The sequence below is a fragment of the Mesocricetus auratus genome, unplaced genomic scaffold (genome assembly GCF_017639785.1).
Source record: "Mesocricetus auratus isolate SY011 unplaced genomic scaffold, BCM_Maur_2.0 Super-Scaffold_100007, whole genome shotgun sequence".
Taxonomy (NCBI): Eukaryota; Metazoa; Chordata; class Mammalia; order Rodentia; family Cricetidae; genus Mesocricetus; species Mesocricetus auratus.
The window spans coordinates 86,181,410-86,252,069 of NW_024429191.1; the positions used below are offsets into that span (position 1 = coordinate 86,181,410).

General features: G+C 50.0%; 1 protein-coding gene across 4 annotated transcripts; it reads left to right on the forward strand.

Annotated features, from left to right (window-relative positions):
- Positions 1 to 820: 820 nt before the first annotated feature.
- Positions 821 to 30,174, forward strand: Axin2 (axin 2). 4 transcript variants are annotated; one of them, XM_013113445.3, is made up of 11 exons: positions 821 to 1,003; positions 3,589 to 4,532; positions 12,079 to 12,219; positions 19,289 to 19,391; positions 21,665 to 21,805; positions 21,936 to 22,438; positions 22,660 to 22,854; positions 23,113 to 23,343; positions 24,051 to 24,152; positions 25,546 to 25,713; positions 28,688 to 30,174. In XM_013113445.3, the coding sequence occupies exons 2-11, from the start codon at positions 3,715 to 3,717 to the stop codon at positions 28,812 to 28,814; spliced, it is 2,529 nt and encodes an 842-aa protein (XP_012968899.1). In that variant the 5' UTR covers positions 821 to 1,003; positions 3,589 to 3,714; the 3' UTR covers positions 28,815 to 30,174. The 4 variants fall into 4 exon arrangements, with proteins under 4 accessions (XP_012968899.1, XP_012968898.1, XP_040605922.1 ...); XM_013113444.3 differs by lacking the exon at positions 821 to 1,003 and adding an exon at positions 1,532 to 1,650; XM_040749988.1 differs by lacking the exon at positions 821 to 1,003 and adding an exon at positions 1,866 to 1,974.
- The last annotated feature ends 40,486 nt before the right edge of the window (positions 30,175 to 70,660 follow it).

A 70,660-nucleotide genomic window follows, 5' to 3' on the forward strand; every position in this document is an offset into this window, starting at 1 on the left:
GAAGGAATTCAAAGGTGACAATGGGGTGAATTTTTATACTTTAACACTGCATTGTGAGGGAGGTATTCGACGGCCATTTAATACATAACATATGGGATGGTGGCAGGCTTTTGGAAGAGCGTGATGGGCACCAATTTGTTGAGAAGAGAAGTCCATGTGTGTACAAGGAAGGTTCTGATTGCCATGCAAGTTTGCAAATTGGGAAACTGCAGGCAGATCTGTGGAGACAAATTCACAGTCCCACCTTCACACATACACGATTGCAAATAGTTCACAAACTATTCCTATATAAACTCAAATACACACACACACACACACACACACACACACACACACACACACACACACACACACCTTCCAGGTCCCAGCCAGAGTATGCCCTAAGCCACTTGGCCACTGGATCCTAGAGCTACATACAGCTCCTTCCAAAAGGCCCCCCCAAATCCAAATTCCCAGGGAAAGTTGAATAAAGGTAGGAAAGTATTTGATGATGTTGGGGTTAGGGGTTCTCTGCTTGCTTGCAGTTCTTGAGATGGCCAGAGAGCTACAAAGAACCAGCATGCCATAGCCCGAGAGCTCCAGGGCAGGCAGGGGAGGAGGCAGGAGCAAAGAGGTCGGAGAACTTGAAGATGAAATCAGAACTCTGGCCAAGAAAGCCCCGGTGCCGGCAGTGGACTGACAAGGACTGAGGAAGGGTTAACGCGGGAGCGGAGTGTGCGACGGGGGCCGGGCCGGGGCGGGGCAGAGCGGGCTGGCGCTGTCCCTTTAAGGCGGGCGGCGCGGGCCGGCCGAGCGCCGCTGTGATTGGCGCGGCGGGATCACTGGCTCCCTGAGCCCGGCCCGGGGGAGTCGGCTGGAGCCGGCTGTGCTTTGATAAGGTCCTGGCAACTCAGTAACGGCCCAAGAACCGGGAAATAAAAATAAGCCCCCGATCGCGATGGATTCCGGGGCCACCCGGAGGTCGAGGCGACCGCCTCCCCAACGGAGAGCTCTGCTGTAAAAGGTGGGGTCAGAGGCTCTGTCCCGGAGCAACCGCTTCCAAGAAAGCTCGGCGCGGCCGGGGGCGGCTGGCAGCGGGGTACGGGGCTACGGGAGGGGACGCGAGGGTGCAAGTCGAGGAAAGCAGAGGGGTGCAGGCTGCATGGCCCCCAGAGGGGCGCAGGAGCGCGCTGGGCTGGCCCGGGTGCGGCTCGCGTACCTCCCTTCCAGGACCGTGCGCTCGGCTCGCGCCTTTGAAGTGCACAGTTAAATCCACAGCGCAGTTTTTGTTGGAAGCGCCCGGAGGACATTTGGTGCGCCTAGTGACTGCTGGAAACAGGACCTGGGTTGAAAGCCGGCCGGGCGGGGGCCGGAGGGGCCGGGGGGCGGCCGCGGCGGGGGCGGAGGCCCACTCGGATCTTTTGCATAAAAGGGGCAGCGGGGCGCACGCTCCCCTCCCCGGCGGCGCGGAGCTTGCTCTCGCCTCGGGATCGTTGTTTTCTGCGCACCCCCTCCTCCGCCTCCGCGAGATTCCCCATGTTCCCCATGCCCGGGCGGGCCCGGGGGGGAGGGACCCGGGGCTGCCTCTGCGAGTCCAGCGGGGGACCCGGGTCGGGGCCCTGCCCGCGGCGCCTGCGAGGTCTCGACGAGGAGTGCGCCAGCGGATCAATGGTGAGTGCTGAGGCCGCGGCGGTCGGGCGGCCCGCGCGCTTTGATGTGCGGGGCGGCGCTTTGAAGTTGGCAGGCCGGCTATTTCGGGGCGCGCTCCGGGTCGGCGCAGAGGGGAAGCTGCGGGCTCGGAGCCCAGCGCTCCAGGGGGGTTTGGCCGGGCGGCCCAGCGCGCGATGCTCGGGAGTCCCCTCCCCAGAGCGGCGTCCGGGGTGTCAGGGGGCCGGGCGGGGAAGACTTCTCCAAGTGGCAGCTCGCCTCGGGGGTCGAGTCACCGTGGGTGTGGATGAGTCCGGGTGTGCGTGTGCACGCGAGTGCCTTTGGAAGGTGGGATGAAAGGGTGGTGGCGTTCCCCGTTTACCCTCCCCACCCCTCCCCGCCCCCTCCCACTTCTCTCCGCTCTCGTCTCCCCCTCCCAACCGCGGGTCCGCGCTTAGGTGCCCGGAGCGCTGGCGGTGGCTCAGTGTGAGCGCCGGACCGGCCGGAGTCCCGGGCGCTCGCGTCCCCCGCGTTCCTCCTCGCCGCCCCTTTTGCGGAGAGGCCGAGACTCCGTGCGTCGCCATTTCTGGACTAGGCGACTGTTTTCCGTGCCCTTTCTGCGGGAACCTCTGCGAGACTTGACGCTTGGGAGTGACCCCCCTACCCGAGCTCCTGGTGGACTGCGCACCGGGACTCTGGAGGCGTTCGTTTGCAGTTGGGCCGGGGAGGGACGGGACCTGAGGGGCTCAGAGGAGATGAGATCCCGGCCTTGGCGGCCTTCATCTTCCAGGTAACGGCGTCGCACCACCTCCTCTGCGCCCGGGTGCGCGGCGTTACCCGCGGCCCCTCCACTTCGCGGGCTTGTGCTCAGCGTGGCGGCCGGAGGTTCAGGACCGGGGTGGGGTACACCTACCTAGACCTGGGGTCTCGAGCAGCTGGCCGGGCGTTCCTCTCGGTCCCCCGGCCGGGCCCGGCCCGCCCCTGCCCTCCTTAGTTTGATCCTTCTCTGGCTAGGGAGAGCAGCTTGTTTATTGGTTAGATAAGACTTCTTTTCTTTTGGAGAAAGAATGGCTTGGGATCAGTGGAGTTTGGGATTCTTGGCACAGGCTGTAGTAGCGTGAGACGCCTTCTGATCCGGTTTTGTTGGGTTCGCGGCTGCAGGAGGTGGATTAGGGGAGCCGGGGGCGGCGGGTCGAGGTTTCTTTTCTCTCTTTCAAAAGTTTGAAGATCAAAGCCTCTTACATAGTGAACTGGTTTCTGCTTTGGGAAAGCGAAGACAAGAGGTGTAGACTGAGCCATGTTCGTGGTGGAGAGTCTTGAGTGTAGGCAACATTTTCATCAGGGATCTGGGGTGCGTGCTGAATTCAGGAGACCCTGAGCCCCTTCCCGCCGATGCTGGGCGGGCTTTTTTTTTTTTTTTTTTTGGCGAGGATCTTCTGTAAGAAGTGGGACGAGGGAGCGCAGAAGGAGGGGGTGGCGGGGTGGGGGGAATGGGAACCAGATGCCGGGGAAGGGCACTTTGAGAGCTTGAGTTATCTGTGCAGAACAGAGTGGGGAAGTTTACAGAAATTGGTTTCACCTGCACTCAGCCGCGCGGCTGGCGTGAGAATTCTGGTTGTCGTGGGAGGGGGTCCGACTGGGCTACCCTGAGTGTCCCTGGGACCAGCGGGTGTGGGGAAGGTCTTACACCTCCGGTGTCCCCCTCCCTTCTGCCTCACCTTCTCCCTCCCAATCTTCACCCCTCCCCGGAAAAAAAAGTGTGCGGGGTGCTCAGATTTCGTCTTTGAAAAAGCTTCGTCGGATACTTGAGATGAGCACTTCGCGGATAGCTGGGTTACTTGATTTGAATTTGAGGAGTTGAAAAGCCTGTTTACTTTCTTGCTTTGATGTTGGGTAGATCTGGTTTTGATTAGATCAATACCCTTTTCTCTCTCCCACCTCCCCCCTTCCTTTTCTTTCCAGAGGAGGCTCAGATGAGCCCCTGCTGACTTGAGAGAGAGCAAGCGGATTGCTGAGTGGAACTGGAAGAAAAAAGAGGAGGAAAAAAGCAAAACAAAACCCAAACTCAGTGAGACGCTCTCCCTCACCATGAGTAGCGCTGCTGTGTTAGTGACTCTCCTCCCAGATCCCAGCAGCAGCTTCCGAGAGGATGCTCCAAGGCCCCCGGTCCCGGGGGAAGAAGGGGAGACCCCACCGTGTCAGCCTAGTGTGGGCAAGGGCCAGTCCACCAAACCTATGCCTGTCTCCTCCAATGCTAGGCGGAATGAAGATGGGCTGGGGGAGCCCGAGGGGCGGGCCTCCCCTGATTCCCCTCTGACCAGGTGGACCAAGTCTTTGCACTCCTTATTGGGCGACCAGGATGGTGCTTACCTCTTCCGGACTTTCCTGGAGAGGGAGAAATGCGTGGATACCCTGGACTTCTGGTTTGCCTGTAATGGATTCAGGCAGATGAACTTGAAGGATACCAAAACTCTTCGAGTAGCCAAAGCAATCTATAAGAGGTACATTGAAAACAACAGCATTGTCTCCAAGCAGCTGAAACCTGCCACCAAGACCTACATACGAGATGGCATCAAGAAGCAACAGATCGACTCCATCATGTTTGACCAGGCGCAAACTGAGATCCAAGCAGTGATGGAGGAAAATGCCTACCAGATGTTTTTGACTTCGGACATATACCTCGAATATGTGAGGAGTGGGGGAGAAAACACAGCTTACATGAGTAATGGGGGGCTGGGCAGCCTAAAGGTCCTGTGTGGCTACCTCCCCACCTTGAATGAAGAAGAGGAGTGGACTTGTGCTGATCTGAAGTGCAAACTTTCGCCCACCGTGGTTGGCTTGTCCAGCAAAACTCTGCGGGCCACAGCAAGTGTGAGATCCACAGAAACGGTTGAAAATGGATTCAGGTAAGGGTTTGGCTAGGGTTGAGGGGCAGGGTGAGGTGGGGTGGAGCAGGACTTGGAGGATGAGTTAGGGTTGCAAATGATTTCAGTTAAGGTAGTTGGTGGGCGGGCGGATAGGCTTCGGAAGCTGATAAAGGTTGGGAGTTAGGACTTCTGGCTAGCTAGTAGAAACCCTTTGATCTTGTGTTTTGTTGCGGGGGGGTGCGGAATGCACGCACAGCTGAATACCTGCAGCCTTCCAATGCTAACTTCAAACAGTGCAAGCAGTATTTATTAATGTGGTTACTTATTATCCTGGGCTGCTGGGAGGGACAGAGAGGAAAAGAGAAAAAGAACACGAATGTAGTAGCTTTTGATGCCTCTGAGTCACTAGACCCACTAAGTGCCAGTTTGGGGAGGGGTCATTTAACCACTAATCATCAAAGGAGAGTTAACTGTGTCTGGGGGCGGGGCAGCTGGATTGTGGAGACACAGGAAATAACGTGTGCACCCTCGAAGGGGGTAGGTGGGATCGTTTGAACTTTTATGTCAAGATAAGAGCTAGCGATTGGCTTAGCAACTGAGTTTGTGGCTCTCTTTGTAGAATTAGGTAGACATCTAACTGGGGGAAAGCCCTGTAGCTTCCTCCTGTGAAGGAGCCTTCCTTTTAGAGTCCACTGAGCTATTCATCCAGCTTAAAGATGCTTTGAGCCCCAGGGTCAGGCCTCAGTTGATGGTTTGTTGTTTAGTGCTGGAAGAGAAGTGTGGGAGGACCGGGCCCTCCAGAGCACTTTCTCTTTTTAAAGCTTCAAAGACAAACAGTCCATTATAGATTGGCCAAGTCTCAAGATTCTTGGCCTTTGCAAGGCAACTTCGGACCTCCTGTTAGAATGAGTTTTTCTGTCCCCTCGCCTCTCCAGAGAGCCCCCGAAGAGAATGCATCTCTTAATTCTAGGCTGTTGCTTGTGACATGCAGGGCAGGAGGTGGGGTGACATTGAATTGCTGTCTACATGCATGGCTTTTTTCTGTCCCTGTGCAAAGTTTCTCTGTGTCAGGGACTCAGGATGTGATGGATCTAACAATGGTTTCTGGAGATCTCGCTATCTTTGTGGGGCGTGGTCTCCAGGGTCCCGCCGCCGCTGGAGGGGGCATGCCCCTGATTGCTGCCCTGGAGCCTCTTGGGTTTCCATCTCCAGATCTGAGTCCTGCATGTTGTGGGTTTTAACTGCTAGTAAGTAGGGGAAGGGCCTGCTCTCCAGTCACCAGAGGGCGCTCTTGCAGCTTCGGGAGTGAACTTAACACTTCAGTTATCTGGTCTACACCTAAAGGGTTGGTTTTTGCAGGCAAGTGTAGGATCTCAGGAGGGAGTTGTTGCGGTGCCCCTGAGCTTGTGGAGAGCTAAGCCGTTTGCATGAAGCTGTTGGGGCCGCTGCAGCTGGGTGCACCCAGGCACCTGCATCTGTTGCCCTGCTCTATTGCAAGGGCATGTAGGTAAAGCTTGCTGTTGGCCTTCCTTCCTTACCCTCCAGCTTTGGCAGCCAGTGAGGAGGCTCCTTAAGGCTTGCGGTGAGGCTGCTTCCCCAGCGGCCTTCTGACAGTGTGTCTTCTGTGTCTTCGGTGTCAGCCCCAGAGTGTCACCTTTGCAAATAGCACAGTGTGGTTTTGGATGCTGGCTGTAAGAAAGCACTCTCCAGGCAAGACTCCGCCATGGCTTCTCCTTGTGGGTGGGCAGCCTAGGCGAAGCTTTGACTTGCCTCCTTCCCAGAGGCTTCATTTTGGATCTAACCAGTGTCAAGTTTGCAAAGCACTTGAGATCTGAGGGCCCTGTCTTCCAGGCTGGGAGCCGTGGAAGTCACGGACGCAATCAGCGCAGCTCTTCAGCGAGCTCCTGAGTGTCCACACTGTATCAAGTGTGTGTTCTCTCTCACGGTCAAGTCGGAATGAAACGTTTGCCCGGACTCCATGAAGCCCACGTGTCTTAACGAGGGCATCCTGAAAGATAATCTAAGACATACCCAGATGGCCTTATTTCTTTTTAACTTGTGTGTCTCCCGGTCTGTACAGTGTCTGAAAGGCAAGCTCCAGCCCTAGCCCATAGCATTAGTTGATTTGAAACTTTCTAAACTTCATGTTGCCATCTGTAGGATAGGTGGGCACTGTGTCTCTTGTCTGTGTCCTTAAGGTTGTGCTTAGGATCAAAATAATAAACATGAAAGCCTTTTGTTAAGGGAAACATTTTGAAAAGATGTTAAGTGTTATAATTAGTGTAATTAACGATAATAATTGGGTCTGAAAAGGGCAGCAGAGTTACCACATAGCCCGTTGTTCAGTGTAGCCTCCCAGAGGTGGCCTCCTTCCCGTGCCTCCGCTGTCTTTGCTACTCTGAACTTTTTCAAGTCTGCCTTGGAGTTGGCTGTCCCTCACTTCCTCATCTGCTGGTCACTCGTCTTGCAGAGTGCCTGGCCTAGGGGATGGGCTGAGTAACTGACCCAGGAGAGTGAATGAAACAGCTTGAACCTGCAGAGGGCCCGTCTGCCTCAGCTGCCCAGAGTCGTCCTGGCCATCGGGTGCCTAAGGCCCTGGCTAGCCTTGCAAGCCCCGTGTTTATGTGGGCACTCAGAGGAGCCTAGGTTTTTAACAACTTGTTTGTAGCCTTACCCATTTGGTGTCGGGTTTAATATAAATAGTTGAGGCGGAAGAGCAGAAATTACCCTTGGAGGGAAGGGCTCTGGTGTGTGCGTGGTTGAGCGGGATGCTTGGGCTTTTGATGGTCTCTATAAATAACTAAGGGCATAAGTGACCTGTGGTGGGAGCGTGTGTCCTAACCCCTCACACAAACAACCCCCACCGCCGCCCAGTGTCGGGGTGTGTCAAGTGTGGAGCCAGGGGCTGTGCTCTCAGGCGCTAGGCCCACACTTATTTTAAGAGGGAGGGTGCCAGCCGGGCATTGGTGGCGCACGCCTTTAATCCCAGCACTCGGGAGGCAGAGGCAGGCGGATCTCTGTGAGTTCGAGGCCAGCCTGGTCTACAGAGTGAGTTCTGGGACAGCCTCCAAAGCCACAGAGAAACCCTGTCTCGAAAAACCAAAAAAAAAAAAAAAAAAAAAAAAAAGAGGGAGGGTGCCATGCTGGCACACAGAACGATCCCTGTGTGTACCTCTTTCTGTCCTGACTCTGGGCAGGGGGTTCATCCGCCTCCCCTTGGGCCCTTTGCTCTTGCCGGGCTTGGAGTCCCAGGGGCCCAGCAGATGGCCCTGTGCTGGCTGCAAGTGTTTCCTGTTCTCTGAAAGAACTCGCTGATGAGGCCCATTTTTTTTCGAGAAGCCATTGGAATCAAGTTTGGCTTCAATTATCAAAGAAAATGATGCCATAGGAAAGATATGCTGAGAGCATTGGTCAGTAATTAGAGGACAAAACAGCAGCGAGCGCATCTGGCTCAGACACACTTGTCCAACTTTGCCTGGCTACAGAAGACACTGACCCCTCGCTGTCCACCCAGCCCTTGATCTTGCTTCCAAAATGCTAGTCCAAGAGGGCATTGACCTTATGGTAAAATGTCAGAGGCTCACAGAAGGCCCTAAGGTCAGCCTCAAACTGGGTTCCTTTTGTTGTACTGTAGGGAGAATGGCCCCGGAAAGAGGTCCTTGGATGGATTCTCTTGGCTCTCCACAGCTGGGGAGGAGCAGAGGTGACCCCAACATCTAGAGATAAAGAGGTAGACACTTCCTTCCCTCAAGGACCCAGGAGGCTTGGTTACCTCTCAGCTGAAAGCCCCATGCCTGCTCCATGGCAGAGTGGCCCGTGGGTGCACAACTCAGGCTCACACTGAATGACCACACTCCCCAGGAGTGCAAAGTCCCCGCCCTGGTTGGGAGTACAGCCCTCCTGAAGAAGTTATCATCTGGGTCCAATTAAGGTAGCATACTCCCCCTTCCCCCCCTTTTAAGTAATCACTAGAAGACAACTCTGATCCATTTCCTTAAAATTACGTGGCACTTTGGAGAAAGTTCTAAACACGTAAAAACCGAGTTTCTGTGTCTCCCCACCACTCTGCCCCTGTCTGCCTTGTTATGGTTGTAGGAAAATCCAAGCGCTTTATTGCAGTCAGCTGAGTTTAAGAGCAGTGTATTCCATTTCTAATTACTGATCACACAGTAGCCCTCTATTTTGGAAGTGAAGGGAGATAAGTTTATTTTGGGAGCCATGTATGCGCGCGCGCGCGCGCACACACACACACACACACACACACACACACACACACACACACACACGGTTTTACTTAGGTATCCTTTTTTTGCAATGGTGAGGAAGGGATTTCTATTGAGTCATTTTCTCCCTGTGGAGGCTGAAGTCTAAGTCTTAGATCTTAGACATAGCTGATGTGTTAATACCACCAAGATAGTCAGACTGAGGGAGGGAAGGTGTTTGAATGCTATTTAGGGCCCGCTTTGGCTGTTTTGATCTTGCGCCATGCCTCTAAAAACCTTTTCAGCAGCCCATTTGATGGATGTGGGTCTTTGAAGGAGGCTCAACCAAGTTTGGAGCTCCTGCCATGGGCCACCCCCCTGCTTTTGGTGTTGGGGATTCACATGTGAAGATGGGTTGTACCCCCACAGAGCACACAGTCTGGGGCTCAGGGCAGGCTTTCAGCTGTGATACCACGCTAAGTACTACAGGAGAAGGAAGAGGTTTTGGGAACACAGCGTCTCTCCATCTTTGCTGGTTGGGTACTGAGACTGCTACTGGGTTACCCCCCCCCATTCCAGTGCCTTGCTCGGGCCTTTAGAAACTGTGAGCTGTGAGGCAGGTGGCCAGGTTTTAGTTGCTTGTTTTTCGGAGAGCGCCCCACACCTAGGGGAACTGTGTGTGTCATGCCTAGTGACATCTGTCTCTATCATGAGTGTATAGACCGTACATACCACTGCATTCCCTAGGACAGGAGAGGACCCCGGAGAATCTTGACAGTCCTCTCTGAGGCAGCCCGCCTATCCCAGCAGGGGACTTCAAGCTGTTTTAAAGACTTGGTCAGTCTCTGTCCCCTCCACCCCAGGATCTCTATTGGTCTTGTCTTCATTCTGATTTGTGTTGCCTGTTGCCTCCGGTTTGGCCTCTAGGGGCGATGGTGAGCAGTTCTCTGTGAGTCCATCATTCATATTGGCCAGGATGCCAGGGCAACTGGTCACCTCCTAGTCTTCTCTGCCTCCATGAGCTCTCAGTCCCTGCCCACTTGGGTGCCTGGGAACCCCAGATGGAGCACATATGGATGAAGAACAGGCAAAGATGGTCTTGCAGTCACAGTCCTCATTAAAACGTATTGGGAGGCAGTAAGTCTCCCTGCCCTCAGCGATAGGGCAGGGCCAGTGGCCTATGGGTAGTTGAGAGGCACTTTTCAAACGTGTACAGCCAGTTTGCACACAGCACCCCTGGTTTGCACTCTTAGACATTTCTGTTTGTGAGAGATGCTTCCAGACAGGTGCAGTGGGACAGAGCCCTAGTCCCCGCTGGTGTTTCGTTTGTCTGCTTGTACTGAGTCTCCCGTCTCGATGCTCAGCTCTCACTGACCCCTCAGAGGATGACTGTGGAGATTCAAGACGCTGGGCAGCAGCTGTCATGTGACTGTGCTGTGCCAGCCCTGTTCTGGGTGCCGGGGGAGCAGGGAGGGCCCCCACACCAGGTCACTGGGTTTGTATCAGCTTTTCGGGCTAGGGGAGATTGGGTGAGACTCTCAGGGCTCCAGCTAGAGCAGAAGCTTACAGTGGGGTTTCACTCTCACCATTGAGACCCTCACCAGAACGCACAGCAGGTCCCTACTGGACCTCTGTCTACACTTGGCCCCTTCTCCCAGCTCAAGCTTGTGGTCCTCTTGGGCCCCATGTGCTGCTAGTAACTACTGTCCATAATGCTGTCCCCAGACTCCTGGCCCCTCTCTGTCCTGTGTGGATCAACTCTGGCCTTATAGGAAAGTGCCTGGCCCTCGTACCAGTCTTAGTGTAACTTGTCTTAGTCCAGCTGGTTAGAGTCCATTCTCTTCTTACCCAGAAGAGGGCTTTTGGCAGTGTTTCCTGCCCACTGTCTTCTCAAAGAGTCTTGAGTCTCTTCAGATTCCTGCCCATCTGACATGATACACCTGGCTCCCTCTATCACAGGGCGCCATCCCCAGCTAGCCTCGCTAGAAACCTCTCCACCATATCCTGCCTCTGATTCTAGAACTTCCTAAGCTCTGTCGTTATAGGAGGCAGACAGAGATTGATAGCAAGGTGCATCCATGTCACGCCCAGTTTGACTACTGTTGGGACCGCCAAGAGCCTTAACCAGAAAATGGGCACTGCACCCCCTGCCTGAGACAGTACCTGTGATTTGGCAGGCTTTCAGTGGTACCCAGATACCTTCCCTCATGCCCTTACATTATGGTGATGTGTCCTGTCCAGAACCTAGGTGCCAGAAGACCAGAGCCCCGCATAGTACAAGGACAGGAGCTTGGTGAACAAGAGCAGATGGTTGACCATGACCTTTCTTAGGTCCTTCTCCTCTGCCAGCCCTCCAGCTATCTTTACAGAGCAGCTGCCGTGGGCTGATGGAGTGTGGCTCCTCTTGGAGCTTCTCCCCTCCAGGTTCACGGCTGTTGCCAGCTGAGCCCCTGGAGGACTGTGCCAGGGGCTTGGTAAATGAAGCCTCCTGCGCCTTCAGGCTGACTGACCCCTGGAGGAGATGGAGAGCCTTCCTGCAGCCTGCTGACCTGTCTCCCCTCCCCCTAACAGAAGTCCTTGGCCGGTGACACAAGTGGAATGCAGCCCAGCAGGAGACAGGCACACTGGTTGTTCTGGGAGGAGATCAAGAGAGGGAAATGGGGGCCTACAGGCCACTAAGACAAAGGGGCTGGAGACCCTTGGAGGAGGGGCTGGGGCCTGCCTGTGACACAGCTGCTCATTTCAGTCCCGGTGCCTTAACCGGCCCCGAGGGAAGGAAAGCCACGGTGGGGGGAAGGGCACCGCAGGCACAGAACAGGACTGCCACGGTTATCTGTCCCATCTGCCTGGCTTACTGTAGGCCTAGGTCAAAGTGGGAAGGCTACCCCTGGCCTTTAGATGTTAGTGTGCTCTGGACTAGGCTGACAGACCTCAGACACAGGAGTTAGGATGCCTCACATGTTCGTGGTCTGGGAAATGGGCTTCTGGAGTCAGGCTTGGATGCAATGGCCAGGAGGAAAAAGACATCCGTCTACCAACTGCTTTTAGTCCTAGTCCCCAGCCCCAGAGCAGTCAGGCCCTGCCACTCCGTGTATGCTTTGAGTCGGTGGCATTCCCTGACAGTCCCTGCATCACTGTTCTGCTGGACCCCTCATCTTCTAAGGGTTAGGGAACCCAGCCTGCCTCCCCTCCAAGGGGAGCCCTTGACGAACAGTCTTCCATTTGTGGCCGCCCTGCCCAGGTTTGCAGCTGGACCTGGGGGGCAAGTTGGCACAGTTCAGATGTGGGATTGGTTGGTCGCTGTATCATTCTGGGGTCACCTGATGACCCCGGGCTTCCTGGTGGGGGTCAGTGACCATGCTCCTCTTGTACTCTCCCCATAGGTCCTTCAAGAGAAGCGACCCGGTTAATCCTTATCATGTAGGTTCCGGCTATGCCTTTGCACCAGCCACCAGTGCCAATGACAGCGAGATATCCAGTGACGCCTTGACCGATGACTCCATGTCCATGACAGACAGTAGCGTGTAAGTATCCTGTCTCCCTCCTACACATGGGGTTGGGGGTGTGATGAACTAGGGGCCGGGGGTCTGCCCCTCATGCTCACCCAGCTTTGAGAAAACCCATCTCTGTGAGTGGACACTGGTTGTTTTCTGGGAAGGGGATGGGATGGGCATGATGTTGGTGAATAAGAGTGGCATGTCGGTCTGGGTAGGGTTCAATGAGAGCCTTGAAGGGGAAGCTGGGGCACTGTCTTCACAGAAGGAAAGCCAGAGTACATGGTAGGAGGGTAAGGTGAGCGTCTGTGGGTTTCTTACCTTTAAAACCATCTCCTGGTTGTGCTAATGGGAGAGTCACTTGACTGGTCCCCAAGCCAAGTGCACCTGCTGAGGAACCAGCAGGTGGGACACAGGACCTTCCTAGAAATAGAAAGGTTGTTTTTGTTTTGCTCTTGCTTTCTGAGAAAAGGCCAGTAAAGGCAGGGGACAAAGCCAGACCTCTCTGCAGGGCCATCACGTGCAGTCCACCTACATGCCTGTGTTCCAGTGGGCCTCACTCAGGCCATGAATGCTGGTGGAGTCCCGAGTCTGTGCCAGATGCTGGGAACCCTAGGTAGGGGCCTGCCATAGTCCTGTCTGATCTCAGGTCTTTGGCCAGCTCATGGCTTTGATAGACTTTCTTTTTAAAAGCACCCCAAGTCATTGAAGTGGTCGATGAGGTCAGCAGACTGTCAGTCAAGGTTATGCTTTGAGTTTCGGGTCATTTGAAGTGAAGTTAGAGGGGTCTCTGGATGGCCAGCGTCAGCTGTCCATGAGTGTCACGGTTTGGAGCGGGGTATGGTAGCGACTGACCTCATTCTCGCCAGCCTTCGGGGTGTGATTCAGGAGAGTCTGGTAGAATTCAGCTATGGATGAAAATCCCCAAAGGTTTTTCTCATCCAGCACCCATCTGAGAATCTGTTTCAGGAAGACCTTTGAAGCCTTTCTTCCAGCAAGCATTTCAGAGTCAGGGTGTCTTCTGCTGAGGGAGTGATCTTGAAAGACAACCCATTAAGCTAGTGGTGTTAAGTTCTGGGACACTCGCCTAAACTCTGTTCCTTTTAGCTTCTTAAAACCAGACTGCCTATTCTTCACTTGTTTGAAGCTGTCTCACTTCTGTTGGCCGCTGTCCTGTAGCCTGGCTGGCCACACAGGACCCTTTGGAAGGAAAGTGGGTAAGGTCAGTTTGGGGCTCAGCTGCCAATTGTTTTTTTCCTGGCAGCTTTTGTCTTACCTCAGTTTCCCTTGTTAGCAAAATGACACTCACCAGGGAGAAAGCTGAAGTTTAAAGAAAGAACATCATAGCCGGGTGTGGTGGTGCATGCCTTTAATCCCAGCACTTCAGAAGGCAGAGGCAGACAGATCTCTGTGAGTTTGAGGCCAACTTGGTCTACAGAGTGAGTTCCAGGACAGCTAGGGCTATACAGAGAAACCCTATCTTGAAAAACAGTAACACACCAAAAAACCCCACAGAGTAAAACAGAACATCATTTTGGCATTGGGGGGGGGTAGGGTGTATACCCTTTATCTACCAGGAGTGAAAGGTTTCAGAGAACTGGTTCCATTTTCATAATTGACTGAGCATACTGGTGGGGGGGGGGATCATTCTTATATACTTATTTTATGTATTTGAGTGTTTTGCCTGGATGTGTATGTATGTATATATACATATATACATATATATGTATGTATGTATGTATGTATACTACATGTGTGTCTAGTGCCACATTCAAAGAAATCCCAAAAGACTCACATTATTCTTTAATAGGACATGGTTTTCTGTTTTGTTTTATTGAGACTGGATCTCACTATATAGGCCTGGCTGGTCTAGAACTCACTATGTAGATCAGGCTGGCCCAGAACTCACTATGTAGACCAGGCTGGCCTCAAACTCACAGCACTCTGCCTCCAGAGTACTGAGGTTAGAGGCATATGTTACCATATCTGTCCCTAGTTTGTTTTTCTGTAGTTGAAAAAACTAGCACCCAGGTGAGTTTGGATGGTGTGTTGTGGCCTGAGGCTGTGAGGTTGTGTAGAACTCCTGTCTTCTGCCCCATCATAGAGTTGGTTGCTTCTCTCTGAGTACCTGCTGCCCTGTTTCACCCTCACGCCGGCCGGGGCTTGGTATCTCGGAAGTTTCACTCCTTCTGACACAGTAATTATAGATTGTGTAGGAGCCTCGTTGCCGCGTGTGAAATACGAGCAAGCCGCGTGTGAATGAAGGCATTGAGTGGCTCTCCGAAGTCCGGTGCCCTTTACGGAAGACTTCTGTGAGGCTTCTGTTTAGATTTCTTAGAGACTGTTTTTGGCTTGCTTCCTGGCGCTTGGCTGAGTTTCAGTCCCCATCACTGAGGTGTTATTCTGGGTTCGCGATGAGATAACTTGGGTGTGGTCCCATGCTGTTTCTGTCCTCACAGGACCCAGTCAGCAAGGTAGGCAGTGACTGGGGGCTGCCTTAACAAGACGCATCCTCACGTGTCCCCAGCCATTCACGGCAGAGGCAGGACGCAGACCCAGGCCAGACATGGCGCCCTCCCGCATCTCCCATGCTCACCGTGGGATCATTGGAACCATTGTCTTTGAGACCTCTGGGCTTTTTTTTGGGTTCTCCTTTCTGTTTGCTACTGATCATAACTTTTTCCTGAATCCTCCTCGTTTAGACCCCTTCTTTTAATCTTTTTCCTATAATGAAAAGGCCTCACATAGCCCAGGCTGATCCTCACATGTAGCCCAGGCTGGTCTTGAATTCATTCTGTAGCCAGAAATGCCCATGTATCTGGGCCATCTGCCTCCATCTCCTGCGCGCTGGCATCAGAGTCAGGTGCCACCATACCTGGTGTACTGGAATCTGCACCCAGGACCTTCCTGCATGCTAGGTAGTGATCATTCTGATTCCCAGCCCTCAGTTTCATTTAAAAGTGACTCTCACTTAAAGACTTTGTGGACTTAAATTTGGGGCCTAGGAAGAGTGGCCAGGCAAAGACCCTCGGTAGCATGGGGGCCAATAAGGGCTACTTTAAGAATGAATGGGTCAACAACTCCTCCCTTGGCAGTTTTCTCTGCCGGTCCCTGGTGGTATATTCTCTGGGCCCTGTAACAGGGTGTCTTCTTATGGTGGGTAGATATTGAGTAAACCAAAAAGCCAAGAAAAGGTACCTGTGAGACTTACAGTTTGGGGGTTCAGGGTATTAGCCGAGAGCCTCCCAGCCAGGTGGGCATTCCACTGGATTCCTAGTCAGATATACCCACAGGCATGGTTAGACTGACTAAGAGGGCTGCTGGCACCAGGCTCTCCCAAGGGCTCTTGGGAGTTAGCTTGAGCCGCCTTTGGTCTCCAGGAACAAGAGCCCACTTATGGGACTTGCTCATGCTTAGAGACTCCTGGGTGTTTAGGTACCATCAGCTGCCAGGCATAGGGTACTCCGAGGGCGGGGGCCAGGGGGCGGGGGCAGGGGTGTGATCTCCAGTCTCCTGCTTGAACAGACTTGGCTTGAACTAAAAGCTCCGGGCAGTCTGAGGCACTTTCTGGCCAGCCAGCCCTGGGTGTGTGTGATCTACCCTGTGTTGGGCGGTCACCCGGGATTCCCAGGGCTGGGATTAGACCCCTTCTTCAGAGCTCTGCCAATTGTGGGCCTCATGCAGATGAGAGCACCATGTGAGAAATAAAGTGTGTGTGTGTGTGTGTGTGTGTGTGTGTGTGTGTGTGTGTGTGTGTGTGTTGGGGGATGAAAAGCGAAGCTGAATCGCTTTCAGCCCATTGTTCATCTAGGGGAGCTTAGAGGGGATGAGAGGGTAGCAGGCCCCTTTGAAATGTGCTTGAACAAGTGAATAGGAGCGTCCCATAAAGCATGAAAAGAACCCTGGCTGTTTCTCCTCCTCACAATAGCCTGCGTGGGCTGCTGGGGGCTGAGGGGCTGGGGAGCAGGGCTGGCTGCCCTGCTGGGAGCTGGGGGGAACAGGGAGGAGGGGGGAACTGGGGAGGGGGTCATAGGCAGCTTTCATAGACTCTAGAAGGTTGGAGTTCATTAGACACACAAGCCCGGGAAGCAATCATCTCATTGGCGGCAGAACCAATTAAGTCCCCCCCCGGGCCTTTGCAAGAGGCCTGGGCAGAAGATGGGCAGGGCTGGGCCAGGTCCTGGTTCTGCCTGGGACCTGCATGCAGTGGCCGGGGTGTGTGGGACAGACAGGTCACATGGGCCTCCTCAGAGCCCAGTGCTAGCACTCAGTGACTTCTCTGTTGCCACTAAGGAAAAATCCCTCCTAAAGATGGCCGAGGTATTTGAGTCTCCATTTTCGGCCCCCAGAAGGCTGTTTTATGAGCTTGTTACTCTGAAACCTGCATTCTCAGAAGAAACGGTTCTAATCCCCCCCCTTCGGAAGTTAACTGCCAGACTTGCAGCAAAATCCTAAACTCAAACCTTTCTGGAGGGTTAAGGAGCAAGGGGGAGTGGGGCTGGGGCCCCAGCAGAAAGGATACAGGTTAGCAAGTTTAGGAAGGCGGGGCACGGGGGAGGGGCAGCCAATGCTTTGCTGCCCATGTTCAAGGACCCTGGGGTGAGGATACCAGGGTTCTCTGTCTTACTTTCTGTAGGAGCTGTCCCTGTCACCAGGATTGGCTACGATTGACTGTAGCCTGCTTCTACTCTCCATGTCTCAACATCAACACAAGATGACCTTTCTCCATCCCACAGAGGGGGTGGTGGGAGTCATTTTACTTATTTTTATTTCCTTGTATCTTACACGGGTGTGTGTGTGGGGGGGGTGCTGGTCTGGACACTGGGGAGTACCTCTGAGTGAACTTCAAATATTACCTTATCTTACAAACCAAGCTTTTGATGTTGGCTGTGATCGGAGGCGGCTTCAGAGTGGCTGCCAAATGTGGGCACGTGCGCACTTGCGCCTGCTATTTCAAAGCCACCGGAAAAAGTGACATTCAGGTTAGGTCAGGCCCAGTGGAGTCAAAGGGCTAAGCTAATTGGCTCGGCTCAAATGGCAGCTAAGTGGAGTCTACACTTCAAAATTCATGCGCCCCAGAAACAGCTGGGCCTGGCAGCAGGCTCGTTAGCTAAAACGTGTATAATTAAAGGAGACTGTAGAGGGACCAAACTCTGGTTATGAGCAGCCAGGATGCTGGTCATAAACTTCTGGAGCCCGAGTAGAGGGAAGGAGAGGCCCCCTTTTGGAATGAGGGGCTGTTTTGGAAGATGATTCCTGGCTCGGTAGAATTAAAGCCATATTTCCAGAAAGGGGCCTCTAAGCCTCTTGGACTTCTCCTCCAAGCTAAGATTCTGCCTTTTGACTCTGGGCACATGTTGCCGTTCCTAAGATTGTATCCTTCACCTGCCCTGGATATTGTGAGAGGTACCTAGGAAATCATTTGTTACCCTTGCCTGTTGCTCTGGCTGTCCCCTGCCTCCCTCCACCCCCACTGCCTCCCCCCTCTACTTTTCCCCTCCCCCCCCCTTGTATGGAGAGGGCATACAAGATACAGAAGCCTCACCATTGCTTTCTGTCTCAGAGGTAAGGATGAATAAGGACAGCTGGTGGAGACACACGGGTAGAGTCTTGAAAAGGGGTGTCTGGGGAGACTCTCTGTGTCACCGCATATGTATGGCGGTCAGAGCACAGCCTTCTCCTATGTTTATATGAGTTCTGGGTTCAAACTCAGCTCTCCAGGTCTATACCTAATAAGTCATCTCACTGGCCCTCCTAGAACTCTTGAAGCCTGTTGTAACTTGTTGCAGGATAGGAGTGTGTGGGTAGCCACCTCTCACCATTAAGACCCCAGAGGGAGAGCTTATCAGGAGGGTGAGCGTGGTCATTTCTGCAGACCTCTTTAGACACCGACTGACAACTTTGATGAGATGAAAGTTTGTGCCTTCCTGTGATGAACTAAACACCAGGGAGGGGGAAACAGTCACCTAAATTTGAGTATCACAGCCTGGGAGTGCAACTCCTTGAGGAAACATGTGACCCCTGAGGTCTCTGGAAGGGACATTGGTGGGACAAGTCACACATTGGCAGGGTCTCATGGAAGAGTTGGCCTGGAACCCAAAGAGATCCGCCTGGGATTAATGGCTTGTGCCTCCATACCTGTCCCATGTTTTGTTTTGTTTTAATAGATTGAAAGATAGAGGCCCAAAAAACTCACTCAGGCCTCATTGGCCACACCCCAGTTATAAATTGTAATTCCTCCATCCCCAGTGCTCCCCCCCCCCAATACTCTCGTGTCATAGTGCTTGCCACATTGTTTTTGAGACAGGGTTTCTCTGTGTAACAGCCCTGGCTGTTGCTGAACTCACTCTGTAGACCAGGCTGGCCTTGAACTCATAGAGATCCGCCTGCCTCTGCCTCCCGAGTGCTGGGATAAAAGGTGTGTGCTACCGCCATCACCACCACCACCTGTCAGTGCTTACCACTTTTGAACATTTGATTTGTCTCATTTTTTTTGCACACTCCCTGAGACACTCTGTTAAGTTATTCACTTCCTAAGAGGAGTGGAACTTTCAAGAAGTAGGTAAGGTCTGACATGTTGTAGATGCTTGAATGTTTGGATGAGTTCATAGTGATGCCCAGTAGGGTCTTTGCTCTTATGGCCTCATCCCTTCTATGTCTTTGAGTTGCTGTTGCCTGGGGGGAGGTCACCACAGGGCACTTTATAAAAGCAGTGACAGGGAACAAAGCTGGGCATGACTGACTGTTGGAATCTAGGTGCATTTCAGGAAGAGTGGCTGAGCCCTTGGTCTGCTTCCTGGCATGGCCCTGCTGCCAGGGCACCAAAGGAGTCCAAGGCTCTTGTACTTGGGGACACATAAGCTCCCCCCAAGCTGATGTTCCTGTGGCTCAGAGTTGCTACAGGTGACAATGGGCAGGATCTGAAGTTTAGTCTTCGGTGGGTCCTTCTCCACGGGGACATGCTTGCACTGAAGGTTGTGAGGCTCATTCCCATGGCAACGCGTGGCCTATCCTGTTGGCAGAATTTCCCAGTGAACGTGCGAGTGATGTCACGTGCTGAGATCACCTTGGTGAGTGCGGATTTTGTCTCTTCCCTTAGAGATGGAGTCCCTCCTTATCGCCTGCGGAGTAAGAAACAGCTCCAGAGAGAGATGCACCGCAGTGTGAAGGCCAATGGCCAAGTGTCTCTACCTCATTTTCCGGTGAGTATAGGCGCCATGGGTAGTGGTGTTTCCTAAGGTCCTGAATCATGAAAAGAATAGGAGGTAAAGAGAAGTGCGCCCAGGATCTGCGGGAGTAAAGGGAGAGAAAGGAATTGTTGGACTAGAGAAGTGATGAGGTTCTTTGGGGCTTGGTGTTAACAGAGTGATACTTTGTATTTCCTGAATAGAAGAATGGAAAGTTGTCTGTGAAAAAGAAACCAAGTGTCACTAGATGATGAGGCTATGGGATCACTCACTGCATTCCTGCTAGACTGGAAGTCCCCCAAAGGGAGGGAGCCTCAAAAGAATCTATTAGTATGCGTGTGTGGTGTTTGCTCGCCTGTACGTGTACCGTGTGAATGCAGTACTCACAGAGGCCAGAAGAGGGCATCAGATACTCTGGACCTGGAGTTGTAGATGGTTGTGAGCTGTCATGTGGGTGCTGGAAATTTGAGCCTGGGTCCTCTGAAAGAGCAACCGGGGCTCTTAGCCTCTGAGCCCTCTCTGCAGCCCCAGTTTTATCGGTTAGCTTCTGAGTGTGGATCTGGTACCATTCCTGCCATAGATAACGGCTCACTAAATCCGAAGTGGATGAGGCTAGGAGAACTTCTGTGTGTTGTGCCCCCAGAGGGCAATAGTCAGGTCTCAGTCTTCCTCATGTCCCAGAGCTGGGCTCTCTTGAGGTGGTGTCTGATGAGTGCTGATGGGTGGGGGGTCTGGATGTGAGACTTGCTGGGGAAACTTCCTCCCTCGACTGAGGGAGGGTAGCAGGTTTCTCTGGGACCTTCCCTCGTACACATCCCTGAAGGCATCCAGCACACAGCCGTTTCCAGGCTGTGCTCTTTGTATAGCAGCCTGCTATGTAGGGTCCAGGGAGAAAGCAGGACATCTATGTAGTTAGAGCAGGCGTCTGTTCAGTCGTATTTCCGAGCAGCTGCTTCATCTAGTTGTATTATATTCAGAAAATTAACACACTGGACCGCTAATCCTAGGCCACCCAAGTAGGGTTACAGGTTTGTAGCTCTCCTCGTAAAGTCACAGTCACCCTGTCTTAAAATGAACATACTAGGATTGCTTTGGGCTGTGACTTCTGTGATGCCCCCGCCATACAATATAGACGACAGAGATATTTGAGTGAGAGTTGGGGTGGGAATGTGTCCACCAAAATTCTAGTCCCCGAGCCTATAAATCATCTGAGTTTTGTCCTGGGGTGTGCAGATGACTTTGGGGTGCAGGTTCATGGAGACGGCCTTCTTAAGAACAGCCATGCAGGCAGGGGCCTTTCCTGCCCCGCTCCCGGTTCTGTAGCTGCTGCGGTGAGGCTAGCTCTTCAGCTAGGGAGAGCACGTTGGCCTTCTGCTCTCCCCGCCCCAGAAGAAAAAAGGCAAAGTGAGAGAGAGGAGGAGGAGGAGGAAGGAGGGGGACAAGTGGAGAGGTGGGGAGGGCGGAGTGGGGGAGCGAGATGACAGAGAAAGGACAGAAAGCCGGGCGGTGGGGGTTCTCGCCGTTCGCTGCTCTTGGCAGGCTTTCTCGACGCCTCTTTTTGTATTCCGTACTTGGTTTGGAGATGTTCCGTTTTCCCTTGATAGATCAGCTTCAGGCACCAAGCTCAGCAGTGTTCTGCTACTAGCCTGCAGCAGCTTTCTTCATTTTCTGTACAAAGAGGGGAGGAGGAGGGGAGGGGGAGGAGGAAAACGGGGGAGATGGAGGACAGTGTTGAGACAACACCACCTCAAAGGTGCTCAGTGTGCGGCCAGGAAATAAATTACCACTTCTTCTCTGATCTGGGGCCGGTGACTTCTCTCCCCCCTCCCCTCCCCCCTGCCTCTTTTCCAATCTTAGTTTTTTTAATTTCCAACTCCCTTTCTGTTTAGACCCTACTTTTTATTCCTTGAGTTGGTTTCTCTCCCCTCCCCATCTCAGAGGGCTGCCTTTTTTTTGATGTTTGACAACAGTCTTTGAAGATTTTCTACTTCAGAGTAGCTACTGATGGGCTGGTTGTACTACAGAGAGAACAAGCAGAGCCTCTCGGAGTGCGACCAACTGCTCCTGCCCAAGGCAAACGCTGGTGGGGACCATGGCTCTCCATGAGGCCACAGAGCCTGTGCATAAAAGTCCCGAGCAGCGCAGGCCGTCTCGCCATCCACACTCCCCGCCCAGACGCAGGGACTCAGCACACATCAGAGGGTCCCACGAGCTCCACCCGAGCTGGCATAGCTAGTACCTGCCTGGCCTGCTAATGGTGCCTGGTTCCTTCCTTCCCACGCCCTCAGAGAACCCACCGTCTGCCCAAGGAGATGGCACCTGTGGAACCCGCTGCCTTTGCCGCCGAGCTCATCTCCAGGCTAGAGAAACTGAAATTGGAGCTGGAGAGCCGCCACAGCCTGGAGGAGCGTCTGCAGCAGATCCGGGAGGTAGGGCCGGGCCGCAGCATCCTCTCCACCCCATGCATGTCCCTGCTGATGTATGCATGTTGTGTGCCGACCCATGGGTGTGGAAGGGTTGGTTCCTTGTTCACTTCCCCTCTGGGGCCTCTGTTTCCAGGATGAAGAAAAGGAAGGGTCTGAGCAGGCACTGAGCTCCCGGGATGGAGCACCGGTCCAGCACCCCCTGGCCCTCCTACCCTCAGGCAGCTATGAAGAGGACCCGCAGACCATCCTGGACGACCACCTGTCCAGGGTCCTCAAGACCCCTGGCTGCCAGTCGCCTGGTGTGGGCCGTTATAGCCCACGTTCCCGCTCCCCTGACCACCACCTCCACCACCACCACCATCAGCACCACTCCCTCCTCCCGACTGGGGGCAAGCTGTCCTCCGTGGCTGCTTGCCCACTCCTTGGAGGCAAGAGCTTCCTGACCAAGCAGACGACGAAGCACGTTCACCACCACTACATCCATCACCATGCTGTCCCCAAAACCAAGGAGGAGATTGAGGCCGAAGCCACGCAGAGAGTGCGCTGCCTCTGTCCTGGGGCCACCGAGTATTACTGCTACTCCAAGTGCAAGAGCCACCCCAAGGCTCCAGAGCCCCTGCCCGGGGAACAGTTTTGGTAAGCGACTAGTACCCCCAGGGTGGGGCTTTCCTCCCAGTCTGAGTCCTTAAACAGGGGTGAAGTTTAGCTTCCTCGAGGGGCGTGGGCATGGGTTGCAGGGTGGGGGACGACTGAGGCCGTGGATCTGCCCCCCCCCGTACCCTTGTGGGACTGCCGTGTCCCGGGAGTCCTTGAGTTTTAATGGGATGTCTGGATTGGGTGTTCTTGGTTCCCTACAGTGGCAGCAAAGGCAGCACCTTGCCCAGACGGAATCCGAAAGGCACTGACCCAGGTGTGGCACAGCTGGCCAGGGAAGGAGGGATGTCCAGTGGAGCCGGCGCCCCTCAGCTTCCGGGGGAGGAAGGAGACCGCTCGCAGGATGTCTGGCAGTGGATGCTGGAGAGTGAGTGGCAGAGCAAGTCCAAGCCCCATAGGTAAATACCACACCCAGAGACTGTGGGGACGGCTATTTCTGCAGCCCGTGGAAAGCACACCAGACTGCCATCTTAGTATTAGACACTGGGCTGAGGAGACCACAAAAATGCCATGTTTTGGCAGTGACCCCCTGTTCATGTTATGGTAGAGTTATTTTCTTCTCTCTCTCTCTCAGAATAGACAAGTTTCTATTGAAGTCACATTTTCCAGTTTTTCTAACCCAGTTTCTCTCCTTCTGCTCCTCATGTCCTGTTCAGTGCCCAGAGCATAAGAAAGAGCTACCCGTTGGAGTCTGCCCGCTCATCCCCAGGCGAACGAGCCAGCCAGCACCATCTGTTGGGGGCCAACGGACACCCCCGCTCGGTGGCCCGGGCTCACCTGTCTACCCAGGACCCTGCAATGCCTCCCCTCACCCCACCCAACACTTTGGCCCAGCTGAAGGAAGCTTGCCGCAGGCTGGCAGAGGTGTCCAAACCCCCAAAGCAGCGGTGAGTAGAGGTGGAGAAGGCGTTCAGAAGGAGGGGTGGGTGGAGATGGAGAGAGGTGAAGACTCTCTGGGAGGAACCATCTCCGGCTCCGGAAGTCATTCTCTTTAGTTCTGTTCAATCAGGGTCTTTGTGGCAACTTATTCCTACAAGTGGGATGATTGTGTAAATCCTTACGAGTGTCCTCACTTTGTGTGAGGCAGGTTAGATGAGCATATGAGTAGCCTTGACCAGGAGAGAATCCAGAGTCTTGAGCCCTTTGTGGCACTGAGATAGCCCTGTTGTGGGCTGTTCCGGAATGTCTGTGAACACAAGGCCTTACAGTTGGGTGCCTGTAGGGAGGGAGGTTGGGTTGGGTCTACATCTCTTTGGAAGGCCCTTAGAAGGTTTTCTCTGCTTCCCAATTGCCATGGGGATGGGAGCTTGCCTCTATCCTCTCAGCCAGTGGTCCTCAACCTGTGGGTCATGACCCCATTGGGAAGTCAAATGACCCTTTCACAGGGGTCGCCTAAGACCATTAGAAAACACAGATGTTTCCATTACAATTCACAACAGTAGCAAAATTACTGTTGCTACTGTTATGAAGTAGCAACAAAAAGAATTTTATGGTGGGGGGGGTCACCACAACATGAGGAACTGTGTTTAAGTGCCATGGCGTTAGGAAGGTTGAAAACCACTGCTCTAAACCCTTCACCCTGCTGTGTCCTCAGGTGCTGTGTGACCAGTCAGCAGAGGGACAGGAACCACTCCCACTCGGCCACTGGTCAGACAGGAGCCACACCCTTCTCTAACCCAAGCCTGGCTCCAGCAGAGTGAGTGTCCCCTTCTCCGGCATTGCTGCGATACTTGGGGATGGTTTACGTTTCAGGGTGTGTCATTGTCTGGAGTGATGTGTGTGTGGAACTCCATATTTGAAGTGACCTTTGTTCCCACGCTTCCTTGATGAGCAGGACTAAAAGTAGATGTTGCCCTCAGTGATCATGAGAAATCTGCTTAATGAGAACCCTGTATCACAACACAGGCTGTCTGGGGCTCACAGTAATCAAAAGCCATTGCCAGAGGGTGGAAGGGTTGGATCGTGCAGGGCCTGGAAGTTAGTGGGCTTGGACACAACTTTGGGTCACCCCTGAGCATGTTCTGCTTGGAGAAGGAAAAAAATCTTGTCCCAGCTGGGCGGTGGTAGCGCATGCCTTTAATGCCAGCATTTGGGAGGCAGAGGCAGGGGGATCTCTGTGAGTTCAAGGCCAGCCTGGTCTACAAGAGAGTTCCAGAACAGGCTCTAAAGCTACTCAAAGACACCCTGTCTCAAAAAAACCAAGAAAAAAAAAAAAAAAAAAAGAACATCTTATCCCAAACTGGACCATGATTCTTGTTGAAAATTTGCACTTGGAGATGGGACTTTGAACCCAGAATTCCAGTGAGTTATAGAATGATCTAGGTAACATTTTCTGAGCATCTTCATCCTGAGCAGTGACTAATGTTTGAGGTCCTGAATAAGCCACCTTCCTAAACCCTTTCCTTGTTTTAATTGGTAAACCTCAAGGTTACCAGCTGTCTACACCGGTAGCTTTTATAAAAGCCGTTCTAAAAACAGAATTAAATGGGACAGCGGAGCCGGGGATGTAGCTCCGCTGGTAGAGTGCTTGCCTAGCATGCTGGAAGCCCTGGCCTAGCTCCTCAGCACTGCAGTTTTCTGGAGCTGCAGGAAGGAAGGTCAGAAGTTCAAGATCATCTTTGGCTGCCCAGCAAGTTTGGGACCAGCCCGGCATATATGAGACAGTGGGCCATCCCCCTGTGAATGTGTTCCTGTGGGCATTATGGGCAGGCCACTTCAGGCATTTGAGCTCACGCTGACCATGCAGGAGCCCTGACCCTGATTACCTCCATGGTGTTCCCCGGTCACAGTGACCCTCGTGTGGGCCGTTCCCCAATACCCTCTCTTCTCTGGTCTTCACTGGGGAGTACCCTCTTGTGCTAGGCAGAAGGAGGCCTCTGAGACCCCCGATTTTGAAGACACTTGAGGGATGTGCTATCAGTTTGCAGTCAGGACAACCACCCCTCCCCTCATGCTGTGCAGGTGTCTTTAGAGGTCACTACCTCTATAATGTCAGGGCCCCCCTATCCTGTGCAGACCCCATACCGTATGGGTGTAAGTGTGTATCTGCTTTGAGATGCTGAGTTGGTGACATCCTGTCTTCTTTTCAGTCACAAGGAGCCAAAGGAGATGGCAAGTGCTCACACGCTCCAGGCCAGCGAGTTCGTTGTCACCTACTTTTTCTGCGGAGAAGAGATCCCGTACAGGAGGGTGCTGAAGGCTCAGCGCTTGACCCTGGGCCACTTTAAGGAGCAGCTCAGCAAAAAGGGAAATTATAGGTAAGGGTCCCGCTGCTTTTCCTGGTCTGGAGTTTGCTCGGGTGGAGTTTGCCCCACCCCAGAACACCTTGGTCTTTGCAGGCCGCAGGTGGATTTGGGAGGTGCTGTGGGTGAGGCTGCCTGAGTGGACAGCTGGGCGTCTAGGGTCTTTCTGTCCCCCCCCCCCCCAACAAGAGCAGCCATAGCGGGAAGCTGCTGAGAGGTTCTCTGGAGATCTAGCCAGGCGAACAAGACCAAGGACAAAAAGTTACAGCCATTTGTTTAACCAGGAGAGCGGGGTTCTGCTACGTGGTGGAGGCTCTGCCTGAGATTGGAGGTCCCCTTGTCTGTTTGGGGTGGGAACTGATAGGGAGAGGTCAGAGCCACCCCAGAGGTCTCGCCACCATGTTAGAGGCTTGGGAAACCAGAGACCAGGACTCGGGAGCCACCAGCCTCCTCTCTGGTGAGACCATCCCTGTAGCAGCCAGCCCTGACAGGCCACCTGTAGCAGCCATGCTTGTCTAGGAAGGAACCGGGCCTGCCGGCAGTCAAGAGTGAATAGGCCAGCCAGTCTCCTGCCGGGTGCCGGGCTTCACTGCCCTCTCCCTACCTCCTGGCCTCTTTGCCTCCCTGGTAGGCGCATGGTGGCCTTGCCAGATTCTTGAGCAGACCCAGGAGCTCACAGACATCTTATTCTTTTTATGGAAAGGCAGGGAATGGCCGTACCGGTTCATTGGGGACTTGACCCTCTGGAGGGAGTGTAGTGTGCGTTCGGAACACCCAGCCTGGGCAAAGTGAGGCAAACAAGACACTCAAAGCGGTCCCCGCCCTTGAGGTTTGCCCCTGAGGAGCGTCCCCAGTAGAGTGTCCTGAGGCCCTATGTGTTGAGGCACAGCCCGCATGTACCTCCAGAGCCCAGATGTGAGGGGAGAGCCTGAAGGATGGGCCAGGCCTGTTGCCCCCCCTCCCCTGCTGGGTCTTGCCCGTCACAGAGTTCCTTTGGTGGTGCTAACAGTGACGGCTCACTGGGGTGGTAGGTGGGTAGCTGAGCCTAGGTCGCCCTGTCATACCCGAGAAGAGACCATTCTGAAAGTTATCAAAGGGTCTGGGGTACAGGCCCGGCTGCCGCCTTTCATCGTGACAGAGACACAGGTGAAGCTAATTATGCAGTGTGCCCCTCTGGGGATTCATTTTGATCTTGGCTTTGACTCTGCTGGACTTTGAGAAGTGTAGGTGACCTTCGGGGAGCGAAAGTGTCACAGCACATTGTGTAGGGGCCTACATACAGGGAAGGGCCTCGCCCAGCCACTCTGGCCACATCTGGCTCTGATTTCCCCCCTAAGGCACATTTAATAAGCCTGGCTTTGAAGCTCTGGCCTCCCCCTTTAACGCACAAGGACTTGCACAAATGGGCCCCTCTCGAATTCTTTGCTGATTGGATCAGGCTGTGGGAAGGCCCCTCCCACCCGCCTTATCTCTGTCGTTGGGCTTGGTGTCCTGGAGGTGGGGGTTGGGGCAAGACAGTACTCGCCTTCCTCCCCAAACCAGGGCCTTGACCCCCAGCGTTTCAGTTTGTACCCTAACCCCCACCCCAACGAAAAAGGGCCCGGTGAGGCCGGGGCTGTGGAGCTGGGACCTGGGCTGTGTTGAGTAATCTCACCAATGGCAGGGGTTCAGAAAGCAGACGGCCTCTCCAGACGTGCCAGGCGCCATTGGTGCCAGATGTCAGGAAAAGGCAGAGTTTGCCACATGAAGCCTGGTACAGTGGAAAACCCAGTTCCTGGAGAAAAGGAGGGCGAGGCAGCATGTTTGAAGTCGGGGGTGGGGGCACTCGGGAATGTTGCTTCTCTCCCTGCTGGAAGAGGTTGAGAGTGTGGAAAAGGTCAATGTATGTTTGCCCAGAGATGCCATGAAAGCCCAGCGTGGTAAATGTCAGAGGCATCAGAGCTGGGGACCGGGTGGTATTGGGATTCAGGCTCTCTTATTTGGGAAAAGGGTTCCCCCTTGCTCTCCTGCTCCCCCCCCACCTCCATCCCTGTTTCCTCTCCCCTCAGGCTTCCCTAAGCACTTTGACCCATGAGCAGTGCCACACCCTTTAAATGGCTGTGCGTGTAGGCAGCTAGCTCACACACTAGCGCCCTGGTTAGACCCCTGGCTTCCTTGGACGTAATTCAGTTCACCAGCTCTAAAAACAGAATGACACAATTAACTTGAGGATGGCACCTCAGCTCTAAACATGAGGCAGGGTTTTATGTCTTAGTGACTCCATGGTTCTTCTCTCTGAAAGTGGCCTTTATGGGCCAGGAGGGACAGTTCACAGGGAAAGCTTAGTCCCCCTTGAGGGAGACCTCCAAGGAAACGGCAGTGTTTAGGATCCTCTGTGAGGCTTGGGCTAGGCACCTGAGAGAGGCTGTCATTTGTATCTGCACAGTTAAGACAGCCCGAGAAGGGAGGGCTGTTGGAGAGGGAGAAGGGGAACCTTCAATATAAGGCAAGAGGGGGAAGGCTTTAGTGTCAGACCCAAGCCAGGCAGGGGAAGAGAAGGGAGGCATCCAGAGACACAAAGGGCTCCCTGCCTTGGGCTGGCCAGAGACTGTTGGCGCTTGGGTAGGTGGCCTCTGGACTGATGACAGCAGCCTTCCACTTGTAGGCTGAGCTGAGTCCCCGGTCCCTGATGGATCTTGCCCTGCCTGCCATCACAAACGAAGTCCCCAGCACATAATCTTCCCCTTCTCCTCCCTCAGAAGGAGGGAGGGAGAGTGTCCATGTTGGGCAGATAGGTAGCAGCAGCCATAGCTGAGACGGAACCCAGGAAGAGCCTGCCTTCCCACCCCCACGGTGCATCTGCCTAGCCCATCTGGCAAGGTGGCCTGCCCTCATTCATCCGGCGTGGACCACTGTTTGAGACGCGCCTGGCAGTCAGCGCAGATGGCCAGCTTGGCTCTCTGTTGGCAAGAAGATGCCGTCTCAACAAGCTTTCCCATCTTCTTTTAAGGTATTACTTCAAAAAAGCGAGTGATGAGTTTGCCTGTGGAGCAGTGTTCGAGGAGATCTGGGACGACGAGACGGTACTCCCCATGTATGAAGGCAGGATCCTGGGGAAAGTGGAGCGGATCGATTGAGCCTCCGTCTCCGGGTACACCATGGACCTGAAGCTCGGAGACCTGTCTCAGACCTACGCAACAGCCACAAAGTATTTAGAAGGAAAATGAAACCAATTAAGAAGACAAAGTCTAGGGAGGAACCGGCCCCTGGGCCTTCAGGAGGGCGGGGGTTGCTCTTCAGTGCCCGTGAGCTGGGTACCGAGATCAGAAAAACCTGAACTATTTATTCAAAACGTGACCACTCTGGGCTATTGAGGAGGCTGACTGTGTTTGAGAGACTGCCATACATAATATATGACTTCCTAGGGATCTGAAATTCATAGACTAAGAGAAAACCGTGTATAGCTTGCCCAAACAGGAGTCCTTATTGATATTTATTGAACAGTCGATATATCCCCCCCCCCCAAGTTTATGCTGCTTTAAACACGGAAGTGGGAGAGAGAAGTTTGGATTGCTGTCTACCCTTAGGAGCCAAGCTGGGAGTGCATTAACCATTTCTGTGTTAACAGAGGACTCTGCTCTGCACGACATCTCTCCGAGTGAAGACAGGCTTCTTTTTAAAAAAAATAAAATAAAATAAAAACGGCGCCCTCCTGCAGAAATCGGTGCCACCCCCACCCCCACCCCCCAGCCATGCTGCTTTGCCTGCCACAGAAGTCTTGAGGGTTGATTGTGACGGCACCTTCGCCACTTTGGGAATGTCATGTTGGGTGGGGGCCATCCGGAGTGGAGGAGCCGGGAGCCTTCACCCCAGGGCCAGAGGGTCAACATCTGTACGCCCTCCCCTCACAGTCCCGGAAGCCCCGTGGCTGAGCCTGCCCACCTTCATGGACTTGTGGTTCAAGCTTGTGACTTTTTAAGGAAGGGAGAGTTCCTTTGCTTTTTAAGTCAGTCTCTGGACCACGGCCATCAGGAATCCATCCTGACCCTGCGAGGACATGGGCACGTAGCAGAACCTCTCCTCCGTCCCCTTCCCTTTGGCACTCGGGTTTGTGTTAAGTTAACCTGTACATCCTGTTTGCCATCCTTACTGTACTCTAGGCCTGTGTATAGTGTAGGGCAGAGTGTTAACCAACTGGCTAGTGCTTGACTTGGGAAATCGGTACAGTACCTGTACAGGCACGGGGACCCACTCCGTGCACCGCCCTATATTCAGGGCTCAAGCTCTCCCTTGGTTTTTGAAAGGGGTTTATGTATAAATATATTTTATGCCTTTTTATTACAAGTCTTGTTACTCAGTGACTTTCGTCATGGCATTTTGTTCTACTTAGACTGTAAATTATGCATTATAAAGAGTTCATTTAAAGAAAATTACTTGGTACAATAATTATTGTAATTAAGAGATGTAGCCTTTATTAAAATTTTATATTTTTCAAAATGTTGGCCTCGTCTTTGGATTCCCCCAGGGTGGGAGTGGGACCAGGGAACTCCTTTTGTGCAGGAATGTCTGGGTGTGTCTTCCCTAGGTTAAGCCTTGTTCTGCCTATAACAAAGCATGGTTCCATAGCCTGGAAGTTGACCCCAGGTACTGGCTGAAGTCGTTCGCTCTTGGGCAACTGAACTGGAGTTTGCTCCACCCCTGCACACAGGCTTCCGGGCACGTCCCCCACCTGAGTGGTCTTCTTGGTTCTGGGTGAAAAGCCTCTGGAAGTGGGTATGTCGCCAAGGCACGGCCAGCTGAGGCAATGGGGTTTTTGAGGTTAGTGTCATCCACCCTTTTTGTCCTGGGATTTGACCTTAGATCATCCATGCTCCAGGCAGGTAGAGTGTCGGGAGCAAATCTTCGGTTCTCGGTGGGAGTCAAGAAGAGCAAGTTGCCCTTTGGTGGTGTGTGTTAACATGACCTTGACTCAGCAAGCCAGGTTGAGGCATTGACGGGGATGTCCACCTGAAGTCCTGTGAATCGAGAGCCTTGTAGAAGTCTGGTGATGGCCTGAGGTGGTAGAGCTCTGTTGGGTGTGAATAGGTCCTGGGTTCCATCATCAGCACCAGATGAGGCCCTTGGTCTGTCTTGACACCCTGTTGCTGAGTTTTTTGTGACGTTGGGCTCAGCAGCGGATCACATTTGACTTTGGTCCTTGTCAACAGCTGGTGTTGGGCTGAATGGATAAAGTGAGAATCCTTACCGTGTGGGATGTAGGGCCGACAAATGAAATGCTTGCATCCAGTGTAGGTTGGAGAGTTAGGGATCCTTCTTTTTTTTTTGGTTTTTCGAGACAGGGTTTCTCTGTGGTAGGGATCCTTCTAAGAAGGTGAGGAAGGCTCTGAAGTTCAGAGCCAAGGAAACCTGCTGTGTTTGGTAGGTGTGGAGGGTTATGGGTGGGTGGTTCTCTTTACCTTCAAACCTTTTGATTCAGCTACTGAAGAGAAGGAGTCAAGGAGGGTTTAAGACCCAGGTTTGAAGCTGGGTGGTTAATCCCAGCACTTAGGAGGCAGAGGCAGGAAGATCTCTCTGTGAGTTTGAGGCTAGCCTGGTCTACAAAGTGAGTTCTAGGACAGCCAGGCTATGTAGAGAAACCCTGTCTTGAAAAAAGCAAAAAGATCCAGGTTTCTTGTTGTTTTTTGTTTTTAGTTGTTGTGTTAATTGTTTGGTTCTTTTGACTTTGCTCTTTAGGAGGCCCTGTTACCAGCTCCCAAATAAATCACACGGAGTCTTAATTCTTTCTTATGAATGACTAGCCTCAGCTTGTCTTATTTCTAGCCAGCTTTTCTTAAATTATCCCATCTACCTCTTGCCTTTGAGCTTTTACCTTTCTCTGTTTCTGTATATCTTTCTTTACTTAATCTGTGACTTGCTGTGTAGCTGGACGACTGACCCTTTCTTTTCTCACTCATTGATCCCTGCTCCCCAGATTTCTCACATTTATTGTCTCTGCCTGCCAGCCCCGCCTATTTCTCTCTCCTGCCTTGCTATTGGCCATTTAGCTCTTTATTAGACCAATCGGGTGTTTTAGACAAGCAAAATAGCATAGCTTCACAGAGTTAAACAAATGCAGCACATCTTTGCATCATTAAACAAGTATTCCACAGCATAAATGAATATATCACATCTTAAAATAATAATCCACAACAGGGGTTTGAGTCCCAACCGTATCACCTTCTGTGTGAGTACCTGGCCTGCCTCCCTCCCCACCCCCGTAATATGTGAAGGATGTAGCAGTAGTTGATCACTCAGATTTATTTATTGTGGTAAGACATTAACATGCTACAGCCTCCACTTTTTAAGTACACAAGGTTATTAACTACAATAGTGACAGCATTGCACAATGAGAACTCTCTGTTACGTCTGCACTTGTGTGTGCAGAGGTGTACCTGCCTGTGGAAGCCAGAAGTCAGGTGTATTGCGCCATCACTCGTCTTCTCTTTGAGATAGTCTCTTACAGAACTCGGAGCTCTGCTGGCTGCCAGCAAGTCCCAGTTATCCTCCTGTCTCCATCCCTCACAGCATTAGGGTTATAGTTGTGCAACCATGCTTGACTTTTTTCCTGGCCTCTGGGGTCTGAACTCAAGTATTCATGCTGTACTGCAAGAGGGTTTACCCACTGAGCCATCTCCCCAGCCCTGGGATTCCTCAGTCTGCGTAATTAAGGCTTATACTTACTGGATGACAAATTATTTTGCCTCCTCTCTGACCACAGCAACTACCGTGTTAATCTCTATTTTAAAGATTATTTTAAGTGTTTTGCCTGCACCACATGTGTGCCTGGTGCCCAGAGGTCAGAAGAGAACATCAAATCCCCTGGGACTGGAGTTAGAGATGCTTGTGAACTACTGTATGGATGTTGGGTACCAATCCTGGGTCCTTCGTAAAAGCAACAAATGCCCTTAACTACCGAGCTATGATCTCTCCAGCTCTATGACTATTCTAAATACTTTAAAGTTTTTCTACTTAGCTTACTATTTTATGAGCATTAGTTTCCCATGGGTGTCACATCCCCCGGAACTGGAGTCACAGATGGTTGTGAGTAGCCCTGTGGGTGCTGGGAGTTGAACCTAGGACCTCTGGAAGAGCAGCTGGTGTTCATAACCTCTGAGCTATCTCTCCAGTCCCTGTTTTAATTCTAAGGGGAGTCATGCAAATTCTATTTGTCCTTCTGTGACTAAAACTGCTTAGCATGTAGTACCTGGGTTTTATCCATGTCACACTCACAGATTTCATTTTTCAAGGTCGAACAATGTTCCACTGTATATGCAGACCGCATTTCCTAGCTCTTCATTCAAAGTAGGCATTCAGGTTAATTCTGCATCATGGCTCTTGTAAACAGTGGAGTAGTAGACACAGGAAGGAATGCAGGAGATCTTGAGTTTAGTACTTTTTGATAAATCTCCAGAAGTGAAATTGCTTTTTTTTTTTTAAAGAATCTCCATACCGTTTTCCAAAGTGATTCCATTTTCTTTCCTGTGAAAAGTATACAGAACTTTCAAGTTCCTCATGTACTTATCAACACTTGCCTTTATTTTTATTTATTTATTTATTTGTGTGTGTGTGTGTGTGTGTGTGTGTGTGTGTAAAGAGAGAGAGAGAGAGAGAGAGAGAGAGAGAGGGTTGAGTGTGGCACACATGCTATAATGAGTGTCTTAGTTTGGGTTTTTATTGCTGTAAAAAGATACCATGACCCCATCAACTCTGTTTGTTTGTTTGTTTTCAAGACAGGGTCTCTCTGTGCAGCCTTGGCTGCCCTGGAACTTACTGTAGACCAGTCTGGCTTCAAACTCACAGAGTTCCACCTCTCTCTGCCTCCTGAGTGCTGGGATTGGGTGCACCACCACCCCCAGGCTCACAGCAACTCATAAGGAAAGCATTTAATTGGGGTGGCTCACTTACAGTTTCAGAGATTCAGCCCATTATCATGATGGGAAGCATGGTGGCAGGCAGGAATGTCACACTGAGGGAAGCTTGAGCATAAGAGACCTCAAAGCCCACCTCCACAGTGACCCACTATCTCCAACAAGGCCACACCTCCTAATACTACCATTCCCTTTGGGGACCATTTTCTTTCAAACCACCACAATGAATGAAAAGACAACTTTTGGGAGTCAAGTCTCCTTCCATGTTGTTAGGAGACAGGATCTCTCTTGTTTCCATGAAGTATGCTCTAGGCTGTCTGACCTTCAAGCTTCCAGGCAACTCTTTGGTGGCCATCTCCTGTCTCTCCTCGAGAGTGCTACCACTACAGACAGTCCACTGCATCCGCCGTGTTTGTTGTTTGTTGAGACAGGGTCTCATTTTGTAGTTCTGGCTATCATGGAACTAGCTCTTGTAGACCACTCTGGCCTTGAACTCACAGAGATCCGCCTGCCTCTGCCTCTGCTGGGATTAAAGGTGTGCGCCACCACATCTGGCACGTCCAGCCTTTTTATGCAGGTTCTGGGGACCTGAGCTCAGGTCATCACACTTGCCCACTGAGCATCTCACTGGCCCGTTTTGTTGTCTTTTCTAGCAGGTACCCTAACAGGCACGGGAAGGACAGCCTCGCTTGCATGTCCTTGAGGACTGGTGGTATTAATGCATCCTATACCAGCTGATTATTTGTATGTCTTTGGAGAACTTTGTCTTTAGTACAATGTTATTTATTTTTATTTTTTCTATTATTATATGTATGGGTGTTTTGCCTGCACGTATGTATGGGCACCGTGTGTGTGCCTTTGCCAGTAGAAGAGGCATTGGATTCCCTGGAATTGGAGTTACAGACAGTTGTAAATCACCATGGCATGGTGTTTTGGGAAGGAGGCTTTCAGGTCAGTTCCAGCTTGATTTCTCCAGGTCCTGTGTTCACAGTGTGTAGTACCTTTGGCACTGTGATTTTTACCTTCAAGTTATGGGAGGCAGCCAAAGGCAGCCTGTATGGTTTTGGGCATCTCTTGAACCTCCCTACCCCACCAACAACTCAAAGGTAAGCTTTCTGTGTCTGTCACTGGGGTTTTGTGAGTCTGTGGCTCTTGTGGGGAGTTTTATCACTCTGTGCTTTACACTGTGTGTGTGTGTATAATACATGCTTATATTTCTAAGAGCGAGCTTATAAAGGGATGTTTCCCTGTAGCCTTCTCAAATATCCATAATGTCATCTCTTCCCAAAATTCCGCCAGAAAACTTAGAGATGATCACACTTTCAGCAAAGTTGCAAGAGACAAAGGCAACCCCAGTCAGAATCTCTAAGATACCTTCCAGAGAAAGAGAAAAGGTCATCCTAAGGTTCACATGGAAGCACAGAAGATCCTGGACAGCTGAAACATTCCCGAGCAAACAGAACAATGCTGGAGGAATTACCACACCAGATTTCAAGCTATATTAGTGAGTTGTAGTAACAAAACATCATGGCATTGGCACAAAAACAGATGTGTAGATCAATAGCACAAAGCAGAAAGCTCAAATACGAACGCAGGAAATTACAGCCATCAGATATTTGACAAAGACACCAAAACTTCAAAATGGAGGACAGACAGCATCTTCAGTAAATGGTGCTGGGAAAACTGGTTGTAAATGTGTAAAAAAATGAAATTAGATCCACATCTATTACCTTACATAAAAACCAACTCCACATGGGCTGAAGGCCTCGTTCTGAAGCCTGGAACAATTAAATGCTGGGAAAAAACCGTAGGCAGCAGCTACATGACACAGGCGTGGACATCACTTTCTGAACAGGTTCCATCTCCTTAGGAACTAAGGCTGACAGCTGCCAGAAGAGCTACACAAAACTGAAAAGCTCTGGACAGCAGAGGAAACAATCAGTCGAATGAAGTGGAAGCCAACAGAATGGGAAAGAATTCTCGTCAGCTGAGCATCCAGTGGAGGATTAATATCCAGAATAGACAAAGAATGAAAATAAATATATAAATAAAATCAAGATCTGAACAGGGAGTTCTCCAAAAAAGCAGCAAAAAGGACTACAAAAACAAACAAAACAAACAAACAAACAAAAAACCCAACTTAAAAGTGCCCAAATCCTTAGCAATTAGGCAGACGCAAATCAAAACAACTGAGTTTCTATCTTACCCTAGTCAGAATGGCAAAGATCAACAAAACCATGGAAAACAAAAGCTGGAGGAAGGTGGAGAGTAAGGGAAGCCTCGTTTGCCCTTGGTGGGATCGCAAGCCTGTGAGACACTTTGAATATCAGTGTGGGGAATGCCCAAAAGTCAAAGCAGACGTACCCATCGCCCTGCTATGCCACTCCTTGGCACATGCGCAAAGGCCTGGATATCCTACTGAGATGCTTGCTCAGCCGTGTCCAGTGCTGCTCCATTCACAATAGCTGGGAAATACAAACAACCCAGTCCTTTAACCGAGTGCAAATGTGGTACACATACATTATGGAATACAGAAATAAAATATAGAAAAATTTGCAGGCTGGGCGGTGGTGGCACACACCTTTAAACCCAATCCTTCAGAGGCAGAGGCAGGTGGATCTCTGTGAGTTCGAGGCCAGCCTGGTCTACAGAGTGAGTTCCAGGACAGCCAGAACTGTTACACAGAGAAACCCTGTCTTGAAAAACTAAAATAAAGAGAAAAAGAGAGAGAAATTTGCAGATAAATGGATACAACTAGAAAAATATTATACTGAGTGAGCTGACCCAGACCCAGAAAAACAAATACCGCATGCCTCTCGTTTGTGGATCATAGTTCTGAACCATTATGTGCATGGTCTGGAGTAGCCATAAAGCTAGGTAAATAGAAAAGAACCATGAGGGGCAGAGGAAAGGGGCTGTGGAGAAGGGAGGTAGAGCATTGGTGCTATGGAACAAGGGGGAGGGGGGGAACAGAGCTTTCTTAATTGCCACCCTGCATACTCTAGTGTGTAACTCAGTCGTAATTACCTAATTACTTACTAGTGCATCCGCATAGCCAGGAATAAATTTATCCTGTTCTCTTGTATATAGAACACCTAGCGTGGCACTTGGCACCTCGTAGGTACTCATTCAGTTAATTCTGATGAAATAGAAGCAGAGCAAATTGTCTATGGCCGTAGCACCTTGGCACCATCCTTTTAGATGAAATATATACCATATGTTTGTACTGTTATGTAACATGGTGTTTTCATTCAGTAAAATCATTGGGCACATTTCCATAGCAAGAGGATTTTTTTTCTGGATCCTTCATAGGAAAAATTAAATGTATTTATTTCATCATTTCTGACTGGAAATTCACACAGCTTGTAGTTTTGTTTGTTTTTTTGTTTGTTTTTTCCCTGAGTATAACTAAATTGCCAAGGCTGGGTCTTCACCGTGACTCTTGCCACACTCAGGCTAAGCAGTCTCTAAGTGCTGGCATGAAGATTTTCCACACAGAACTGTCAAATCAAAGGTCTTTTGAGGACTTTGGTCACATCCTGCCAGGTTGCCCGAGGTGGTGATTTTTGGAATCTCCAGTGCCTTACACATGGTTGACACTTGACCTGATCTCTGCCATCAATTGGAATGTCTAGCCTGATATTCAGGGCTCTGCAGTCTGGGTGAAGCTCCTCTCTGGGGACATAGAGTGGCAGTGGATTTCTATTCCAAGGATCTTCCCATACTCTTAAGATGGTGTCAGTCGACTATGGACACCCCCATGGAGGGCCTCACCCTCCCTGGGGGAATGAGGGGATAACGGGGGGGGGGGGTTGGGGGGAGGGCACGGGAGGAGGGGAGGGAATGGGAGAGGGAGCTGGAACTGACTTGTGAAGCAACCTCGTTTCTTATCTAAATTTAAACTGGAAAAAAAAAAAGATGGTGTCAGTCAAGAGTATATCAGAAGCTCCTCATGTACTGACCATGTGCAGGGTCCCGTGCAGGCTTCATCTACTGACCACGTGCCCTGCAGGGTCCCGTGCAGCTTCCTCATATACTGACTGCTTGCCCTGCAGGGGTCCCAGGCTCCCTCTGTGCTGTTTGGCTCCCAGTTGAGAACTGTGAGTGTGTCTCACCAGCCCAGAAAAACACAAGTCAGAAATATGAAGTGGTTTTCACTGAGTGCAAACCACGCCCATGCTCTTGAATCACAAAAGAAAAAAAATCATATTATGGGGGGAAGATCAGAAAAACTGAAGGTCAGCCTAGGCTATATAGCAAGACCTTGTCAGGAAAGGAAGAGAGAGAGAGAGACAGAAATAGAGACACAGAGAGAGACAGAGAGACACAGAGAGAAAAGGGAAGAGAAAAGAAAAGAGAAGAGAAGAAACTAAGTTGAACCAAGGTCAAGGTGTAAAGAGGATCATGTACCCAGAAAGTGCAGAGAAAGGACCTCTGGAAGGACCCTCTTGGCTTCCTCCAGCTTCTCACAGCTCCTTGATTTGGGGTGGTACTGATTACCCTCACGTGACCTCCCCATGTATGACTCACATCATGTCATCCTCCCTCTATACGTTCTGTCTCTGTGTCCAGCTTTCCTCTTTTTAAAATATCTGCTGTATGTATAAGCGTGTGTGCCTGAGAGTGCGTCTGTGCACAGTGTGCATGCAGGAGCCCTCTGAAGTCAGAGGAGGGAGTCGGACCCTCCTAGAGCTGGAGTCCCTGAGGTTTGCGAGCCTCCATGTAGGCACTGGGAACTGAACTCAGGTCCTCTGAAAGAGCAGCCAGTGCTCTTAGGCGCTGAACTGTCTCTGCAGCCCAGCAGTTCCCCTTGTAGAAGAACACAAGTCATTGATCCACCGTTCATCCTGAAGCCCGTCTCGACCTGAGTGTATACTCTACTTCCAAGTGACATTACATTCTAGGGGGAGGGAGTTAGACCTCACTGTATCCTTTTGATAATCAGTTCCACAGTGACAAGTAGCCACAGTGTGGTCTGTCCCCTTGCTGTTTTGTCCTCAGAAGGGGGTGGGGAAATAATATAAAAGTCCAGTGTGGTCCCGCATACCTGTAATCACACTCACAATGCTGAGGCAGAAGGATTGCTGTGAGTTCAGGGTTAGCATTGGATACACAGTCAATTCCCCAATGTCCACACATACAGCATCACCCCTAGAAGAAAGACTCTCTGCCCATTCATCCTTCCGTCCTCCCCACTTCCCAATACCCATCAGAGCCCAGGAAGCCGTCTTTCTTGGACATCTCCATCCTGAGCAGTAGATGGACTCCACTTTTCATTTTCATCCAGCCAACGTCAAATTGGAAAATAGAAGATGAAATTGGACCTTTCCATTCCGTGTCCATAAAGGCTAAAGATGATGGAAATAAGGGAACACAGTTACCCCTCCACAAACCATCCCGCTGACCAAGATAGAGAACTCTGGAACAGATCTCTTGAAGAAACGTGGGCTCCCCAGTCGGAAGCCGAGGGTCTCCTTTGCCATCTAGAACCTTCCTGGCCCAGAGTTACATCCTCTCCTGCCGAGCTGTCCCTTCTTTAGGGGGTTCTGAATTTGGCATATGCCTGGAAGTATGATCCCCAAATCCTGTCTTACTGAGGGAAGGGATCCGCTGTCTGGCTCCTGAGATGCCCGTGTTAGGAGAGGGAGGATTTCCATTGGGACCTTTCTTGGTCGATGGAGTCTCTGCTCCCTCTGGTCAGGCAATGGGTGTGTGGCATTGTTTCCACCAGTGTCAAATCTTTTGTGAGAGTCCATCGTGGAAATGTGTTGTGAACCTTTCCTGAGCACTTGGTGGCTGCAGACAGTGAGAAGGAACTGGTCTTCCCATAAACATAGTTTGTCCACATGAAAGGTTGGGGGATGGGGGCTGGCACAGCCTCTAGATAACACCCAATTCTTGGCATGGCTGAGATGGCCACACAGCCTTTGTTGTCCTTTTATTGAGCCTGAAATGCCCAGGAGGCGAGGGAAGGGAGGGGACTGGGCTGGGGAAGGCCACAGCTGCCACGCATCTGAGCCCTGGCCAGGCCCAGTGGGGTGCAAAGCCTTGCCCAACCTGTCTGTCATGGCAGCCTGCACCAGCCACCTGCTTCCAGCCAGCCCAGAGGCACAGCCGGGTCCTCCCCACCGCCACCCAGAGAAATGGTGAATCACCAAAAGAAACGGAAAACCAGGTGATAGTAGAAAGTTTGTTTCTAGTGTGTTTTACACAGGTCATTTGGGGATTCTTTTATATATATATATATATATATATATATATATATATATATGTATAATTTGTTTTAAAATTTAGAAACAATATTATTTTACATATCCATCCATTTGGGGATTCTGATCCTGTACTTTTTATCTTTCCTAGACTCCCCCGAAAACATGGTCATGGTAGAGAATTTGAAAAACACACAGAATTAGCTTTTTATTTTTAAAGGTCAAAGAAGCCTACCTGTGACCAAATGGTAACTCTTGTTCACATTTCCTTCCAGTGTGTGGCTTACTTGATTGCTCAGAAAAGTCTCTTAAGATTCAGGATGGCTCCGTCTCTGGTGAGAAGATTCTGCTTTGGATAACTGGACACTGTGGTCTTTGCAGTAACCTTTTATTGTTGTTGGTCTTTTGTCATTCCCCCAAAGCCACTCTGGAACTGGGACTAGACACAGAGCCGTGTACACACCAGACAAGTGCTGTGCCACTAAGCTAAGTTCCCAACCCTCCTTGAGGTCATTTCTGGGCACAGTCTTCATCATGGTCCAGACCTACCTGGATTCCTCCCTCCTTTTCAAGTAAGAGGCAGAACAAAGCCCCTTCTACTCAGGGCAGAAGGCAGGCTTAGGCCCCAGTGCACTCGGGGTTCTGTAGTGGGGGCATACCAAACTCCTGGGTGGGGAAATGTAGAGTGAAGTCTTCCCTCCAGCCTGGTTCCAGAGCCGCATCAGTCCCAAATAAACACACAGGAGACTATATTAATTATGAAGCTGTTGGCCTTGCTTGTTTCTTACTGGCTAGCTCTGACTTAAGTAATTACCCCATAATTGTTAATCTAAGTATGTCTCTTACCGGAGAATAGTTCCAGGCTTCCTACCCCATGGCGTCACATGTCGACTCTCTGTGTTCTCCTTCCCAGAATCCTCCTGGACTCCTAGTCCCACCTATCTAGGTTCCTATTGGCTCAACAGTGCTTTATTGACAAAGGACTTCCCAACACTTGGTTTCTTACTGGCTATCTCTGACTTAAGTGTTTACCCCACAATTGTTAATCTAAGTATTTCTCTTACCGGAGAAAGGGTCCAGATCTCTTACTCCTCTGGAGGCTACATGATGACTCCCTGTGTTTCTCTTTCCCAGAATCCTCCTCAACTCCTAGTCCCACCTATCTTGCTTCCTTATTGGCCAACAATGCTTTATTCAACAACCAATAAGAGACAGATTTACAGAATGACATCTCCCATCAGGGAAGGAATCAGCTTGGAGTTCTGCCTGCCTGCCCTGCTTCTTCTGGGTAGGACATGCCACTCCCTAGTCACCCTTTGGCTCGTCTGCTACTTCCCTGGTGTTCTAGCTTCCTTTGTGTTGCTGTGGCAAACACCATAACTAACAACTTGGGGAGGAAAGGGTCCACCACTGAGGGACGTCAAGGCGGGAACTTGGAGTAGAATCCACAGAGGAACAATGGTGCTGGAGAAGCAGCTGAAAGTTCTGTACACAGATCCACAGGCAGCAGGAAGAGAGAGACACTGGGCCCGACACTTTGAACCCTCGAAGCCCACCCCCCCGTGACACACTTCCTCCAGTAAGGCCACACCTCCTAATCCTTCTCAAGTAGTGCCACTCCCTGATGACTAAGCATTCAAATACATGGCCTGTGGGGCCATTCTTTTTCAAACCACCACATTCTTTTATCATACCCAGCCAAAAGAATTCTAACAATATGGCTCCAGTCCCTAAGGTGGGATCTGTTCTCAAAGCTGCTTTGAATATCACGGAGTCCTGCCCCTGGGGTGCTTTTTGTGTGATTCTAAAGTGGAGAGGAAGAGGGGACACTGACCACTCCGGAAAACAAAATGGGAACCCTAAAGGGTTAGACGCCTCAGATTTGAGTCACAGAGGCTTACTTGGAGGTGAACAACCAAAACCTAGGATGCATCATAGACATTATATAAAGAGTCTTGGGAGCTGGGCTGGAGAAACTGCTCTTCTAAGGGACCCAGGTTCAATTCCCAGCACCCACATGGCAGTTCATAACTGTCCGTAATTCAAGTCCCAGTGGATCCGACAGCATCACACAGACATACATGTAGGCAAAATACACACACACACACACACACACACACACACACACACACACACACAATCTTCTGAGAGATGCTGTGTGCCTGGATGGTAGGATGAGGACACAGATATTAAAGATACAGTCCCTGACTAGTGGGAAGCCCAGCGAGAGATCCTGATTGTGTGGGCAAAGCTACATGATGGAGTCTGTTGGAGCCTCCAAGGCCCAGGCCTCTGCCTGGTTCCCCAGGAGAAGGGACTTTTGAGTCTTGGAGTACTCTGGGAATGGTCAGGAGAAGCTAGCCTGGGCAAAGCCAGGAGAGTGGGAAAGACCAGTGGTCACCAAGGCTCTAACTCCTGGGCTCTACCAGGCTAGTTATCCCACCCCACCCCGACCCCTGGCGGAAGCGCCTCTCAGCTTGTTTTGGAGATGCTCAGTCCTGGAGAAGGCTTGGCAGAGGGCGATCTGAGAGACCAGCGGCTGCCGACCGCCCCTCACCAGTCTTCCACTCCACCTGACTCCTCATTCTTTCTTTTCGTTCCCCACATTCTACCCTTTCCCCTCTGCCCAAGCCTTCTTCCTCCCCTTCTTCCTCTACGTTTCCTATCTACCTTCCTCTCCACCTTTATCCTTACTTCCCCTCAGTTTCCCCGTCTCCGCTTCCTTCTCCTCCTCATTTCTTCCTCCCCTCCCCTCCTTATCTCTCCTTCATCCCTTCTCCCCACCCTTTCCCCATTTCTCCCTTTCCTCCTCCCTCCCACTCACCCCCACTTTTATTCCCTTTTTCCTTCTGCCTTGCTCCCGATGGGTGCACTGCCCTGGCCCCTGCCTTCTGGTTTATTTTGGTCAACAGATGCCTGAGCCACACAGCCTCATCCACCTCGCAGCCCCAGAAGGAACCTCATGGCCTCCTCCGTAGCCCAAGGTGGGGACCCTGAGACCCGGGAGCCCAGAATGCAGGGAAACTGCATATCAGAACTAGACTGCGGGTCCAGCTGACTTTCTTGTTATTATTTTTCTCCATCGGGGGCCACAAGCAAAGACTTCTGGGCTTGGAGCCTTATAGATTCTCACTCCCCTGGCAACCCAGTGCTCCCGTCCAACCTGGAGTGATTAATTACCAAGGAAAAGAATGATTTTTTTTCCCTGAGAATCCATTTAATTATTTGATTGCACAGTAACCAGAGTGTGAGAGGCCTGTAGCCAGAAGGGACTTCAAAGCAATACCTTGATGTTGCTGAGTGGGGCATTAATGGGTTCTGAAGGCAGGAGGGCTGCTAAACAGCCGGGAAGTATTCAAAGCCTCCGATCCTGCCAGCAATCTCGAAAAATGCATAAACACAGGAATGCCGTGCCGGAGAGGGAAGGAGAGTTCAAAGGGACTGCTAGAGTTTTCATGTAAAGTTTAGAGTTTAAGGCGTGACTGTTGGCTACGGAGACTCAGCGTTTGAACTCTTGTTTATTAAAAACAGTTTCCCAGCCATTCAGCGGCTTCCCAGAGACGGAAAGCCTTTGGGGGGGGGGGTTTAAAGGCAGCATTGATTTCTACCTGGGGTTTGCCCCTCCTGTTCTTTTGTGTCTTCCTTTCTTTCTCCTTTTCTTTTTGGATCAAGTTTCTAGAAATCCCACTAGCAGAGGGAGCCAGCCAAGGAGGGGAGGAGGGGAGGGGGAGGGAGAGAGATATGACAGGTCTCCCTGCCCTTCTTTTCTGGGGTGATCAGGCTATGCTGATGGCCATCCTCCCTCCCCTTGGTCCCACAGGAGTTCTAGGGGCCCAGAGGTTCTTTGAAGGGCCAGAGCCTGGAGTCTGGATCGCAGGCCTTGCTCTGGCTGACCCAGTGGGGCTGCTGGCTGTCGGCCTCTGTAACTGTCTGTTCTTCCTTGCTTCCTGGGGTTCATGCAGAAGGCTCAAAATGGCCTGTTCAGCTGCCTAGATGTGTTCAAGCACATGGGGCAGTCTTTTGTGGTGATCCAACACCAACACTGTCTTGTTTGTTTGTTTGTTTGTTTGTTTGAGACGGGTTCTTCCTATGTATCCCAGGCTAGCTTTGAACTCACTGTCTAGCCCAGGCTGGAATACTCTTGTGCTAGGTACAAGTACTAGTTCCCAGGTACCAGGATTATAGATGTATACCACCACCACACTCAGTTCAACACTGCCTTGATAAGGGGGGAAAAAGATGACATTTTAAAGATGAGTTAGATCATTCTAGAAGAGCCCTTCAGACCTAGAATGTGCTGTGACTCCCATCTTTATCTGAAGCCCCAGCTTTGCTGGCATTGACCGAGCCGCACTTGGTGTATACAGTCTTCGTGCTACGGTAGGAGTACATTTGCTGGCACTGACCGAGCCGCACTTGGTGTATACAGTCTTCGTGCCACGGTAGGAGTACATTTGCTGGCACTGACCGAGCCGCACTTGGTGTATACAGTCTTCGTGCCACGGTAGGAGTACATTTGCTGGCACTGACCGAGCCGCACTTGGTGTATACAGTCTTCGTGCCACGGTAGGAGTACATTTGCTGGCACTGACCGAGCCGCACTTGGTGTATACAGTCTTCGTGCTACGGTAGGAGTACATTTGCTGGCACTGACCGAGCCGCACTTGGTGTATACAGTCTTCGTGCTACGGTAGGAGTACATTTGCTGGCACTGACCGAGCCGCACTTGGTGTATACAGTCTTCGTGCCACGGTAGGAGTACATTTGCTGGCACTGACCGAGCCGCACTTGGTGTATACAGTCTTCGTGCCACGGTAGGAGTACATTTGCTGGCACTGACCGAGCCGCACTTGGTGTATACAGTCTTCGTGCCACGGTAGGAGTACATTTGCTGGCACTGACCGAGCCGCACTTGGTGTATACAGTCTTCGTGCCACGGTAGGAGTACATTTGCTGGCATTGACCGAGCCGCACTTGGTGTATACAGTCTTCGTGCCACGGTAGGAGTACATTTGCTGGCATTGACCGAGCCGCACTTGGTGTATACAGTCTTCGTGCCACGGTAGGAGTACATTTGCTGGCATTGACCGAGCCGCACTTGGTGTATACAGTCTTCGTGCCACGGTAGGAGTACATTTGCTGGCACTGACCGAGCCGCACTTGGTGTATACAGTCTTCGTGCCACGGTAGGAGTACATTTGCTGGCACTGACCGAGCCGCACTTGGTGTATACAGTCTTCGTGCCACGGTAGGAGTACATTTGCTGGCACTGACCGAGCCGCACTTGGTGTATACAGTCTTCGTGCCACGGTAGGAGTACATTTGCTGGCACTGACCGAGCCGCACTTGGTGTATACAGTCTTCGTGCCACGGTAGGAGTACATTTGCTGGCACTGACCGAGCCGCACTTGGTGTATACAGTCTTCGTGCCACGGTAGGAGTACATTTGCCCTGTGGGCTAGGCTGGTCCCCAGAAAACAGGAGATGGCCCAGGGTAGAGCCGGTACTCACAGGGAACCCTGAACCTGTGTGCTTTGGTTCCTTAAAAACAAAGTCAGAGAACAGGCTGCAACAAGTCACACTGGGGCTTCCATGGAGGCCTTTAGGAAAGAGCCTGAGACTTCACTGCATGTCCCACAGAAGCTGTGCCGGGATGACTATACATCAGGTCTTGCCTCCTTCATTCAAGAACAAGGCTAAGATCAAACCCACTTCTCTCCATCCACTGGATTTTACCAAAGACAGAAAACTAGGTTTTCACACTTCCGTGACAGGGTGTCACGGAGTCCTGGCTACCCCTAATTTGCCATGTGGCTAAGGACGACCTTGTTCTCCTGCTTCCACTTGCTGGGTGCTAGGATTCTAGGTTTGTGCCACCAATCCCAGTTCACGATGGAGAGCCAGGACGGTCTGTGTGCAAGCACTCCACCATCTGAGCTGCACCACCAACCACAGAACGTGTTTCTAAACGAATCAATCCATTGATTAAGTGGAGCAGCAGTGCCTGGGTGGGAGTCGGTTCCGGCCTCTGCCTTGCTGATTCAGGGTCTCTCTCGATACTGTACACTGTGTACTCCACAGGCTAGCTGACCTCCAGGCTTCTGGGTGGCTGCCCAGTCACACACTAGGGGTGCTGAGATTACAAGTGCATACAACGGTCTCGGGCTTTTTACATGGGTTTCGGGGGATCAAACTCAGATCTTCAGGCTTTCAGGGCTCTCTCCCTTAATCGCATCTCCCTTCTTCTGAGAGCAGGTTTCTAAAGCAAACATTTTTGTTTTATTTAAACTGAAGGCCCAGTATTGCCATTTACCATTTTCTTTTAAACTACTTCAGAGTCCTGCCAGACTACCACACCCCTCTCCCCCCAACTTGCCCCCTGCCCTGTTTCTTTTTTCAGTAGGAAGATGGATCTTCAGGGTAGTGGCAACTTTCTTTATGACCTAAGAGAAAAACTCATAAATTCCAAACCACACTGTCTGTTCACACCCATGCCTGTTCTCTCTGGGGTTTGAGTTTCACTTCCCTCTGAGTCAGAGTGGCTGGATGCTGGTGACCTTGACCAAGCTGGTCTCCAAGGAACTCTTCTGTCTTGGGAGCATCTTCTGATTTCCATGGTGTAAACATTCCCACCATCATCAATTTCAGGCTACCAACCTCAGGCAGCTCGGATGAGATGTTCACCGAGACCCTCCCTCGAGGGTTACTTGCTCTAGCACACAGCGGAATGGGAATATAAAACTCATTGCCCAGTTCTGTCTTCTCAATATCCCTGTCCCCAAAGTCTGCTGTGTCCTTGGGAAGGCAAAGAGTCTCTGGGGTCTGCTAAAGGATGAGTGAGTGAGAATACAAAGGCAGAGGATGTGTAGGGCTGGTCAATGGTTATTTACACAGGCGTTTTCTTGGCTCCGTGTCAATGACATCAAATCACTGTGTTCACACATGGACGTGTGTATGATAGCAGGATGCTCAAGTGCTATTGCTTGACCAGGAGTGTTTGCTTCTTGCTTCTAGATCCATCCTCTTCTGATTCTAATTAGGAAACATGGATTCAATTTTCTGTGACGTGTAGGCTTTCCCACTGTAACCTTGTTCCCACCCAATGAAAGACAGCTTTACTACTTGGAATTCCACTTGAAAGGGTCCAGGGACGTGCCTCAGTTGACAGAATGTTTGCCCTGCATGCACAAAGCCCTGTGTTCAATCCCCACCATTGCATGAACCACCTATGGTGGTGATCCTTGCACTCGAAAAATGGAGGCAGGAGTGTCGGAAATTCAGTGTTAATGCGGCTATATAACCTGGAATCCCTGAAACCCTGTTTGAAAATAGACTCCACCTTAAGGTAATTTATAATCATGACCTTTTTGTTACCAGCTGGGTGGGAGCAGCAAAGAATGTATTTTGAATTAGAATCCAGAGTTATTTTTTAAACGTTGGTTTTATTGAGATATAGCTTGCATGAACTATGATGCTTCCTCTGAGGGTGGGGAAATGGTTCAGTGGGTAAAAGCATTACCATGCAGCCTGTGCAAGCCTGGCAGCCCAGCTTCTGCCCTTGGTGGTGTGTCTGTAATCCCAGATGGCAGTGGCGACAGGAGAATTGCTTGGAAGCACTCAGGGGTAGCAGCCACAGAAGCAAGAGAGACCCTGCTTCAACACGAGAGCCAACTGAGTTCTGAGAGTTATCCTCCAAAGTCCACATACCCCGTAGCTGTGGCACATGGGCACCTGCCAGGGCACACACTCTCAAAATATTAAGCACATTTTAAAATGGTGTTTTCTTCATAAAAATTCCCTTTCACTCATGTTCTGTTGCAATCAACCCTCACTTTCCCATCCAAAGCCAGAAACAATCACCAAGTTGCATTGTTATTAGGGTCATTCATCAGCGGGTTTCTGGTCTTACTCTTGACTCCTTGAGTGGGGTCTGCCTTGTGTAGTAGATCACAGCCTCCTTGGCCTCCATTCACCCAATGCCAGTAGCCTATCCCCACTGTGTCAACTGAAAACTGTTCCAGACATTTCTAAATACTATCCCTGAGGAGACACAAAACCATCCGCTGATGAGAATTATAGAATTTCCTCTAAATGGATCATACAGTGTATAGTCTTTCATGGCCAGCTTGCATTATGGGTCTCGTCTAGGTCTTTGCATATATATTTTTCCCTTTTGATCACTGCTTATCAGTCCATTGGATGGATATACCATGGTTTATCTACTTGTTCCTTTATTGATGGGTCGGCTTTTGGGAGTTGGTTCCCTCCTTCTACTATAGGTCCTACAGTGTGAATTCAGGTCATTGGGCCAGTTTCTTAGATGCTCTGACCCCCTGAGCTGTCTCACTGGCCCCCATGAAAATTTCCTTTGAATAAAATAATTATTTGCATTTTTCATTGCCTAGGAGCTGCTATAAGATGCTAAACAATGGCTGCAAGCTTAGATTTCATTGCTCATTCCCAATCTTTGGGTAAAAAAAAGGTTCTTTCTTTTGTCATAAAGTTTGCTGCTTCAGGTAAGAAGACTAGATAGTAGGGCGGTAGTGGCACACACCTTTAATCCCAGTACTGGGGAGGCAGAGGCAGGTGAATCTCTATGAGTTCAAAACCATTATGTCTACAGCGTGAGTTCCAGGACAGCCAGGACTGTTAGACAGAAAAACAATGTTCATCATTGTGCCTTTGATTAACTAAATTTTAATTGCTTTAGCAGTCCTTTAAGTCTTGATATTTAAATTATTATGAGGTTCACTTGCTAAGATTTTGATATGAACGTTTTCAGGCTTTTGAAAGATCAGAAGTCAGGATGGAACTCTCGGGTGGTGGCAAGTAGCTACAGGTACATGTGTCCTGACATACAGGGTTGCTCAACAGAAGCTAACTCCCCTCTCTCTCCTTAGATTTTTGTTTGCTTGTTTAATGTAAAATTTATTGTAATGGGCATGGGTGTTCTGCCTGCTTGTATGTCTGCGCCTGTAGAAGGTGTTCCTCATCCTGGAACTGGAGTTACAGACAGTTGTGAGTTGCTGTGTGGGTGCTAAAAATCAAACCCAGGTCTTCTGGAAGAGCACACAGTGCTCGTAACTGCTGAGCCGTCTCTCCAGCTCCCCTCCCCAGCTCCCTTACTGCGAGGAAGTGAAGAATAACCCTAACCACCTTGCAAAGCTTTGAGGACAAAACGAGACCCCAGATGGAAAGCAGTGGTTCAGATCTGAGCGCCCACACACCCTGATGTAGGTCATGTAAGTTTTTGTGTTCCCTGGTTCCTGTTACTAGCTTCACCCCAATACCACCAACACCTCCACCTACCACCTGTACCCACATCATCTACCCAATCCCATCCCTGATGGATGTGTTGATCTTTCCTGAGCCCCTCCCCTGGGAAACTCCCCTGCCTCCTCCAGGTGACTCCTGTGAGCTGTAGCCTTGAGCCCTCCCTCTGCCCCAGAGTGGGCAAAAAGTCAAGGCAGTGAGCTCAAGTGCAGTGTGGCTCTCCCCATGTGTTTGGCTCCAGAGCCCACAGAGTTTTCCAAGCTTCTTCAGCTTTGTTTACATAGTTTAAAAAAGGTGAATTTCCAACGCATCAAAGAGTTGTGTTTTATTTTATTTTATTTCTCTCACTTAATATTACAAGGTGAGCATTTCTTCCTGTTATTATATGTTCTTTGAAATGATCATTTATATTGGTTATAGAGTATTGCATTCAATGTATTCATGCCAAACTATATTAAATTGATTTCACATTTCCAAATGTTTGGGTTGTTCTTAATTTAAAAATCGTCATGAAAAACTCCGTGATTAATGTCTTTATATCTAGATATTTGTATATAGTTTCAATGATTTTCTTAACTAATGTTCCTTAAACAGGATCTTCCCACCCACCGAGTCGTCTCCCTAGCCCCTCACCTTATATTTTTACAAGTTTCAGGTCAGAGGTTTGGGTTCTCCCAAACCTTAACAACATTTAGCGCTTTTTCAGTTATTTAAAATGTTGAAAATATTTAAGGGGCTGAAGAGATAGCCCGGAGGTTAAGAGCACTGGCTGCTCTTGCAGGGGACGTGGGTTTCATTCCCAGCACCCGCAGGGCAGCTCACAGCCATCGGCAACCCCAGGTCTAGGTGATCCCATGTCCTTTTCTGACTCTGCAGGCCCTGCACATACATGGCACACAGACATCTCTGCAAGCAAAACACCCACCCACCCACCCAAAACAAAAATGAGTACGTCTCAAAAAAGTCTTTAAACGTAAAAATTAGTGTGTGTGTGTGTGTGTGTGTGTGTGTGTGGTGTAGAGTGTGCCACAACATGCATGTGGGTGTGAAGGTCAGAGGACAACTTGCAGAAGTGGGTCACCTCCTTTCATCATGTAGATTCTGGGGATTACACTCAAGTCATCAATCAGGCTTAGTGGCAGGTGCCTTCTCCTGCTGAACAGTCCCACTGGCCACATCGTTTTGTGTGTGTGTGTGTGTGTGTGTGTGTGTGTGTGTGTGTGTGTGTGTGTAGGCATATGATAAGGCACATGTGTGGAGACCAAAGGACAACATGTGGGAGTCAATTCTTTCCTCCTCCAATGAGGGAGTCAGTCTTAGGTAAATGATTACCTTAACTGGCACAAGCACTTTCATCTGCTGAGCACATACCAGCCCCATTTTAAAATTAAATTGATTATTATTACTGAGTGTGTTATTATTATTATTATTATTACTGAGTGTGTGTACGTGTGGCGTACAGGTTCATGTGTGGCACAGCACGAGTATGGAGATTAGAGAAACACTTTCAGCTTTTGCTTTCCAGTGATTATCAGTTTCCCATCTCACAACGGGAATTGCTGGAGTTACAGATAATTATTAATGTGTGTTCTGGGGTGGATCTTATGTTGTCAGACTTGAACCACAAACACTGTTACCCACAGAACCATCTCACTGGCTCTAGTATTTCTTTCTAATAGTTGACAATAAGCTGAAATTTTTAAAAAAGAATTTTACTGTTACTTCAGTTTGAATTTACTGCTCAAGAAATATTAAAATGCATACATTTACATGTCTCATCCATAAATTACATATTTGTAGTTATTGTTTCTCAAAATTGGAATTTTCAATCATTTTCTAATTGATTTATAATAGCTCTTTATGCAGAAAAGATATTCATTTTTGTCATATATTTAAAATATTTTAGTGTTGAACCTATATAATTATGGACATTTTCCTTTTTTACCTATCAATATTTTTATTTTTCTTTTTTGGATTTCTTTCTTTTATGTATACGAATGTTTTGCCTGTATATCTGCGCACCACAGGTAGCCTAGTGCCCGAGGAGGCCAGAAGAGGGTGTAAGGTCCCCTGGAACTGGAGTTACAGATGGTTGAGAGCTACCATGTTGGTGCTGGAAACGGAACCTATGTCTCTGCAAGAACAAGTGTTCTTAACCACTGAGCCATCTCTCCAGCCCCTCAGTGTTTCTTAACACAGAGACATTGTACTTTAAAAACGTTTATTTAAATTACTTATGGTATGTTTATTGTGTGTGCTTAGAAATCCATCCTACTAGGAGCTTATGACTCTTCAATGTTTTTTCTTGTTTTTCATAATTAAAACTATGAACTTAGCCATTGCTGTCTTCTTTATAAATATGCATTTATATTGGTGGCTATCTGCCTGTAAGACAGTATGTATGTTCTCAAAACTTAGATAATAGTTGGGATCTGGAGAGATGGTTCAGTGATTAAGAGAGCTTGTTGTGCCTGTGAAAGACGGGAGTTCAAATCCAAGCACCCATGATGGGGCTCACAACTGCCTGCAACTCTAGCTCTGAGGAATCTGATATCCTCTCCTAGGCACACACACACACATACACGTTAAAAAAATGATAAAGTCTTAGCTGGGCGGTAGTGGCACATACCTTTAATCCAAGTACTTGTTGTGGGGAGTGGGGGTGGGCAGATGCAAGAGGATCTCTGTGAGTTCAAGGCCAGCCTGGTCTACAAAGCAAGTTTCAAGAAAGACAGGACTGTTACACACAGAAAAAACTCTGTCTCAAAAAAACAGTCTTGAAGTAACAGTTGGGTATAAGCTTCTTTGCAAACTAAACCAAAACCTTTAAAAGGATAAGGAAGGGTTTTCTGCTCATTAGCACGGGGGGGGAACAGTATTACAGGTTACTTCTGCCTTGGGAGCCACACATCCCCACTCCTGGTCATTTTCTCATGGAAAGCTAGATAAGGAGAAAGCCTCACCATCTCTCCCCACCTAAGAAACGGAAATCCTCAAGGAGGGCAGTTTAAGAATCTCAGAGAAGGCCACCTCTGCCAGACTCCAAACCAGATCCTTCGCTCCCTCCCTCAAGAACCTAGCCACTGATAAAGCCTCCCCTCCCCTCCCTCCCCTCCCCTCCCTCCCCTCCCCTCCCCTCCCCTGGAGAGTGAGCCAAGTGCAGCCACTAAGCTTTATCTCCAGCCCTGCTCCCTTTCAAACCTTTTATTTTGTTTTTAGTTTTTATTTGTTTGGTTGATTGGTTTGAGACAGGGTTTCTCAGTGTAGCTCTGGTTGTCCTGGGATTCCCTCTGTAGACCAGACTGGTTTCGAACTCACAGAGCTCCACTTGCCTCTGCCTCCTAAGTATTAGGATAAAGGCGTGCCCCACCACGTCCCACCTCTTTTGAACCTGTAAAACAGTGTTTTCTACTTTTGAGACTAGATTCCACCTAAGTTACCTAGGTTGAGACTTAACACACTCTGTAACCCCGGCTAGCTCTGAACTTACAATTCTCCAGTCTCAGCCTCCCTAGTAACAGAATTACAGGCCGTACAGGCAGGCTTGGCAATGTTTTCTTGACTGCCATCCCATCACCTACCTGTGAGGCAGGACAGCGCAGTCTCTCTTCCACCTTCACTGTTTGTGAAGGCTGAGAGTGCTTCATGCACACTGAGCGTCTGTCTCCTGGAGGAGTACTCCCCAAGCAACCAGATTAGGAAGCAGGAGACCTGGGGTACCTGTGGGGGTCCCACTCACCCATCAAACTCAAGCTGGCTCCCCTCCAGCAGAAGGGGCCACAGACCACTACCTGGAGCCTCAGCACAGTGCTGGGCCACCTGGTCGAGCCTCTGGCTTTGGTTCCCTGTTGCTATCTGACTGTATGAGCTGCAGCCCAGCCCACCCCAAGACTCCCTTTGTGCTGGGTGGGGTGTCCAGGCCTTCCCTGGAGATCTTAGCAGTCCAGGTGAGAGAGACTTGCAGCCTCTTGTGAAACCTCAAAGGGGTCTTTGTTCCACAGCTGAGGACCCAACCTTTGGCTTGTTGCTTGGAGGTTGCTGGGAGATTCCCTCAGCGAGAGACAATGAGGTTGAGATGGAGACCGCAAAGAGAAGTCAGTGCCTTTCTGTGCTCTGTCCCTCCACTGGGGAGAGGCTCTGGCCACTTCCATTCTGCTGCCTCTGTTGTTCTTGGAAGTGCAGAAGCCAGACAAGCCTGCTTTTATGTTAGCCAGCACAGTAGCCCAGGGGAGCCTTGAACTCCGTGATACCTGGGCAGGCTCCACAGAGGCTGACGGGGCTCCAAGGGGTTCTAATGTGTCATCATGTTTGAGGCTTATATGCCTGTTCTTTACATGGTGACATTTTCTCCCAGTGGCAGGGAGTGGAACCCTCTCCTCCCTGGCAGGGGAACTCAACAAGAATCTTAGTGTGAGGCCCCACTGTTGCTGGAGCTGCCTCTGAACCCCTATTTATCCTCGTTTGGAACTCAGGGTTGATATTTGTAGGTGGACATTTTTGTCCTGCTAGCCAGCTCCCAAATACCCACACAGAGTCTTATTATTAATTATAAATGCTTGGCTGATAGCTTAGGCTTGTTTCTAACCGACTCTTACAGCGTAAACTAACCCATTTCTATTAATTTACTTTCTGCCTCGTGACTTCATCACCTCTGTCCCATTTTGCATGTCTGACTCTGGCTGGCTTCTCCGGGCCTCCTCCTGGAAACTCCGCCATTCTTCATCTCCCTGGCTCTCTTCCTGTCTGCAAGTCCCACCTAACCTTGTTCTGCCTGGCTCTTGGCTATTTAGCCCTTTATTAAACCAATGAGAGAGCAACACATATTCACAATGTACAAAAGGATTATTCCATAACAAGTATTCTTTCTGAAGAGATCTTCTGTTTGGAGCTGCTGTCGAAGGACTTTATCTGAATTAAGCCACTGGGTCCTAACAGTCCCTAGGAGACAGGGACTAGTGCAGCCCCCACCCCATGCCAGCCAGGGAGTAAGAACACAGAGGAACGGGTGCGGGGATGAGGGGTACGACATGGACACGGCCCAGGATACTGGAATTGAGCCTGGCTGGGAGACTCAGCACCTGCCCTGATGTTCTCTGTCTGCTGGATGGACTGCATGGAGCCCAGCCTCATACCTGCAGGAGTGTTTCCTCCCTCTCTCCAGTTGCTGACATCATTACTGTGAGCTCCCCACTCTGTTCTTTGACCCCAGCCTCCACACTCTTCCTTTTATTCCCCAAACAGCACTGCTTACGAGGGTGACAGATAGGTGTGGGGGGGATGGGGACGGGACTGTAAATTCAAGGTCAGACACCACTCCTTATGTAATAGTTCCCCTCAATGGGTTAGGTCTTCTGGGGCTCCTGCCTACAGCCATCAAGGCCATCTTCCCTCTCATTCATGCCCTCCTGGATAAAGTCCCACAGGCCTTGTTTTCTTCGTCCACGAGGTCCACTGGCATCTCTAGGTGTGTTTCTCAGCAATTCATGGGACACGAAGCATGCCCCAAGCTGGAGTGCAGTTAGAAATGAGGGTGGGAAACCTTGGCTTTGGGGACACTGGCCATCTAGAAAGGCTCACAAACTAATCCTCTCGGTTGGCCACAGCCGGGCTGGTTAGTGAATACAGGTGTTTGCCAATGGTGGTAGTTATTAGACCAGGCATTCAGGAAGACTTTGGGAGCAGAGGAAGGGGCGTCCAGGCTTTGGGAGGGATTTGGTGAAGGCTGGGGGAGGAACCAAGATGTCCAAAAGCTCGGGATGTTTGCTGGAGTGGGGAACCTGAGCAGGGGACAGAGCTGATGGGGTGACAGAGTCTGGGTTAGGATCTCACATGGCTCGGGGACTTGGTGCCTCCATCTCATGGTCTGGGGTTCCAAAATAGAGCTGGATCCTCCGTAGTGAGTCTTGAAACGAGATCCAAACCTGTGACCTGGATTTAAAGAAGAGTAGAAAAAGGGCGGGGAAGATGGCTCAGTGGGAAATGTGTTTGCATGCAAGGACCCGAGTTCAATCCCCAGAATAGACATAAAGAGAGGCAGGACTCAGTGGCAGCACTGGGGAGGTGAAGACAGTTGAGAGCTCCAGGCCAGTGAGACGCCCTGTCTTTAAAAGGTGAATGCCATGGCCGGGCGGTGGTGCACGCCTTTAATCCCAGCACTCGGGAGGCAGAGGCAGGCGGACCTCTGTGAGTTCGAGACCAGCCTGATCTGCAAGAGCTAGTTCTAGGACAGCCTCCAAAGCCACAGAGAAACCCTGTCTCGAGAAACAAAAACAAAAACAAACAAATAAAAAAAAAAAAAAACACTAGGTGGATGCCACCAACAACAATTGGAGATTGCCCCCTACCTTTCACATGCGTGTGTGTGTGTGTGTGTGTGTGTGTGTGTGTGTGTGTGTGTGTGTACATGTGTACACCACCGGCACACATACACAGTGAACTCGAACCCATTGTATGTGACGGTGAAAGATGGTTTTGTGAGATTTGATTGTCATTCTCTGGGACTGATATCTTCAGTGCTAGGCCAAGGGTCCCTGCATGGAGGAGGTCCAGGGCACGCTCTGGGGACCCTCCCTGGGCATCTCATGATGGTCTGCCTGGGTTCAGAGTGGGAGGGGCTGGGGCTTGCACCTGTGGGCTGCTGGCATTTCCCAGAGGCTGCCTGTCCTTTGAAGGCTTAACTATGACCTGCTGAGGTAGCTCTTGCTGAGTTGCAAAGTGTTTGAGGGGGTGGGGGTGGGGGTGCGGACTCTCTGCTTAATTAAAACAGGGAGAGGTTGACTTGAGGGACCTTTAGTGGTTTTTTGATCTCGGCTCCTGCTCTCTCTGCCTGCTTCTAACTTGACGGGGGGAAGAAAGCTTTTTCCTGCTCTTTCTTCTTCAGCCCTTTCCGTCTTGCACAGCCCTGGAAGGTGCTGCTGGGCGTTCTGCCCCCTGAGGTCCCTCCTCCTCTATCTCGACAGGGCTGGACTCGGTCAGTTTACACACAGAGTGCTATTCGTTGGAAGGTGAAGATCATCCGGTCATTCACTTCAATGACCTTGATCTTGACTCCTACAAGGGTTTTTCAAACCATAACTAGAATGCTTATAGAATGACATGGCAGGCTGTCATTGCCAGTCCAGAAAAATCTCCATGTTTCTTGGTTAAAATGAAAGACACATAGGTGTTGGGACCAAAGTACCAAGGTCCAACCTGGCACGGTTCTTTATTGGCAGTGGCTTGTGAATGAGTTCCCAGGAACCTTGGACCTCACCTATAAAACAAGAGGTCAAGGGGAAGCAGGAGAGGACTCCCACGAAGGGCTGGGCTCTCTAGCGAGGGCAATTTGGCTGACCAGATAGACTATCTGTGTTTCAAGACTTGGTTAAATCTCTCAAATATAATACAGTCACGGAAAGTCAAAGTCATGCGGTGACTTAATATATGGGGAAACAGAGTGATTCGCTTACATCACAGGACAAATAGACCAATGCTTTACCTGAGCTGAGCTGCCTGGCTGGATTCATAGCTGAGCTCCAGGAAGGAGGTTTCAGGATAGCGGAAGGGTGGGTTCTTCCCTGCCCTTCAGCCCATAGAACATGGAGTGTGTTCACAGTAAGCTGTGTGCAATCGGCTGCCCTACGGATGAGGGCTTAGGGCAGAGCAGAGCTCTTTCTCAAGTACTTCCATGTTTACCCCTCCAGCTTTACTCTAGTGACAGCAGGACAGCCTTCCTCAGTTTCATTCCTATTTTCCAGGAAGGGAAACTGAGGTGCCGAGTATTGAGTGCATCATACTGCGAGTCTGTGGAACTAACAAATGAGGTGGGTTCCACTTCCGCACCTGGCAATGGTGCCTGCTGACATGGCCGGCATCTTCTACTGTTAAACGGGGACGGGAAGCTATCAGCTAAACCAGGGACATAGCTACCGTTGGTGGGAAAGCAGCAGTCATATGCAAAACACTTTAGTAACAGTAGGGGCAGCAAGCCAGGGAGCTGCTGACTGGTGGCATCCAACAAAAAGCAAGTTTTGTTGATGAAGCGCTTCTAAACCTCAACTTGAGCCACCCAAAGGAGATTTCCCTGTGGGACACCAATCTGGGCCAGCAAACTCACCCGACAATTGGCCACACTCCTGTCAGTGAGGCAGGGCGTTGGGAGAAACTTATCCATCACTCCCCTCTAAGCAGTGTGACTAGGGAATGTCTAACTCAGGCTGCCATGCTGATCTACTTGGTCCTGAGATGTTGGCCCTATTTTGGAAGGTCCTGATAACTTTAGGAGGTGGGGCCCAATTAGAGAAAGTGGGTCAGTGGTGCAGTGTCCTTGGAACTATATCTTACTCTGTCCCCCCCACTCCCCCCATCCCATATGTTTCTTGTCCATCACCAGGAAGTACTCTCTAGTTGTTCTGTCAAGTATTTTGTCATGGCAACCAGACATATATAATCCAGGGAGACACTGGTTAGCTCCTCTGTAATTGCTGCCCTCGGTGTGACCAGGACTCACTTTATCATAGACCCTGTGAGTTCCTTTCTCTGGGGCCATTCCACCATGGCCACGTGAGTTGTGAGCCCTAGGAAGAACAACCCCAATGCAGAGCTGACCCGAGTGTTCCGGGCTTGTCTATGCTCAGGACTTCAAGACTGGTTTTCATGGAGACCTGCAATTGTCTACAAGGCAAGCTTGGTTTCCCAGAGTCTTCCAGTGGCCAAAGCCTGCTGCTCACTGAGAATCCCTTAGGTACAGACACATTGTTTGGGGGAACTATGAACAAGTGTATTCCTTCTCACAATGTCAGGTCCCATCTTCCGCAAGGGTCTCCGAGGCTCAGAAATGGGAAGTCAGTCACCTTAGGTTCACACAGCTGACAAGTGCTGCAGGCAGGACTAAAGGAGCAGCGTGGGGCAAAGGTCATGAGAAAGCATCCCCTTGTTTCTGATTGGCAGCTGGCAGTAGCTAGGTCTGTCGGGAGGGTCTACAGGTCCATTGGGAGTGATGGTCCATTTAAGCTGGTGGCCCCCTCCGAGATTAGGTGGTTAATCATTCAGGGAAGATGAAGAAGGCTCGGTTCCTGCCAGCTCGGGCATATGAGGGGTATTTTAGTGATTTCTTTCATTGACGAAACCAATAAGAAAACAATAGTTTTGAGGGGATCATGGTGCAAGGGTGAGGGGAAGAAATGGTGTCAGGAACAGGAAGCTAGCAGGGCACATAGCGTCAGGAAGCAGAAAGTGAACAGGAAGTGAGGTTGGGTCATGAAACCACAAGATCCATCCCCAGTGGCTTCTTCCTCCAGTAAGGCTCCACCTCCTGAAGCTCCAGAACGTTCTCAAACAGTGTCATCTAGCTGAGGACCAAGCATTTGGGTACATGAGCCCACATGGGACGTTGTGCATCCAAACCATAACGGAGTGATGGGAGACCTGCGAATGGGAAGGGGGATAGGAACAAGGGTCAAGATGTAGGCTTGCACCTGTCTGGAGAGCGGGTTGTGGGGGTGGCTATGCAAAGCCCATCACATTACAGTTAGGAAGACTTGAGTTACAGCCTCAGCGCAGCCTCTGATTGGCTGTGTTTGCTTGGACAAATTCCTACACGTTTCTGAGCTAAGAGCTTTGGGATGTGGGAAAGGATGGAGGTCAGCTTGTATGTAGAATACACTCAGTAAATGTTACTCCTGTTTCCATCTGCTCCCAAAGTGACTCCACATTTAGTGAGTTATGTGGATGGAAGCTGTGAGGTTCATTTATGTATAAATATACATGTACGGTGTGTGTGTGTGTGTGTGTGTGTGTGTGTGTGTGTAGGCCAAAGGACAACTACCACTGTGGTGGATGGTTCATTTTTTATTATAATTTATCTATTTTTTACTTTATGTACATAGGTGTTTTGCCTACTGGTATGTCTGTGTGAGGTCATTGGATCACCTGGCACTGGAGTTACAAACAGTTGTGAAATGCCATGTGGGTGCTGGGAATTGAACCTGGGACCTCTGGAAGAGCAACCAGTGCTCTTAAGTGCTGAGCCATCTCTCCAGTCATCTTATTTTTTAGATGTATTTATGTGTAGGAATGTTTTGTCCGCATGTGCACCAAGTTCACAGTACCCATGGAGGTCAGAAGAAGGCATCACAGTCTGTGGAACTGGAGTTCTGGATGGGTCACCACGTGGGTCCTGGGAATCCAGCCACGACCCCTGACTGATACACTCCCTGTGATGGGACGCATTAAGAGATAGGGCCTTTGGGGGTATGGCTGTGCTCATGGCGACTGTGATGGCTGCTCTTGGTTATCGCTTTGACTGCATCTGGAATGAACTAAAACCCAAGTGCCGGGTACATGCGTGAGACTTTTTTTTTCTTGATTAAATCATTTGTTGTAGGAAGACCCACTTTTAATTCTTTTGAGGTCTTTTGAGGTGGGAAGAGTCTTGATCTGGGACACACTTTCTGCTGGAAGTCCTGTATAAAGGACTTGGAAGAAGGAAGCTTTTGCTCTTGGCCTGCTTACGCTCACTCTCCTGTCAGGTCCTTTCCTTCACTGGCATTAAAGCTGCCTACTTTGAGATTCCAGCATATTCTAGAGGCCAGCTGAGACATCCAGCCTTGTGGACCAAACAGCTCCTGGATTCTTGGGTTTTCCATATTCTTGGGTTTTTCCATTGGTAGACAGCCATTGTTGGACTAACTGGACCCACAGCCTATAAGCCGCTCTAATAAAACACACACACGCACGCACGCACGCACGCACGCACGCACGCACACGTTCATTCATAAGTTCCATTCCTCTAGAGAACCCTGACCAGTACAGTTACCTTTGTAGCAGAGACTTGATGGAGATCTAGTCACTTCTTCCATGAGACCATAAAGTGACAGGTAGCCAATTTGGAAAGACAACAAGCTTTCATTGTTCATTTCTTCTGAACGTGCTGGCAGCTGGATCTCGGAATCTCTGGCCCCTAGAACTATAGCTGAGGGGTTCTTGTTTATAGGTCACCCAGCTTAATTCTAGTAGTCAGAACAAAGAAGGTAAGTGTAGATGTCTCCTGGCTACAGCTTGAGGGGTGGGGGAAGATGGCTCAGTGGCTGAGGTACTTGCAAGAATGAAGAACTGACGTTGAATCCCTGGCACCCACAGAAAAAGCCAGGTAGAGCGGCGTGTCTCTGTGTGCCTCTCTTCCCAGCACTGGAGATGCAGAGATAGATGGATTTCCTGATATCTGATGGCTAGCCAGTCTAGGTTCAGGGAGAGACCCTGTCTCAAAAAATGAGGCGAGAACACACACGTGCACATGTGCCTCCCCATAATGAATATGAATATAAAATAAATAAATAAATGCATAAATAAACTTGAACGAGATGAGGGAGGTGGTGGTCAGACGGATGTCTGGCGGAAGGACATTCTGGGTAGATGGAACAGCCGAGGTGAAGGCCCCAGGGGCTTCTTGCAAACAGATTGCAGGTTACCTGAAAGTGGGGAATTTGTTTTTCCCCCAAGCCTGGTGTCATGCTTGGCATAGGGGTGGGGGAGGGCACTTAAGTGTTTGTTGTAGAAAGGCCCCTTTAATCTCCTGGTGCTGAAGTCCAGAGTAGCCAGTGTGGAGGCCTGTGTTGCTGGAAGTGGTTTCTAACCCTGACTCCCATGGGAAATAGGTCCTGGACGCAGGCACTATTTTTTTTTCTGCATCTCCGATCCCACATCTCACCCCTCCTGTGTCCCATCTGTGTCTTTCCCTGCATCCCCAGGCAGCCCACGCGCCACATGTGGCCATCCTCCGTCTTGGAGTCCTTATCATATCCCCCTTTCATGTCGGTGCCAAGCTAAACACACTTGGGGACTGCTATGCCTCTTTTTTTTTTCATATTTCCTCATGAGTCAGTCTCTCTGGCTTTTTAATCATCCCTTCCCTGTGAATGGTTGGCAAGAAGCTGGGGCCCCGTTCTCGGCTTGGAGACACAAATACGCCTGGCACTCAGGCGGGGCTGCGGCTAGATGGCCTCCCACCCACCTCTCCTAGAGCTTGGGCCCCGCCTGGGGACATCAGGCTTAGGGCCGCCTGCTCGGCCAGAGTGCCTCCCGCTCTGGTTAAGAGCTTCCGCTCCTGGCTTGTGCAGCTTTTCTGGAGGGTTCTCCCGCTGACTTAAAAATAAACTACAATGTATCCTATCCTTCAAAATAGCTAGCAGAGAGGACACGGGATGTTTTCTTTGTGAAGAATTGTAAATGTCAGAGGTGACATAGTGATTATTCAGATGCAACCATTGTATGCTGCACATCTATCAAAGGGTTGCACTGTATGATTATGGGTTAATTAAAAATAACATGTCCGTACCTTCTCTCCCATGAGTCACTCAGCGGATGTCCTCAAGACCATCATGGTGCCAGTCTGCTCACACTAAGGCTGCAGAAATGACCAAGAGACATCCTTATACTCCAGTATAGCTTACATCATCTGTGGGAGTCCCCACCGCTATGATCCTTGTTGCCAGGACGACAAGACTTGGTAACCACCCTCCCCATAGAAATGTCTTGGCGCCAGTGCAGTGGGTTGTTACTTTATGAATGGACCCAGTTGGACTTTCCCATACATCTTTAATAAACCTTTCATGGACCATCCTGCTGGAAAGGAAACAATAAAAACATGAAGGAAAGGAAGGAAAACTCAATTTCAGACTGGCCAGAGAGGTGGCCCAGCTCCGTGGGGCAGAGTGAAATTAAGTCATTCCAGCACTTGTTGAGAAATCCACTGTGCTCCAGGCATGGGCCTGAGAGCTGGGGCTCAAGAGATGAAAACATAAAGAAACAATGACTGAACTGGCCAGGTGCTTTTAGAGACATTATTGGTGTGGGCAGCCAAGAAGGAGACAGCATAAGGAGTGACAGGAAGGGAGGGGTTTGTGGGATATTTTCCTGCAAAGAGCAAGAACGTCAGGGATAGGACCGTATCAGGCTTTCTTGGACCACCAGCCCCCAGATCATGACACAGAGACTTATTATTAGTTATGAATGCCTGTCCTACTAGCTCAGACAACTTAAACTAACCTGTCTCTCTTTATCTACATTTTGACTCAGGCCTTTTTTCACCACCTTCCTTTCATTCTGTATGTCCAACTTCATGTCTGTCTGTCTGTCTGTCTGTCTGTCTGTCTGGTCCTGGGCATCTCCCTCCCTTTTCCCCTCATTCCCTCCCTCTGAGTCTAGACTCCTCCTCCTACCTATTCTCTCTGCCTGCCAGCCCCGCCTGCCTCATCTTCTACTATCTAGCTATTGGCTGTTGGGGTCTTTGTTAGACCATTCAGGTGCCTTAGGCAGGCAAGGTAAAAAAAAAAAAAAACAAAAAACAAAACAAAACAAAAAAAACCGCAACACACCTATACGTAGTTAAAGTAATACTCCACAACATGAACAAAGGCAACACACCTTTACATAGTTGAAGTGAAATTCTGCAACGTAAACAAATGCGACACATATTTCCATAGTAAAAGTAATAACATTCCACAAAGCAGGGCTAGGGGGGTATGCTCAGCGAGTAGAGTGCTTGCTTAGCCTCCGACCAGCTGGGCTGGATCTCCAGCCCTGTGTAAAGCAAGCGTAGCGGTACAGATCTGTGGTCCTGACACTCAGGAGATGGAGGGTCAGAAGTTCAAGATCACCCTGAGCTACAGAGTGAGTTCAAGGCTAGCCCGGGCTACCTTCCCTTCGATCCTACTTAAAAGTGGCAAGTGGCAGATATGGCTTCAACTCTTGGCTCATCACCTCCTTACCACATGACAGGTTAATTAATTACCTTAGCTCAACTTTAGGCTTGTTACTTACAAAATGGAACTGATAATGTCAACCTCATCTGCTGCTTGCTAGAAGGAGTTATGATTGCCCATATTCTCTGCTATTCCAAGTGTGACCTAACAGGCAGACAGCATCTACCTCACCTTAGCTGTGTGATGTGCAGAGTCCGAGGCCAGTGTGAACCCCTCTGAAACACTTAAGATTCCTGGAGGGACTGGAGGTCTGAGGAGTCTGTGTAGGGAATTGTGGCATTTTATTTTTATTTTTATTTTTTCAAGACAGGATTCTCTCTGGGTAGCCCTGGTGGTCCTGGAACTTGCTCTGTAGATCAGGCTGGCCTCGAATTCAGAGGTCTGCCTGCCTCTGCCTCCTGAATACTGGGATTAAAGGTGTGTGCCACCATGGATAGGCTGGGTTGTGGCAAATTATGACTCTTGGAATTTCACATGGAGTCTTGTGATTGTCACCTATGTGTGCTTTTCTGAAGCTGAGGGTCCCTGTTTTCAAGTGATCTCTTGTGGTGGCTGGGGAGGGTCCTGGGATGGTCATGCATTCTGGATAATTTCAGCCCACTGATAGGATGGAAAATCTTCATGGTAGCCTGAGAATGATGATGGGACAGAAAGGAGAGTGGGCAGAGACATGAGGATGAACCGGGAGGTGAGGGTGTGACGTATGCGGAGAAGGGAAGACTGATTTGTTGCTTTTATCGTGAGTGACTGTGGAGGTGTGGTTACACTATTCATTGATGTTACTGCAGGAGGAGAGCCTGGAAGATATGGGTGAGTGTTCACGGGGAAATAAGAGCACCACACACTTACTTACCTTCTGCCACAGGTTGAGTGTCCTTAGTTCAAGAATCCAAAGCCCAGAGTGCTCCCACCAGGATCTACCTCCCAGTACTCTTGTGTTGAGGAGCACATTTCAGCATAGGTTCTGGAGAGGGATGGGGTTGATCCCCAGAACCCATGTAAAAATGGGAAAGAACCAACTCCACAGTGTTATTCTCTGACCTTTACCTGTACACCATGAATACCCACACATACTAAATATGTGTGAGTGCACGTGCATACACACACACACATGCACATACACACAAAATTAAATAAAAAAACAGATTTGCTTCTGTTACAGAATCTCTCCCCCCTCACCCTCTGTGTGTGTGTGTGTGTGTGTGTGTGTGTGTGAGCACACACCACCTGTGTGCAGATGCCTAAGAAAGCCAGAAGAGGGCACTGGATTACTTGGAGCTGGACTTAAAGGCAGTGTGAGATACCTGGCCCTGAGAACTAAATTCAAGCCCCCTGGAAGAGCAAGAAGCGCTCTTAACCCCTGAGCCATCTCCCAGTCACCACCGTATTTTCTAAGACAGGGTCCCTCACAGAACCTGGAGCTATCAATTCAGCCAGGCTGACTGCCCAGCAAGCCCCGAGGGTCCTCTTGTCCCCACCTGTACAGTCAGCACCTTGCCAGCCCAGCCATCTCTCCAGGCTCCTGGGCAGGTTTTGCTTTTTAGATGTATTTATTATGTAGACAATGTTCTGCCTGCATATACACCTGCAGGCCAGAAGAGGGCACCAGATCTCACTACAGATGGTTGTGAACCATCATGTGGGTGCTGGGAATCAAACGCAGGACCCCTGGAAGAGCAGCCAGTGCTCTTAACTGCTGAGCCATCTCTCCAGCCCCTGGACATGTCTTTTTGGAGGTCTCACTCGGACCTCTGTGAAGCCCTAACTATGTCCTGATGGTTGTCAAATATTTGGAACACCGGCCGTGGGGTTTCTTGGAGAGACTTTAGGGATGAACTTTCCTCACTGTGGACCCTCCTCACAGCATCCCTAAGTAGTGGCAGTCTCCTTGGTACCTGTTGTGGTTTTGAATGTGTGATGTGCCCCATAGGCATGAGTGTTTGACTAGTTGGTCCTGTTGGTGGCGCTGTTTTGAACGTTATGGAACCATGGGGAGGTGAAGCCTCCATGGGTCACTGGGGGCAGGCCTTGAGTTTCACTAGTTCAGTCTCCTTCCTGTCTACTCTCTGTTCTGTGACTGTGGCCGTGATATGACATGGCCCTCACACCCCTGCCAGCATGCATTCCCCACAATGACAGCCATATGACCATGCTTTCCCAAGTAAAGCCTTCATCCATGAAGTTGCTTCCTGTCAGGCATGACAATCGTCAGAGCAATGGGAGAGAGTAACCAACCCGCACAGTCTCAGTGTGTGCCTGAGTGGCTACAACCAAACACCGGGAAGCCGGTTAGGCTTTAATTTCTCATAGCTCTGGAGCCGTCTTGATCTGACCGCTGCCAGAACCTTAGTGTTGCATAGCTCTGTATTTCATCAGGTCAGTGTGCCCGCGTGTAAGAGTTATCGTGATGGGGCCTGTGGATTGTTGACACCCCTCGGAGGAGGAGAGGTTGTGCAGGTTCCCGGGGGACTGTTGACGTTCTCAGAGGAGGGAGTGTGGAGGCTCACCAGACCCTCACCTGCTGCTCTAGCCGCTCCTTCAACCCGTTTGTGTGTGATTCTGCCCTAACTGCACATGGTCTTGAGGTCGTGGGAAGGGGCTAGTGTCTTAGCTACTGCTCTATTGCTGTGAAGAGACACCCGGACGAAGGCCACTTATAAAATAAAGCATTTCATTGATCATCATGGCAGGAGGTGTGACCGCAGGCATGGTGCTGGAGCTGAGACTGTACAGCTGATTCACAAGCACTCAGCAGAGGGACCCCTAACTAAGTCTAGCATGGGCTTGTGAAACCTCAGAGTCCCCCCCCCCCCAGTCATACACCTCCTCCAGCAAGGCCATACCTCCTAATCATTCCTAAACAGTTCACCAAATGGCAACCAAGTTGGTTTCTATGAGCCAATAGGGGCCATTCTCATCCAAACAACCACAGCTAGAGTCTATAATATGTGGCTTGCGAATAGCGGTGAGGGTAGAGGTGGGGCGGGGACCCATCTATGACGCTATGGGGAAGCCACCATCCATGCTGGGTGAAGACTTTCTAGTGTGACTCACATCAGAGTCACATATACTCCTATCAGTGACCCATCTATGTTCTGCAAGCAAGCTCAGGAAACCCCTTAGTTTCCCAGTGATCTTGACTGGAGTTGGGACCCTAGGAAGAGGGGGTAGATTTGTTAACACCTCTCCTGAGGGAAGAGATGCCTGACATGGGGTGACTGTTTGTCTCACGCCTTGAGAGTGACTATGAAACAGTCACAGCCCTGGCCACAGCTGAGGTGGTGTTCAGAGTGTCCGGGCTCCTCTGCCCTGGGGTGGGTTCCTTCAACAGTTACTCCATTGTCCTGGCACTAGGAACTGCAGAGGCACTGAGAATGTGCCCTCTGGGGCCATCACACAGGCACAGTGGATAAGACCTTGACCTTGATCTGTTGTGGATAACGTTTACTTGTGACACACAGATATCCAAATCCTAACCAATGGGGAATGACTGGTCCACCAAGCCAGTTCTTCTAGAAATGTGTCCCGAGACCACTGTGGCGATGTCATGTGACATGCGTCTACAGAAAGGTCCATTGTTAAGAGAAGCTTTTTCTTGCTAGCCGCTTTGGATTATCCCCCACCAGCCGCCTGGGCTCTGCCGCATTGTAGTTCCCAAATAACACACAAGACGCTGTATTAATTATGAAGCTGTTGGCCTTGTTTGTCTCTTACTGGCTAGCTCTGCTTTAAGTAATTACCCCATAATTGTTAATCTAAGTATGTTTCTTACCGGAGAATAGTTCCCGGCTTCCTACCCCCAATGGCGTTACATGTTGACTCTCTTGTGTTTCCCCTTCCCAGAATCCTCCTCGACTCCTAGTCCCTCCTATCTAGGTTTTCTATTGGCCAGACAGTACTTTATTGACAAATGCACAGGCAAATAACAGGACTTCCCCAACATCTCCTCTTTTCTGTTTAAACAAAAGAAAGGTCTTAATTTTAACATAGTCAAATTGTATATGACAGAACAGTTATCAAGTAAGAACATAGTTACAATATTTTAGCAAGATTTAAAGAAAATATCATCCATCCCATCCTTGTGAGTCCAAAGTCCTATATGTAGCTTATCTTTTATCATAACTAAGGAAAACTATAATTATAACTATCTGTCTTCAACTCCATCAAAGACCACAGAAGGATAATATATAAACACTAGGATTGACAGAGACATCTTACTGCCTGGACAGTCACCCGAAGTTCCTCTGTAATGTTGGGGCATCCATCTTCAGCCCATAGGCCACAATGTGTCTGGAACACTTCTCAGCAAAGCAGGAAATTTCAAACTGTCCATCTGCGTTGGCAGTCTGTCAGTCATTTTTCTTTGTCCTGCAGAAAGTCTCGTAGACTCTTCATCAAGCAGGAACCCTGTAAGACTGAGTTCAGTAGTCACTTTCCTGTGGGTCCTGCATATCCAGATGATACAACAACAGTCAAACAATCTAGGCAAGAGCAGTTTCTTGCCCAAATGGCTAATCTTGCCATGTTGAAAGCAAACTTTATAACGAGTTTCTTCGATGCCCATCTTCCTCTCAGACGTAATTGGTGCTGCCAGGAGCAGACATTTCTCATTGTCAAGACAAACCCTAAACCATTTTAAATGCCATGTTCTGAAGGTCTTTGAGAGGTTTGAAGACTGTCCATCTCAAATATATTTCTGTATATCTAGAAACCTAACTTATGTAACTAGAAATTCTATTATAAGTAACTATCTATAGTCTGTATTTAATTATGCATTACGTTGTAAAAGATCAGTATAAGCACAATACTTAATCAAGAGGAGAAATATAAGCATCACAAAATTGACCTTGATTTTGTCTCAATAAATGAAAAACAATACCCATACCATAATTCCCCTTTTTACCATTAAAAAAGATTGGCTGTGATCACTAGCCAATTATAAACAATCCCATTTAAATGAAAACAAAGATTTATAAACAAGATGGGAATTGGGACGTCGCTCATTCCAAACTGCTTCCTGCTGGAAGGGGGCGCTGTTCACACCATGGGGATCATGACAAAACTCAGAAACCTGTATAAGTCCATATTTTCGGGGTCTGTAAGACTGCATCATCTTCGCTGTTTCGATTGTTGGAACACCTGGTCCACTGCTTCCGGGGGTCTTGGTTCGTCAAACCACAAAAGCCTGGAAGGAATCCTTAGCTTTTCATTTTCTGTAGAAACATAAATAAAAACTCCTTTTCCAAGTAACATATCCTTACACTTAAATTTTGAAGTCAAGGCATTTTTAAAAGATAGAAGTTGGGTTAATTCAGCAGCATTTATAATCAAGTGTACTTTAGCAGCAGTTCCTTCCTGAGCAAGCAAAAAACTGAAAAAGACAATAGCGTACAGTATCCAGACTCTCTGTGTATTTTCCATCTTTACGTGGCTTATTTGTTTATCTATTATTACTTTATTTCTTTCACTTTTATTTATTTTTCTCTGAGACAGGGTTTCTCTTTGGAAACCTGCCTGCCTCTGCCTCTGGAGCAATCCTACCGGCGTGCACCACCACAATGCCGGCTTTTGTATTTATTTACCACTTTGTCGTTTCATTTTCTCTCTCAATCTCACGTATATTTTTAAACACACTGTAAACCTTTAGAGATTTTCTTCATCCAAGTCTGACTTTACTGTAAATCTTTATGTTTTTCTGGCCACGTGTTTTATCTGTAAAACCGCGGCTGTTTTAAACTGCCAGTTTTTTTTTTTCTCAAGATGGCGGGCGTAAGCGTGACTCCAGCTTACCGCCTCAGTCCATGCTGACATCCAGCAAAAGCTGCCACTTCCAGCTGTACGTACACACCTATCAATTTTTAGCAGAGTCTCTTAAAACAACCTTGCTGTTTATTTTTTCTTTTTATGCTGAGTCAGGAAGACTCCGGTAAACGAGCCACGTGAATCTCGGCTTGTCGATAGCAAAACAGAGCACACCTGAGAAAGATGCTGCTACCAATAATCTGTGCTTCTCTCTGTTCTTCTGTTTCTAAAATTCCTTTAAAGCTTTTGTTATTTTGCGTGGAAATTCATGATCCCACTTCTGACACCATTTTGTTAAGAGAAGCTTTTTCTTGCTAGCCGCTTTGGATTATCCCCCACCAGCCGCCTGGGCTCTGCCGCATTGTAGTTCCCAAATAACACACAAGACGCTGTATTAATTATGAAGCTGTTGGCCTTGTTTGTCTCTTACTGGCTAGCTCTGCTTTAAGTAATTACCCCATAATTGTTAATCTAAGTATGTTTCTTACCGGAGAATAGTTCCCGGCTTCCTACCCCCAATGGCGTTACATGTTGACTCTCTTGTGTTTCCCCTTCCCAGAATCCTCCTCGACTCCTAGTCCCTCCTATCTAGGTTTTCTATTGGCCAGACAGTACTTTATTGACAAATGCACAGGCAAATAACAGGACTTCCCCAACAGTCCATGGTACCGTATATATTTTACCTTTGGTGTATTCTGATGTTGGGTCTGTTTTCCAATCTGGAAGCCTGGGAAACAGGAAGATGGTTTCTAATCATTTGACTCAAAAGAATACATGACGACCAGCGACTTCAAATGTTCAAGAAAACCAACCTGGAAGATGTGAGAGTAGGTGTCTAGGTCCAGGCTACATATCTAAATATTTTGTGTGTGTGTGTGTGTGTGTGTGTGTGTGTGTGTGTGTGTGCACAAGCCCTCGTAGAGGCAAGAAGCTGATATCTTCTTTAATTTCTCTCTTTACCTTCTTTTTCTTTTTCTTTCTTTTTCGTCCCAAGACAGGGTTTCTCTGTGTAGCCTTGGCTGTCCTGGAACTCACTCTGTAGACCTGGCTGGCCTTGAAATCTTAACGATCTACCTGCTTCTGCCACCCAAGGGCTGGGATTAAATGTGTGCACTGTCACCACCACCCCGCTCCATCTTGCTTTCCAAGACAGGGTCTTTGACAGTACCTTGAGTTTACCCATTCAGACACACTGGTTGTCTAACAAGCTCAGGGTTCCGCCTGTCTCCACTGCCCCTCTGCTGGGCACACTACTGTGCCTGGCTTTTGAACTGGTCGCTGGGCAATGAGTAAGGTCTTTGTGTTTGTAAGGCAAGCACTTTACTAACAGCCGTGTCCCTGGTCCCCGGAAATCTTTGAAATGTCTATGCTTAGGGTCTTTACTGTCAAATAGGGTTCATGACTTCATTTCCTTGCCTGATCCCTGGGTCACTGGGAGAGCAGCTGAGACAGGAGGCCAACCGTCTAAAGAATGCAGCAGCACCTGGATCATGTAGGGCAGATGTGACAAATAGCAGTCACATAGACTTATCGCCTGAGGGAGGGGAGAACTGTCAGCTCTGTGGGGTCACATGAGAATTGTATTCAGGTGGCACAGAATTAACAAACAGGGGCGTGGGAGACAGGCTTTGTAGTAGTAAGGGGGTGAGGAGGCCTGGTTCCCATGGGAGGGTGTGATCAGATTGTTTGGATAATCACAGAGATAGGATTGAAACTCACTGCTCAAGGCTAAGCAGGGACTGCACCTGGTCCCCTCAGCACAGGAGGTCACGGGCTGGAGCCTGATGCATGATGGGAGTGATATCGGGAAGAGCACCCAGTGTTTAGTCTTCTCACATCTTCCTACTTTTTTGTTTGTCACTTGAGCCTTGCTTTCCAGCCCTTTCTCCACAACAGGGACAGGGTGCAGTGTCAGGCCATTTGCTCTACACTGGAACCTATACCGTGTCAGGTCTCATTGTTATACATTCCAAGATCCTGCTGCAGTTCATGGGTCTTGTGTGCTCTTTCCAGGGCCTGTGTGGAGATATGCCCACATTGAGATCTGGAGGTC

Coding starts and splice junctions, on each gene's coding strand:
- Axin2 (XM_013113445.3), top strand. CDS start 3,715: ATGAGTAGCGCTGCTGTGTTAGTGACTCTCCTCCCAGATCCCAGCAGC. Junction 4,533..12,078: donor ACGGTTGAAAATGGATTCAG/GTAAGGGTTTGG, acceptor CTCTCCCCATAG/GTCCTTCAAGAGAAGCGACC. Junction 19,392..21,664: donor TGTCTCTACCTCATTTTCCG/GTGAGTATAGGC, acceptor CCACGCCCTCAG/AGAACCCACCGTCTGCCCAA.